Raw genomic sequence first — 60,948 nt, 5'->3', positions numbered from 1 at the left:
TTGCCTTGAAGTGCCCCTCCTATGCAAGGACTGAATGAGGCCACAGCCATCTGGATTTTATTTATATTTAGTAACCAAGTGAAATTGTTTTATAGTGCACTTTTATATTGGAATTTTATTATATATTTATTTTTTGTTTATTTTGTTGTAAACCGCTCAGAATCCCTCCAGTGGGAGGAGATAGGCGGTAACAAATTTGATAGATAGATAGATAAATAAATAAACATGGAGCACAAAATAACAGATAGACATCTTAACATTCTCCCCACAGCAAGAAGCTTATCTGTTTTCTATTAGTCTAAAACTGTTCTCTGTTCTGGAGACTTCCCTTCAAACTCCCCTGAACTTTTTTTTTAAACTGACAATCAATTTAAGCTTTCCAAGCACTTTATTCTGAGAGCAAGCATTTTTCAAGTCAACTCCTCTGCATGCAAGTTACATGAGAACCACAAGTTAAACTGCATGATTAGCTGCATTTCAAAGTGAAGGTAACTTCCTTATTTGTAATCTAATATTATTTCACTCTTTAAGATCCACTGGTTATAAAAGACATCATTTCAGAATGTATTATTTTGGGAAGAAATAGTGGTTGCTAGCTAATAAGGTTAAAGGAATAGTTGGCTGCCTAATGAGAGATGCTACCTCTTTGTTAAAGGGCAAAATCTAATAAGCAGCAAGACATTCAATAACAGAAATGCTACATAATTTCAAAGTATGTTGTTTTGCTTAATTCTAAAACAGTAATTTTAGAGGGTGTAGCTATGACCTTTTTAACAACCAAAATTAGAAGAAACTTGTCTCTGTTAGCTTGAAGTTATTTCATTTACATACACATTTTCTACTGAAAAGGATCAGTCTCATAAGAATAAAACATAGACATGAGGACACTAACAGAACTATGGTCTAAAGCAGTTTTATTTGTATCAGGGGTATTACCATCTGCTGTTTAGAAAAAGTTCTTTTAACATTTGGTGAAGTAGGAATTGCAATTATGGTGAAAAAGCATTACATTTAATCTGCTGCAAACTAGAACTTTATCAAATTATAAATGAAAGTGATGGGTAAAATGCATCTAAGAGGTCTGGCTTAGGACTGCTCTCAAAATTTGCAACCCTTTTAAGGAATCTGTTGCTTCAAAGAATTGGTTTGTTAATATTTTAACTCAGTATATAGAACACTAAGTTATTATATAACCATTATAAATTAGACTGTCAATTTGATATTAATTACAGCACTCAGTGTGAATTAACTAGCTTGTACCCCTTCAATCACATAAGAAAGGGGGCGATTTCTGCCAAATGCTCCATTGATGGCTGTCCAAAGTATTCCCTAGTCCCCAGGAGCAGAGGAAGAGCTAGCAGAATGCAAATTAGGACTCAAGGCAATTTGTAACTAGGATTCAGAGTAAGACTTCAGAGCTAAGATTAGGAGTTCTGTCAAATAATTCTGAACCACACTGGATTGTATAGTGACATCTCAAAATCATTTTTTACATTTTGCATTCAGAAGAAGGCAAAATGATACTAGAAGTTGGCCCAAGGAAAGAAAAATGAACAGATTTAAAGGTTGCATTGAATATTTGATTAAGCAATGAGGCAATAATTCCAGGGATATTATGATTATGGCTTCCATTTTTTAAAAAACAAGCTATAATACCTGGACTATGTTACAAACTCCTTGACACTGGAATGGGATGGGATTTTTTGGCCTTTTTCATAGCTGGAGAATTTGGGTAGGGCTATGCAAAATGTATGGTTAGCCTCCAAAGTTTAATATATCTGTTCTAAATATTAAAATAGGAACGGGGTCAGGGAGCCACAAAAATGGACTGAATAACTGTATACAGAAGCCAAGTTACTCATATCTGCTTAGGACCTATGGTTGGCAACATATCTCTAGTCACCTCTATTTTTTAGCTAGCATTCCACTAATACTACTATTTAAACACTTACTTGTTTTTTGCACTTAAAAATAATTGTAAAACATGGACAATAAAAAGCTGCAGAGCTTCAGCTTTCGGCTGTCCCACCTTCTTTACTTTCTATAATGTTTCTGGTTGAAACATGGTCTAGAGACACTCTTCTAAAAATATTTTCTAGCAATTTGCTAAAACATTTCTTTAAAAAGAGAAAAAGAAAGCTGTTATATAGTAATTTTGGGTGATGATAAAAAGACAATAAAGAATAAGCAACCAAAACATTGGAGGGGAGCAGTAGGTGGGAAATTAAGACTGAGAAAAAGGAGTGAAAGGCGGGCATGAATATATATTGAAAAAATATTTAAAAACTGCTGGGGTTATGGAGAAGAAAATGAGTGAAAGTGCTGGGTAAAAAAAATGCAGGCTTATCTTCAAAATGACAGAAAATACTGGATGTTTAATCTCTAAAACCATGTATATGACAGAAAAGACCACACAATATCTGGCTTTTATATGCTGAATTGCTAATGGCAAAATTTCTGACCAGACCTTACAACAGAAATTTGAAACAATCACCTCAGGGACACACGAAAGAGCTGGGCTGGTAAATATATTCATAATATTGCTTTTGTCATTTTAACGTGAACTTCATTCCAGTACAAATGAAAGCAACTGTTATTAAATAACCTCCTCATGGTAAACAGGTTTGTGTTTTTTAGCTCAGACAGCTGTCCTACCTCTGCCATTTATTTAAGTTCATGAACAAATTTATATTTTCAGCATGCGTGCCTGACAAACTGTAATTAGCCATGGGAAGCTTTTAGTGAGGCATCTGTGACACTATGAAAATTTCAGAGGTATCTACTAGTCCAAAAAATGTACAGACCAAAATATCCTAGACAAAGTAGCTAAGGTGCCATTAGGTTGCAATATATGCTATCGTTGCTAACTCTGTAAGATACAAATACTGCTTTTGGGAGGAGTAGGGAACAGGAACACAAAACAAAAGTAATAAAATGCTAGCCTATAGGACTCATTTTCAATAAAACACATTTTAATACATAACTTTATTCACATTTCTGAAAAAAAGAGGTGTCTGAGATGCAAAATAATTACGACTATTCCAAATGTCTCAGCAAAAAAGTTACATCTTTGGAAAAGTATGGGTGCAGCAACAATGTCTGCATATGAATATAAAATCATGTGATTTTATTTAACAGCAGTGGCAGATATCTTTCAAAGGAGATTTTGCATACAAAAATGTTTAAAAACAGTTTAGTTCAGTTTTACTGTAATAGATTATTTGCAACATTACAGCACATTACAGTTCATGTAAGTACATTTTACCACTTCAGATATATGAGCAGAAAAAAAACCCTTTATAACGGCATTCAAAGAATAGTGATCAAGGTTTATTTTTCCAGCTGTACAATCTTAAATATGCAACAATATAAATAAAATCAAGCAGCCCATAATGGACAGAAGCACACATTCCATTTTGAACAAGGCACTGATTTACCACAATGCAGTATGCCAGCATTAAGGTGGATCACTGAATTCCCAGATTATTTCCTTCACTGTCCTGAGTCAACTGGTCCAGTATGTTTAAAATAACTTCTGTTCTTTCCAGCAAAGTTAGATTTTTGTTTGCTGCTGATCGCAAGAGAAGTGAGTAAGCATACTTATTCACCTTAAGATTTTCTTCATCTTTACTGCAGGAGAAAAGTAAAGTGGAACACAGGTTACCCATATACATAATGAACTCTGAAAATTACTGTCTTCACTACAGCACATCAATAGGAACAAGACACTTTGATTTGTTCAAGAGGGAGGGTTCCCCAATTTACACTAATTTTTTCCCCACTGCAGGTTTTTGAGTCACATCTCAATGCTTCCAAAAGTTCCCCAAATCCTTAATAGTTTTTGAGGGGGGGGGTGAAAGCTTCATTTTCATGGCAATTTATTGGATCAAAAACTTACATTTGTCAGAAATGCAACCATTTATAATGTTAACTACAAGAGGCCTTTTTACATGTTCCTTCTCTATCCTTTTTCATAAGAAAGCAGATGAAGTCTGTTTATCCTGGGTGAAAACTGGGAGAAATTACCCTCTTATCCTTCTGAGAAGGCAGAAAAACTAAAATTCATTCTATTCTATCTGGAGTAAACTCTGTTACCCCATTTTGTAAGTTTTCATCAGAGCATCTTAAAACTTCACAACATCTCCATCTTTCTTATGATCCCTAATATCTGTCAGAAAGGATTATGTTAATTCCAGTTCTTCATTATGGTCTTTCTAATGCACACACGTGGCTATTCACTGTGTAGAATTAAAGAACTCTTTGTTTGGCAGGCACAGTTCCTACCAAATCCATTCAGTTTGTTTTTTACCATCACTATTAGCATATTAGTCTCATCCTCAAATTGATTTTCCTTTTTGCTCTATAAAATTTCATTTTTCCTTCTTATTCTCTTTCACCTTATCTCAGTTCTTCAAAACTCCATAAAATTATTCATCAGTACACCTTCTCACATTAGCATCCAGCCCTGGCTTTATGGCCCCATTCACAAACACCAATGTTACATTAGCAAACTTGCCCCTCAGATCAAACCGTTTTTCTTTGTGCCTTAGTAAGCACTTTGTAAGCTCTGTTGTTATTTACCAAAGAGACTATTACAACTGTTCTCATTTGGAAGTTGACTTTTCTTCCTCCAAATCTGCCAGGTCCCCCAAACTGGTTCCTTCATTTTTTTTCAAAACATTTCAATTTCTACATTGCAGAGGATCTTCAGGTCTTTGCTGCACTATTATAGGCATCAAGGAAATTCCTATTAAGGAATTAAAGGAATTAAAGCCTGCTAAGAAAGCTGCCCCGTTCAGTTCCAACTAGGACAAAAAGAAAGAGGGATAAATGCTCTGTTGACTCCCAACTCTGGCTCCAGCAGTCTTGAGTTCTTCTCTCCAATAATTTTCTCCAGTTCAATTATGTTGGTCCCACTCTTGAAGGAATCTCCAATTTGTACTACAGGTAGTCCTCAACTTACAACAGCAATTAGGACCGGAATTTCCATTGCTAAGTGATGCGGCCGTAAAGTGCAACTGCATCGCTTAGCGCCGGCAATCCTTGCAGTCCTGGTTGCTGTCATTAACCAAATCCCATGGTCGTTAGGCGTTTGGGAAGTTTTGCCAGCTTCCCAAAACCAAAGTCCGTGGGGAAGCTGGCAGGAAGTTGCAAGTCCCACGCCGGCAGGCAGGTAAGTGGCTGCTGCCAGGTGCAGGAGGGAGTGGGGGGGTGCTCAGGGATGTGGGGGAGATGTGAAAGAGGCTGGCATGGTGCAAGCGCAGAGGGGCTGGAGGAGGGTACATGGGTGGGGGAGACTTACCCCAGCAACTTACAACCTTCCCTGCCAGCTTGCTCATTGACTTTCTGGGGAAGCTGGCAGGGAAGGTTGCAAATGGCAATCACATGATCACAGGAAGCTGCAACTGGTCATAAGTGCGAACTGGTTGCCAAGTGCCCAGATTGCAATCACGTCACTGCGGAGGTGGTGGGACAGCCAGAACTCCAAGGACTGGTTGTAACCACCATTTGTCGTAACTTCGAACGGTTGCTAAACAAATGGTGGTAGGTTGAAGACTACCGGTATCTTCTCCTCACTGGCTCCCCTTCAAACTCTCAAAAGATTTGGTACCAACCACCCTTGAGATCTACTCTAAACCACTTTCTTATTTATAGATATAATCAAAACTGACACCTTCAACCATTTCAAGATCATCAAGATTATAGGGGGTCATCTTGTTTTTGAAAGGCAATTCTGATTTTGATAAGTTCCATGCTTTTAGGGCAGATCACGGGTCCTCTTAGCACCAAACTTACCACAGACCAGTCAGTGACCTGGTACTTCTGAATAACCCATAATGTGCAAGGCAGACATTACACATACTGTCCTTTCACTCTGTACTACACCAATTCCACTGCCTAATTTTGCCTCAGACTGACAAAGTAGCAACTTTTGCAAGCATCACTCTCTCCTCCAAAAGATTTCTGCAAGGCAGTTTTCACAAGTTGGTTTCATCCCACAATGGCCTCTTGACTGAAGATCTTAGTCTTCACCTCAGTCAGGCCAGTATATGCTGAGACTGGGCTGCTCATTCTCAGATTTTTACCACTCCCCTTAAGTCACAGGACCGTCCTTATTCATCCCCTAGCAGAGCTTTTGTAATCTTTTTGAACTTGATGGTTATGCCTCTGATACAGTATTTCCTTAGTCTATTCAACATTTTTTTTTCAGTATTGTCAACCCAATTTCTGGTTGGAGCCCAAGTGCCCAGCTTTCCTTCAGAATGTCCTTGTTCTTACACCAAACAAATTATAGAATAGCACAGATAGTAGCACAGATATTCTCAGATAGTAGAGGACCCAGTATACCAGTTAGCTACTGCTTTGTCAGTCCTAATCCCAGTGTTTTCAATCTTGTGAAAATCAAAAGAGACTTTTGGGCCAAGCCAGATTTTTTATCATTGACTTTTCACCACATCGAGAATATTTATAAAGAGGGATACCATTTCTTATTCCAGCAACTATTACCTAACCCTATTATATCACCATCATGATGACGACAAGAACAGACAATTGAACAGAACATGACAGGAACAGAAAACTGGACAATCTCAGATGCAAGTTACACTGTTGGGGTATTGAAACACTATCTTCCACTCGAATCAAGACATTGTATTGCCTGCCATTTTTCTCCAACACAACACCATGGAAACCACTGCTTAATTCTTTGGATGTCTGTTGTACTCTTTTTTTTCTTCCATGGCCAATGATTATTCTTGGCTCCCAAGGCCCATCCTCTCCACAGCATTTCTCTACAGCATTACTCATAAAGCATTGTTCTGAGTTGATGAAGCAGCAATGTGTCCTGCTCTATGATTACTCTATAAGAATACTCCAGGGTATTTCCCCACTCTGGGGTTAATCCTGGTGGACCTGTGAGCTTAGTCCTCCACCTTCATCTGGCACAATAGGCTGGACCTCCACTCCCAGAGAAAAGCAACTTTTGGAAGAGCCATCTCACTTTTGTCAGATTATGACAACCAGGCACTTTTCTAGTTAAGAAGCTTGCTACTCATCATGCTGAAGAACTAGTTACAAAAAGCAACTGCAGTTCTGTAAATTCACACAACAAACCTGTCAGCCTGCTTGATTTCAAGTGATCTCAGTATTTCCTCAGATTCACTGTTCTGGACTTAGGAAATGAACAGTTCTGTTGACAGCCATGACTAGTTGTGCTTCCACCAAACAATTCTGCAAGCTCTAGAATGTTCCAAATAGGGATCTACACAGGTTCATAATCTATATGTATGAATTCAGAGATAGCTAGTCAAACTGCAATTACAGATATGAAGCAAGTTCCTTTCTTGAAAATGTGTTTAGCAGTTATGAGATTTACCATAGTGGTCCACTATATGGGCCTGTCTCTGTTTCTACATTAATACTTTTAACAGAATTATTTCATGTTTGACACAGTGCTACTTCACCTAAGGTTTAGAATAAACTTAAGTTTGCTACTTTTGTTATTAAAGTTCACCATATAAGTATTCATAAAGTAGTTTTTAAAAGCCCAAAAGTGAATGTACCAAAGTGAGCATTATCAGATTTGTTGCTTATATGTACACAGAAAGCTGTCAGTTAACTGCAAATATTTTCACTCAAAATAGGAAGAAGCAATTAAAGTTCTAACACTTGGCAACAGAATCAACAGCTTAATTTATTATACTTACCAGTTAGACAATTACACTTCCAATAATTCTATCAGAATATCCAGAACTGTCTCTAATTAGCAATTTAAAATGGATTCTATAGGTAAATATATTGAGAGACACATACTAATAGCTACATGATTCATGCATTGCAATTATATTGATGAAGTATATATGCTCCCTTAATACAATACTGCCTACAGGTTTCCAAAAACGAAGCCTCTTACATTCCATTTTAATAAAACAGGAAAAGCATCCAATTAAGAAATTACATCTCTGTGAATTTGCTCCATTTTAAAATCCTCAACTATACTCTCAAGGTGAAAACTCTGAAAGTTTCCAAGTACGAAGTTTAGCAGAGAGGTATAAACACTATTCAAGGGACACTCCTGATCTTTCTGTACAGAGTATTGGACTCAAAGGCATAGAATATGCTTCACTAGGCAGCTTAAGGTTGGCTTATCACTTAATAGCAAGTTTAACTTCTTATAGACAAAAGGAATTTTAAAAATATGCTTTTTGCCCTTTATTTTCTATGAGGCTCATAAAGAAGTCATCACACTGTGACTTGAATGTCTGAATGAGTTCATACAGATGTCACAGCATGTAAACTGTTCTAAATGGACTCTGTTGACACATTCACCTGCAAGTTACCAAATTATATAAATGCAGATGCAAACTGGTCAAATATTCACACAACCTGTCTCCCTAAAACTGTGATGCAATACTATATGCTGATTATAATTTCACAAAACTAAAACTTGAGTTTAGATACCAAGTCCCAAACCACAGAACCAGTAGCAATCCTGCAATTACTAAAACAATGGTTGTTCATTGCTGATACATTTAAGTACCATACTATCCACTATAACTAGACTTCAGAACTATCACAAAAGTATAGGCAGTCCTCATTTAGAGACAACAATTGGGACCAGCAACTTGGTCGTTAGTTGATGCAGTCACTAAGTGAAGGTGCAACTGTGCTTATGATCTTACTTCAGCTTTCCTTTGCTTTACAGACCTGTGAAGGTTGTAACTGCGAAGATGGGTCGTAAAATTACTTTTTCATAACCATTGTAACTATGAACAGTCACTAAATTAGGCAGTCACTAAACGAGGACTACCTGTATGGTCCTTCTGAATTCATTTTTGAAAGAGCAAAATATAATACAGTTAGTGATTTATATCATACTCTTTGAAGGAAGTACTGATTTTAGTTCCCTCCATCCCACCCCAAATTAAAATCTCAAACTTCTAAAGCTATGGCTGTGTAAAATATAGTACTACTCCTAGAGTACCATAGGATTAGAGCAATTATTGGTGTCAACAGGTTATATAACAAATGGGTTAATTTTGAAGTAGGAATTCTTAATGTTCTGTATTTATATTGCCATCTTGTGGAGACTTAGAAATTCTAATACAGTTCCTGTGAACCTTCTATTCCAATTTTAACCTACCATATTCATCTCCTTTTCCCCATGGAACTTTTTCTCCTGGAATACTAACACTGTTACTTTAAATTGATTACTGACTTTTTCCTGGCAAGAAGATTGCAGATGATCTTTTCCCTTGCAGTGTTCTTGTACAAACAAATATCAAAAGCTCCCCCTCCCCCAATTTGGTTGGATCAAACAAATAAGATCTTAATGCTGAAAGTCAGAAACTTTCATGCCTTGATGTAACTGGTCTAACATTCAACATACCTCAGAACAAAAGCATATAATTTATTCTCTTTATCTGTTAGCAGTGTATATAAAATATATGTATGAATTTAGCATAAATGAAAGCAAGCAGAATTTGCCTGATACATATAGGTACCAGAAACAAGGGTAATACCTTCCTTGCTGCATATTCAGTTCCCATCTACATCTTCTTTGCCCAAGAGAACATATGTAGCACCATGAAAGACAGATGAACAAGCATTTCCTCACATAATGGGGCTCACATTAGATAAGTACATGGAGTAAATGAAAATGAAATCCTAAAATGAACAGTTTACCCAACAGTTTGTGCATCCTAAAATATGACAACATTACAGAATACACCTACAATAGCAGTAGGTAACTCTGCAGATTTTGTAAAGCTATTCTAGGGTTTCTGTTCTCTTTTAGAGTACTGATACCCAGCCTTATGATTCAAAGCACAATCTATTTAAAAAGAAATTTATTCATGGTTTGCAAAGAAGTTAAATGGGAGTAACACAATATGCTGGCACTTACCCAACCTTCTTTTTGGTTGATGAAAGCAACTTGATGAACTGAAGAAGAAGAAAAGACAATCGAGATTCAAATATACCAAGGAGCTTTAATACTTCTTCCTTATTAAGGTTAGTAGATGGATCTTCAGCAGGAACTCTCTCAGCATTGTTTGAGTCATCAACACATTTCTAAACAGAAAGGATGTATATGGAATTACTGTAATGCCTAAACAATATGCTTTTGGAATTTCATTAGGTGCACTTTCTACAGTCAGAACTCTGTAATTTTATGGTTTAAAAAAAGCAAAGTGAAGTCATAAAATTGAACCTGTCTATCCAAACATCTTTTTATATCAAATCTGAACTTTGATATGTGAGAATATGAACATAATATGCAACTTATTATGCAAGCAAATCTGAACATAATATGAAAGAACTGTAGTTAATTGAAAAATAATAGTTACCTGCTCACATTCAGCACCAAGCTCTTTCCTGATAGACTGAAAAACAGACCGACTCTGAATCATTATATCCAAAGCCCCAGACAAAGTCTTTAGTTTTCCAGTGCTGCTATTCTGACCTAACAGAATCAGAAAGGTAAGCAGCATAAATATTTCACAATTATATAGTACTCTGCCCCAAAATAGGAATCTACAGATTTTGAACATAAACATTTTGTTCAAAGCAATAACCAAAGGGTTCTCAGGAAACCACTCATTAACTATTTAAAATAGGATTTGTACTCTAAATTAAGGAAATGACTTCATTTGCTTAATTAACTTACTTGCCATCTGAAATTCAGCAAATGCCACTCTTTCCAATTGCACACGGAGAAGTTCACATGGTGCATCCTTCAAGAGCTGAAAAAACTTCACAGCTTTACTGTAATGAAGATCAACCAATATCCTGTGCTGTTTACGCTGATGCTCATCACCAACCTTCATCAATAATATATTTTGTCAAGTCAGTTCAAGAGAATAGCAATCAGTATGTTATATTATGACATTTTGTCAGCATGTTAATAAGTATGCACCATCACAGAAAGACCATGTAACCATGCAATTTTGCAGCAAATACCTGATTTCTCAAACAGCTGTGATACATGGAAGCCAACCTGTGGTGAATTGTGGCAGCTCGGTACTGGCAAAGAGGTTGCCTTGTTGTCACTATCTCAACATCACAGTATTTCAAAGATTTCATCATTGACTCGCTAACTTCTTTTTCTATCTAAAATACACAAAAGAAAAACTTTCAAAATTTATATTAAAATCAGTTCAAGTTATAATCTCTTTATAGCCCTCTCTGTTATATAAGTATTCCAAAATGATGCTATAAGCCTTGACAGTGATCCTATCATCATATTTGTCTCCCATTGATATGATATGAAATCTATTTTCAGGCCTAGGTTCACCTCTGAAACTGCTTTGGTAATCCCACAAGAATGACCTACAGTATGTCAGAGAGGCACAAAGTGGCAATCATATTGATTTTCCTGAATTTCTTTTCAGCCTTCCATAGCTGACCATGACATCAGATGAATGGCATGACAATATGATAGTTCGACTCCTTCTACATTCTAAAAAGCAGCTAGGGCCAGGATAAATTGGTAAGTGGAGCCAGGACACAAACTAAATTTGATCTGAGTTAATACAGAAGTATACTTAATTACAATTAAATTACATTAACTGAATGCAGTTAAAGTGAATCCTCACCATATATTTAATAATTTCCCCCTTTTTATCATATTTAAAAATTACAATTCAGCAGAAATTATTGAAAGGGCTTTGAGGACCACTCCTGGAGCTCTGAGAATGATCTCAGATTGTGCATTCCTGTCTTAAATAATAGGGGACTAACTATCTGTTGGAAACCTTGTCCCAAATGTACCAATCCAATCGTAGAGCTATTTGAGATGAATCCTGTTCATAATCCCATCAATGGGCATTCCTAAGAAGCAGTTATCTAAGCATAGCCTTCCTTATTTATTGCAACCTTGTATGGAATCTCTGTCTTTGGAGGTGTGTCAGAAATCATCAATAATTCTGTTTCATCAAGATGCATCACTTTACCAGATTTCTGGTTCTTCTTAAGTGCGTACAGCTTTATAATACTATTTTTAATTTAGTTGTTTTAAGTCTTAGTTTTAGTTCTACAGAACTACTTGATAGCAGCTTACAAAAAAGCAACATAGCAATTCAGTAACAAACAATCATATTAACGTGGCATTTGACAAACCACATATAGACTCATCATTATTTCCCCATCAATAGAGCAATAGTTGATTTTCAATAATCAGTTCAAATCTGCTACCTGTTCCTGAGCTTTCCTAGATAATGGTGCATAATCTTGCAGCAGAGTTGCCATAGTAAAATACGTAGTGGACAGTTCCCAGTTGACAGAATCCCAGACAGCTGGATGGACTTCTCTTTTGCTCAGTGATCTTAAGGCCTTCAGATAATAATCAACAGCCTACAAGATTTAATAATTATGGCACAAAATGAAATATTTACGTATTTACAGCAAATAATAGTAGTAATATTTATTATAAGTCTCATATTAATGGCTAGTCAATAGTACTGGCTGGTTTCTAACACTGGGTATAAATACAAGGTTATTGTAGTCCAGACTTTCCTGATCTGGAACTCTCTAGATATACAGGACTACAGAATTCCTAACCTTGGGAATACTGATTTGGAATTTGGGATTGTATCTGAATATTTCTGAGGGTCCCAAGTCAGGGAATGTTATTATAGCTTTTAAGTCTCTCTATTCATGCCTGGTTCTGAAAATATTTTCAAAATTTACTGACTTTTCAAATATTAATCGATGAATTGATTCAATGTAAATTCTTATGTATCCAAAGCATAATACTTTTATGCTCACAAATCAGGGTCTCATACCGAAAATGTTTGTTCACACTTTTAAAGAACTATGCTCTATAGTTCCGCTGTGATTGTTCTCTACTGTATATTGAGGCAAGAGGGTGGAAAACAACAAAGTAAGGAGCAATTTGGACTTCTACAAAATATTCACCTAAAGTCACAATGTTCTTATTATTAGCCCTATGATGTGAGCAGTTACTTATATAAATAAGCCAGTGGAAAAACAATCTGAATCAAGAACAATAAAAGCTCCCTATCCATATTTTATTAAAAACCTGTTAAAAATGTTTGGGAGTTGCAAGCTTGAAAGAATGACTTGCAACAATATTGCCAATATAAAAATTAGATACAAATATGGATTTCTGGCCTATATCAAAGATAAAACTTCATAATAAATGTTAGCTTTAAAAGTACATGAGATTCATACAAATAATGTCATACCATATCTGAAATTTAAGCATATGCCATGATAATAAAATTGCTGTACAAACCTATTTTTCCATCGAAATAGTGCAATCATCTTAAATGTTTAGGCCTAGTCTTACCTTATTATAATAAAGGGCCTCCTCAGGAGAAAATTCTCTTTTGAAGTCTCCACCCACAGCACAATGAGCATGTGCACAAATCCGCATCAATCTTCCCATGTTACACAAGAGAAGAGCAGCATTGGTTGAATCATCAATAGATTCAAAGTTTTGAATCCCTTTTTCAAAAAAAGAGAAACTTTTCTTCCAAAGTTGCTGTTCTGTCACAGATACCATTTTGCTCTCTACAACAGAATAAAAGAGAAGGGGCCTGTTTCATTCAAAGAAATCAGAAATACAAAAAACTCTATGGAGTAAGCATCTGAACACCACTCTGGAAAATTAAGTAAAAAATATTTTTACTTCAAGTGCATAAACAACATTTCAAATGTTTTTGTTTGTTTTTCCAGGAGACAGGTTGGAAACTGTCAGAAGTCAGCAGCATGGCAGTACAAAAACAAGTAAATGAATACTTAAAAAAAATGTTTTCAAATTGTATTCTTCCTGAACGTATTGGTTCCACGATGACTACCAGCACTGTGAGAAAGTCATAAATAGTAAGGATCTAACTCTAAATTCTTAGACTTCACAGGGAAAATTACTTCTAAGACAGAAGATTCTTCAAAAAGCATATTTTATTAATTAAAACATTTTCATGTTAACAATCTCATGTACATGATTATTCAAATTTATTTAGATTTTGTTTTAAAAAAGACCAGCATAGAAATCTTAAATTTTGGTCTGATTAAAAAATATTCAAAGATAAATCATTTATCAGATCACAGCTACAAGTTCTACTCTACCTTTTCTATATATAATATCAAGTTGTAAGTGCTGTTACAAACAATGAAAAAAACAACAAAATCTAGGATTATTTTGCATAAGATGGGCAGCCATGTAAGTTTTATAAATAAACAGTGTAGGCCAGGACAGATTAACATAAACAATGGAACTCTGCTTGATATTTATATGTGATGTGAAAGGTCCCCCGTGCAAGCACCAAATCATGTCTGACCCTTCAGGGGGATGCTGCTTTCACGACGTTTTCTTGGCAGACTATAGCGGGGTGGTTTGCCATTGCCTTCCCCAGTCGTCACCTTCCCCAACAAGTTGGGTACTAATTTTACCGACCTTGGAAGGATGGAATGCTGAGTCGACCTGAGCCGGCTACCCGAGAGAGAATCCAGCTTCCACTGGGATTGAAACCGGGTCGTGGGGAGAGTTTCGGTTGCAATGCTGCCACCTACCATTCTGTGCCACATGAGGCTCCACTCTGCGCCACACAAGGCTGATATCTATATAGTTAATGGCTATTAAACAATAAGATTTTTCCCCCCTACAGTTTATGGGAATTTCTGTTGAGAAGTAACAATACTGTTTTTAACAAATAAGGGAGAGATTTTGTTTTGGAAACTACCAAACTGTTTTGTACACTATTCTAAAGTGCAAATTCACGTGATTGAAAACTTGAAATAAATGGTTGTGTAAAGAGCTAATGAAGCTAATGAATCAAAATGAGTCACCAACAGGATGAGAAGAAGGATAGACTACTTAGAGACTAGAATTAAAAACAAAAACAAAGAACAAAACAAGCCAGGCAGGAACAGCAGCCTGAGAGGGAAAAAGGCTGGAATCATTATCTGTATCAGGCAACTTACAGGAAGCAGTGTGGTTTGGGGATAGGTAAAGTCCTACCATAAATGACCTTGGCCAGGGTCCTGGGAAAACAGTTCAGAGTATCTTCTTGCTGGGTGATCATGGGCAGGAAAAACAGTCCCTATATTCCTGCATTATCATTCCAGTGAAGTAGTTAATCTATTTTGTCAGAAACCTGTATGAATTCTATATCTTCATGTAGTTTGTGAGTAACTTCATGGGGAACAGAATAAAGAATTTAGTAGAAAATTTCATAGAAATTTAAGGAGGAAAATCTGGGCTATACCATAAGTAGGAAATGGCATATTTACATTTAGATCAGCTTTTCTTTCTCAGTCCTGTGTATAATTTTGTAACAGTAATTGAGAAAGCATATAACAAAAGTAACTGGATTCTTTATCTGAGAATTACTTAATTTCTTGCAATTACAAGAAATAATATTTTATTGACTCTTTTAAATATTGACCTTAACTGTGAAAGAAAAAACTTTTGGCCCTCTTCCTGAGGAAAAAAGTAGTAGCAATGAATACTGTATTAAATTATAAAAGGATAGGAAATTTGTTTTTATTTTCTGCCACTAATGAGGATTTAGTAGCCCGACTGAAGACAGATATCAATCCATAGTTTGCTACACATACTGTTCCTTTAACTATGGTTAGGTTATTGTGCAGGCCTTTAACTCTTTATGTTCTTTCCTCTCAAATGCAAATTGTCAATAAATTATTAAATGATATATTAATATTATTGCTAAAAAGTTGAATAACAAGAAATCAGCTTGTAATGTAATAAATACCAGGCAAAGGAACACCAAGTCCTACAGCTTATTCTCTGTTATTTTTCTATAATTGGCAAGGTGTATATTAAGTCTGTATCACCCATTTTTTATGGAAGTGACTTCATAATGCTTTATAATTATACTTAATCAACTAGACTATGCATAGCAGTTTCTTAATTATGTTGTACACTATACAATCAACAATGGACAAAGTATCTTCTACTTTTAGGATTCTTTTCTGATAATTGTAGATGCATGCTTAAAATACCAATAGAATATATACATATAGACATGCCTAAAACACAAACACATGCATAAATATACTTGCCTACTCTTTCGCTTTGTAAAGCAGCAGCTTGGTTCATATAAAATACTCCAATTTCATTTTGAATATTGCCCATTCTCTTCACCACTTGCATATATTGCTCTGGATTTTGCTCTTTTAAATTACTAAAAAGCAAAATTTCATGAGCTGCCTCATAACATTTGCAGCTGACTGAAAGTTGGCATTCCAAATCTGTAGACAAGTCCGTAGCCCAAGAAAATACTACAAGAAAAAATTAACATAATGAACTGCCAAAATGCTTTCTAAATTACACACACACACACACAAGCACATAAAAAGCTGTTGAAGAACTATTTAAGACAGATTCTGGAATCAGCTATTAGAAATTAAGTATCACTTTTACATGAAAAACATAATAAATGTTTGTAAAAGCTTTTATGTATAAACTGAGGCCAATATTCCATTCTTGAGCAAGGGGACAAAAAGCATACTATGGCATTTCAGCTCTAGATATTTCTGGTTAATATAGGGAGTATGTCCCTCTAGGTTTTGCTGAACCTCTCAGTAATTTTCAGTATTGTCAACAGATATCCTTCTGACATACCTAGCCACCACGTTTTAAGGTGGCTTCAGTTCTTGGAAGTTGTATCGAGCTGTATCTCTTCTTTCCACTTAGACCCAAGGACACTAAATATAGAAACCCAAGTCCTAAATCAATGTCTACTATGATTTATGAATTTGATATGAGCAAACAAATGAAAGGTTAAGATGTGCTACTGATCAGCTGGAATACAGATCTGAACCTGGACATCTAGATTTCATTGACAGCCAGAAGTTTGTTTAAAGAGCTAAGACTAACACCAATTGCACTGGAAAAGTCTAAACTAGCCTCATTTATACATCATCATTACAGTCCATTTGGATTACTATAATGTGCTCTACATCTGTTGACTTTACAGGTAGTCCTTGTTGAGTGACCATAATTGGGACTAGCAAGTTGGTCGTTAAGTGAAACTACAACTATGCTTATGATCTTACTTCATCTTTCATTTGCTTTACAGACCCACAAAGGTCATAAATGTAAGGATTGATCAAAAAGTTACTTTTTCATCACGACTGTAATTGTGAATGGTCACTAAATGAGGCAGTTGCTAAATGAGGACTACCCATATGACCTTACTTAAGCTTTCCTTTCCGTTACACACCTGCAATGGTCATAAATGTGAGAATTGGTCATAAAGTTACTTTTCATCACCATCATAACTGTGAAGAGTCACTAAATAAGGCAGTCACTAAATGAGGACTACCTGTAGTCAAACTATTCTGGCAGTTACAGGGAGCATACATGCCAGTTCGGTCTAGTGGTTAAGGTGCTGGGCTAGAAACCAGGAGTTTGTGAGTTCTAGTCACGCCTTACGCATGAAAGCCGGCTGGGTGACCTTGAGCCAGTCACTCTCTCTCAGCCCAACTCACCTCACACAGTTGTTGTTGTGGGGAAAATAGGAGGAGGAAGGAGTATTAGGTATGTTCGTCACCTTGAGTTATTTATAAAAATAATAAACACGGGTGGATGGATAGATAGATAAATAAATAAATGTCCCTTATAATGACACTGACTAGACATTAAGCAAAAGCAACAAAAATGCTTTTGTCCAAAAAATCATTTAAAGAAAAATATATTGCATAAAAAGCCCTTTTGTCACATGATAAAATGCACAGCTATTGCTCATTTGTTTTATTGGACTCAGACATTTTACTGCCAAGATGACTTAAAAGGGCAATATATTGCTGCTGAAAAAAGCATGGTTCTTTTATTCACTATTTTGATTTGGAGAGCTGTTTGATATTGTTAATGGTTTTCCTACTAACAGATTAAGGTGCTATTGTCTCTAATCATTTTGGCCGGGTGCAGAGGTTCAATTCAACTGCCCCCTTTTCGAATGTTAATTATTGCACCTGGGGGGAGGAACCTGCCCGGACTTGTTTCAGTTCCTCTTTCTCTTCTGTGCCGGCATGTAGCAAGCCAGGTAGTTCTCAATGAGAGCTAAGTCCTTTAAATATGTTTTGCTTTCTGTAAATAAATTATTTTTATAGAAATGCCTGGTGTGTGACTTTTCTGATCTCTCCTGAGCCAAAGGCTTTCCCAGCATTCTGCCAACAGGTTATGTGCCCAGTGAGCAGCCCAGTAAGCCCAGTAAAACCCAGAGAGAAAAGAGAGATCAGCTCCACACCTCATGCACAATTTAAAGGCAGGTAGCAAAGACCTGTGAAGATTTTCTTTGGAGCCGCCTGGAGATTTTCCAGCAACTGCCGGTCTACAGGACAAAGAAGCCAGCTGAGGTGACTTGCAAAAGAAGGAAGAAGCCATGGCTACCTCCCAGCCCTCAGCGATGCCTCTGGAGCGCCTATCAGAGACCAACTATTTGAATTGGGCCCTGAAGATGGAGATGTATCTTCGCAGAGAGAATCTTTGGCTGCCAATTGGTGAGCAAAACCCCCAAATCCCAGTGCTGAATGGCTGAGACAGGATGAGCGGGCTAGAGCCACCATTATCCTGGGAGTTGAGGACAATCAGCTAGTCCACGTGCGAGGCATGCAGTCTGAAAAGCAACTCTGGGACGCTTTGAGAGACTTATATGTAAAGGCAACAGCAGGGAGTAAAGTTACCCTGACAAAAATGCTGTACAAAGCCTACCTTGCAGAAGGAGATAGCCTTCCTGAGCACCTGCATTATATTCAGCAGCTGTTTGTTGAGTTGCAGGAGAGAGGAATGGAATTTACACCTCTCACAAAATCATATATCCTCCTGTCCTCACTAAATGAAACGTGGGACACGCTGATTTGTACCCTGGAGGCTATGCCTGAAGCAGACCTCACCCCATCGTATGTTACACAGCGCTTACTCGCTGAATGGGAGAAGAGAGAGGAAAGATCTCCCCCATCTCTTCTGGAAAGCTGCAATACCAGAAAACGAGGGAAAAGAACCTGAGGCCACAGCGCTAGCCAGCCAGCGATGCTTCACTTGTGGTTCAGCTGGACATTTGCAAAGAGACTGTGCCATGAGACCCAAGAGTAGAAAGACAGAGAAGAAGAACACAAGGGCAACACAGAAGAAGGCTCTTCAGACAACCCAAATTGCACAGGTTGCTGAGAAGGGTAATTCTGATGTATGGGTGTTAGATTCTGGGGCCAGTTGTCATTTATGTAATTGTAAAAGCTCTTTTGTGTCACTGTCTAAAACTGAAAGACAAAGTGTCTCTTTGGCTGATGGGTCTGTGACCAAAATTATGGGACAAGGTGACTTGTATTTATCCTGCTTAGGAGAAACTGTAAAAGGTGTGTTGTATGTGCCAAATTTACAATCAAACCTTTTATCTGTGGCACAATTGGCTGCAACAGGGTATATCATAACATTTAAGAAAAATGGTTGTGAGATACGTAAAAATGGGAAATTGTATGCTACTGGTATGTTAAAAGACTCCTTGTACATTGTGCAAAATGCAAGGAAGCCAAGCTGCAAGGCTGCAGTTGGCAACACTCCATATCATGACCAATGTGTACACCTGATGCACAGGAGATTTGGTCATGCTAATTTCAAGTATATAGCACAAATGCCACAGTTGTGTGCTGACCTAAAGATAAAACCCTGTGATAAATACTTAGACTGTGTAGTTTGCAAAGAATGCAAAACACTAAAAGCTCCTGTGAGTAAGCACAGTGACAGAGTTACAACTAGACCTTTGGAAATTGTACACTCTGACATTATTGGTCCTTTTGCTCCAAGTCTTGGACAAGCAAGGTATGCAATGACAATCATTGATGATTTCTCAAGATACACATTTATCTACATCTTAAAACATAAAGATGAGGCATTTGAGAAATTTAAAAGTTTTGTGACATGGGCAAATGGAAAATTCCCTAGGCCTGTATCTGCACTCCAATGTGATAGAGGAGGAGAATACCTTTCTCACAAATTCAGAAGGTTCCTAGTGGAAAAAGGGATAGAACAAATTCTTTCTAACCCTTACACCCCTCAGCAAAATGGTGTTGCTGAAAGAAAGGGCAGAACCTTGCAAAATGCAATGAAATGCATGCTAAAAGATTCACAATTACGTTTTAAGTACTGGGGAGAGGCCATATCTACTGCCACTTATGTACAAAACAGATTGTATAACTCTGTGATTCAGGACACTCCATTCCATTTGTTTTATGGTGTGAAACCAAAGGTAAACCATCTTAGAGTGTTTGGTAGCACTGCATGGGTTCACATTCCAAAACAGCAGAGAAGGAAAGGAGGCCCCACAACAAAGAAAGCCATCTTTGTTGGCTATGAACAAAGCCAAAGGAGCTACAGGTTCATAATGGGAGAGAAATTACTAATTAGCAAAAGCGCTTCTTTTGCTGAACAAAACTGGGGGAGATTAAATTCTAGCTCTCCAGTTGATCTGACAACCACAAGAGAACAGCAAGGACTTGCTGATGGTGATCTTTTGCCTGATGAGGACATTAAACCAGAAAAGCAAACTGAAGATCTGTCTGATGAGACAGATGCTTCTCAGGAAAGTGATAGGAGTCAAAATTTAAGCCCTGTATTACCTCGCAGATCTCAGAGGAGTAATAAAGGCGTTCCTCCATCACGTTTTCAGGCTGAAACAGTAAAGGCTTTTCACATATTCACAGAACCTGAGTCTTTAGAACAAGTGAATGCTTTACCACCTGCAATTGAACAAAATTGGCATTCTGCCATGCAACAGGAATTAGCATCCTTGAAAGAAAATAAAACATGGAAACTGGTAAATCTACCTCCCAATGAACGCTGTCTGGGTTGTAGGTGGGTTTTCAAACTGAAAAGGGATGCTGATGGCAAAATCCAAAAATATAAAGCAAGGTTGGTTGCAAAAGGGTTCACTCAAAGGAAAGATTTAGACTTTGACAAGACTTTTGCACCAGTTACTAAAGGTGAATCAATTAGATTACTGTTAAAAGTTGCTGCACTGAAAGGAATGTCAGTTAACCACTATGACATTCAAACTGCATTTCTCTATGCTGATTTAGACCACAGATTATACATGCAGCAACCCGCTGGCTATGAAAAAGGGGAGAATCTAGTCTGTGAACTGCAGAAGTCAATTTATGGGTTAAAACAAGCTGCTAGATCCTGGAACCAAAAAGTAGATGAAAAACTGCAGAATTTTGGTTTTGAAAAAGGAAAAGCAGATCCATGTGTATATATGAAGAAAGACAAACAAGGCTGTATGTATCTGTGCATTTATGTTGATGATTTGCTGCTGTTCACATCAACAGAAAAACAAAGGCTTGATTTTGAAGCCTGCATGAAAAGCCATTTCACATTAAAAAGCCTTGGAATTATAACAACCTAGGTTTGGAAAAACACAGGAAGAAGGATGGTAGCTTTCTGTTAAACCAAAGGGGAGATAATGGTAAAATAATGTGAATGGAAAGACATACAAAGTTGTCAAAGAAGATTGGTTTGCATCTTAATCTATAGTATAAAAAGGGGAGTGTTAATGGTTTTCCTACTAACAGATTAAGGTGCTATTGTCTCTAATCATTTTGGCCGGGTGCAGAGGTTCAATTCAACTGCCCCCTTTTCGAATGTTAATTATTGCACCTGGGGGGAGGAACCTGCCTGGACTTGTTTCAGTTCCTCTTTCTCTTCTGTGCTGGCATGTAGCAAGCCAGGTAGCTCTCAATGAGAGCTAAGTCCTTTAAATATGTTTTGCTTTTGTTTTGCTTTCTGTAAATAATTTTTATAGAAATGCCTGGTGTGTGACTTTTCTGATCTCTCCTGCGCCAAAGGCTTTCCCAGCGTTCTGCCAACAGATATATCGTTACACAAAGACTGCAGTTGTGATTACCTTGACAGCTGGACTCTCGATGAAGGCTATGCAGTATTTCCTGATCTTCTTTTGTTTGAAAGTTGTATTCTTCAAGATATGCAGCTCTATTGTTTGCATTCTGGGCCAGCATTAATTGAATATCACCGCAAAGAGTTAAACTCTGACAAAGAAACAGGAGTACTTCAGAAAGCATGTTCATGAAGAGGCAGCAATATGCATCTAATTGGGGAAAAATCAGAAAGGATATTGGTGAACTGAAAGTTAGAGTATCTTTTTATTATAAAGCCACATTATGAAGAATTGTACTAATCTAGCCTCAAACCTTCTGGCAGCTTCAAGGAATAAAAGTCCATTTATCCAGCTTCTAACATCAAACTTGCTTACCTAAATTATAAGTGCTAAGAAGAGTTGTGTTTACCAGTCTTTTGCTAGTAGCAAATATAATTGCCTAGATCTACATTTGTATTCAGGATAAGACAGATGGTGGGTACCAGTGAGCTGCCAATCTTCTTGCTTCTCTTGATTTTGTTACGATTTGATTTTAAAAACCATAAATCAAAAGACAGCATGTTGTAAGGCAAACTGCTAGCATCATCTTTATGGAACCTCTGGGGTCCACAGTTTCCTTAGATGTTTTTAGAAAATAAAAATGGTATCAGGGTTATAACTCAATGCTTTATTTGGAAGTTTACTAACCTGCTCCCCCACCCGTTCATTGAAAGGTAAACTGGGGTAGTTCTGAGCATCCTAGGAGGCTGGGGATGGGGGTCAGGAAGAAACTTTACCAATCTGCCTGCTGATAAGTGGTTGGTTTGTGACTGACCATGCCCAGACATATTGGAAATAATTTAACTGTACTTTAAAGAAGAAACATAATTTGTATCTGAAGCAGCCAGCTTAAAATCCCCAAGATAATAAAGAAATTATGAGTGCTTAAGTGGATATAAAAAAATTATATGTCTGGAACATATAATAAAAATAGTCCAACTTACCATGACACTGCAAAGCTAATCTTATGTACCGTAATGCTCTCCCATATTTCTGAAGACCTACAGCAGCATCAGAAAGAACATAGTAGGCCTTTGAAGATTTTAAAATCAGCTGAAGTTTCATTTTATATTGCCAGGATCCAGGGATCATTCCTGACTGACTAGAACGTTTAACTTCCTGAAATGACCCCACTAGAATTAAAAATGAAACAATGATCAGCAACCTCAACATAAAAGTTAACAGGCTTACATTTTGAAATTTAATTACAGGTTAACATTCCTTATTTAAATGAAACTGTTTTAGCTTTTGAACACTTTTCCATCTCTATAAAACAATCTGAATATGTGCCATGAATTTTAGAAGATAAATATATGAAGACATGGAGAACCTTTGCTTATTACTTTATCAATAAATGCATATGATTAAAATATACCTCAACAACTAATATACCTGCAACCACCTAACATGTGTTAAAACAGTAACTGAGTGTTCAAAGGTCTCATAATAAATACATTAAATATAGACAAATACATTAAAATAGCAAAGAACAAAGTTTTACAAATAATCTAATGTAATCACTTTAAAAAGAAAGCAATGTTTAGGGTTAAAGACTTTCTTGACAAAGAGGTTAACCATCTATGAAAAGCCATTTAGGATGCAACAAACCAAACTTACTCTTGCCTAAAAACAAGGCCATCTGTTTTTCAAGACACTCAGGACCAACAGTTGATGATTCATCTTCATATTTTAAAGGGATAGGTATATTGGGGTCTGCTGCAGGAAGATCACTTTCTTTCTTGATGCTACTGTCAACTGATTTTAAGCCCTATTTTTGAAAGAAAAAAGCTTTTCAATACTGTATTAACAGGTACACATTAAAAAACGGTTGGATAACATGATTCTCGTATGTAACTTACTTCAAGAACATAGCTGAGCACTAGTCTGCATCGTTCTTCAGTGTCATGGCAAACAGGAAATGCACAGCTAGGCTTTATAGAAAAGACAAAAGAAGTTTTCATGACACTAGTGGAATTCAGCACATATTTTCATTGGAAATTAATAAAGAAGCCACTCTTACAAAGAATATAAAATCAGTTTTGAACTTAAGATGAAATCAAGAGAACAATTGACTGCAGAAGGATTTACTTTTCAATGGTTTTCATATGCACAATTAAGGAAGAGGTTTAATATGGACAGAAAGTCACCAGGTATAGAATATGTAACAGAATCTGAAAGAGAATTGTGTATAAATGATGATCCTGTGATTTCTAAAATGTATAAATTACTGTTGAGATTTGAAATGGAAGAAGAACAAGTTAAAGAGTGCATGATAAAATGGGCTAAGAATTTTGGTTATAATGTACAGATGGGTCAATGGGAAATGGGTTAAAAGAATTGAAATTCACATTGTCTTACAATTTAAAAGAGAATTTCTATAAAATAATGTACCATTGGTATTTGTCACCAGAGAGACTATCTAAGATGTATAAATATACTTTGCTGTTGCTGGAAATGTGAAAAGCATGAAAAGAAATTTTACCATGCATGGTGGACTTGCGAAAAAATATTGGTCACAAATATATATGATGATGCAAAGAATTTTAAAACTTAACTCTCAGTTGAAACCAGAACTTTTTTTACTAGGACTTATGGATAGTCAACTAGAAAAGACTTAAGGACAATTGGTTTTATATTTATACCAAGGACAATTGGTAAGAGGGCCCTCTGTTCCTACAGGACATCTAGTTCATGTAGAATCTGTCTACCTGTAGAATCTGTATCTATTGGTACAGAGATCATGCTATAGAATCCTCCTCCCAAGATGTTAGGAAATCCAGTAATCATAAGTAGACCTTCTCAGTTGTAATTCTCCTGCTCTGGAATACCCTGCCCCCTGAAGTTAGGATGGCCCCTTTCATGTTGTCATTCCAGAAAGCTGTGAGGATGGTACTTTTCCAATGATCCTCTGCAGCACAGAATATCCTCTCATCAAAGACAACCAGGGGCAGTGGTGGTAGTATATATAGCCAAATCATGTTGTTGGAGTTTTGGGGATTGTTTGAGAGTGTACGGATGTAAGCCATGTAAATTCTTATACATAAGGGGCATACAGATACATGCAAATTAAAAAAATAATAATAAACACACAATTTTGGAACTAAGAAAGGAAGAAAGGAGAAAAGTACAGTAGTAGGTTAAGGATGACGGTATAACTGAATTCATCTAACACATGTTCAAAAGATTCTAACAAAGGAAAAATGTTGGCAGTTTATCATGCAGATCTTCAGAGAATACTTACTATGCATATCTTCAGAAAAAAAAATGAAAAGTTATTTACTTGAAAAAAATTATTTTTACATCTATTTTTGAAAGGCATACATTTTTTTCCAGTGAAGTCCCAGTCCTGTGGAGGTAATCCTTAGATGAAAAGCCCTTCCTCTCATACTAATTACCCTGACAGAAAGGAATTCAACATATTTAGATTTAGATCATAAAATATAATCCCACCATTAACTGAAATGACATTCAAATGTAGTAGATAAACTTACACGTATTTGATGAGTGGATTTGTATTTTTCAGGTACTGACAATTCTCCAACAGATTTGATTATAGCAACTGCTTTGTTGTCATCTGGAAGATCTGAGCTGGTGCTATACAATCCATTTTCATCACTATCAGGCATTTCTTCTTCTTCTTCACTATAACTTTCGTCAGAGTTGCCATTTAAAGGGAATTCACTGCTTTCTTCTTTTTTTGGCTCATCTAATTGGAACAGTTCTGAGAGCATGTAATTTGCTGAAGCAATAATCTTATTTGAAATAAAGACAGAAATAAGAATTCAAAGCGTCTCCAGCATTAAATTACTTTTTAACAAATATTTTAAAAATTGGATTTAAAAGTAAAAGTTGCAGTTAAAGCATACTCGCTTATTATTTTAAACTCTAGAACAGGATGTAATCATAAAATCCATTTATAGCATTAAACATTATTTTGGCCCTATGTGAATGAGCTTTCAGCCCAAAACTCCTCAGCAAGGACATGGTTCCAGTATGGTCCCTATTTTTAACCAACGAGCAGTTTACTGTTATAGCTGAAAAGGCAAACTGAGTTTGCTTAAACTATGCTTTATTAAAACAAGACAGGCTCATATATATCTGTTGCAACAAATTCCAGCTATTTTAAACCATATCAAGAGAATGACTGAAGTGATTTAGCATTCTATCCAAACTAGACTTGAGTGAGGTTGCTTAGGCATAAAGACCCCTCACTTGTAAATGGAGATCAAATATATACTTAATTTTATGAGTCTATATAAATGTTTTCATTGGGTGCCCATGAGATACAGAAACAGCAGTATACAAATTTAATTCTCACCTGAGGATGCCTGCCCTTGTCCAATAATTTTACACAGTTAAGGAGTAAAGTTCTAATAGTACCATAATGTTTCCTGTTTTGAGTTTTTTTCAACATCATATTGCATGCAACTCTAAGAAAAAGGGAACAAAGAAATAAAGTCACATTTCAAACTTTTACTGTACTTAAATTTTATTTTAAACGTGTCTCAGAAAAGAAGAATGAATTGTAAATATTTTAATGATAAGAAAATGCTGATGTGATTAAAGAGGATCTTTTCTTACATGCTGCATCCGACAGCTTTAAATTAACGTTGAGTTTCACACTTGCATTGTTTTGAATAAGTTATCTTTGTAGCACTGCAGTATAACAAGTATAGAAGTATGGTAAGCAGTTTGCCAGGGCTGGCTTTAATTCTAGTGGACCTAAAGCTTCTCCCTTTGGCTAAGGCAACCTTAATAAGGTTGGCATGTTTCTTTTGCTTTTGAAATGGATATTGAAGCAACACCCCCAAAAAAGCCCTTGTCTACTCTTGTGGTACGAACTAGCAAGAGTTAGAAGGTAAAATTATTTCATGTCAACTTCTTCAATTACCCAAGTGCATTATACAATTAAATTAAAATAAAAGCCAATGGTAATTTTTTTTCTAATTTTCTTGTGCTCAAATTAACACTTTTGTATTCAACATTGGAATCAAATACTGCAATAAATCATTTAATGAGATGTAATCGAAAATGAATTTTTGTTAAGTATTAGTCCCCATACTTACAGGATAAAACTATATAGGATAGTATGTTTGTTTGTTTGTTTGTTTATTTGATTTCTATAGCCGCCCATCTCAACAAGTGACTCTGGGCGGCTTACGACAATAAAACCATAAAACAATTATAATTAAAACAGTTAAAATATAAAATAAATACAAAATAAATATATATGGCTGCCAAGTAAGCAATGCATAGATATTAATACAGCCAAGACACGGGACCATCCACACACTCGAGGCCCCAGGCCCGGGCACAGAGCCAGGTCTTTACGGCCTTACGAAAGGCCAACAGGGTTGGGGACATCCTAATTTCTGGAGGGAGGATGTTCCAAAGGGCAGGCACTATGGAAGAGAAGGCACGCCTTCTAGTTCCCGCCAGCCGACACTCCCTGGCTGACGGGACCCGCAGCATGCCCAACCTACTAGATCGAATTGGACGGGCAGAAACAACTGGGAGAAGGCAGTCCCTTAGGTAACCCGGCCCCAAGCCATGAAGGGCTTTAAAGGTGACAACCAGCACCTTGAATTGCACCCAGAAGCACACTGGCAACCAATGCAGCTCACATAGCAGTGGTGTTACATGTGCTGAGGAACCAACACTATTTACTATCCGTGCAGCTGCATTCTGCGCCAGATGAAGCTTCCGAATGCTCTTCAAGGGCAGCCCCATGTAGAGCGCATTACAGTGGTCCAGACGGGAGGTCATGAGGGCATGAGTGACTGTGAGCAAAGCCTCTAGGTCTAGGAATGGGCACAGCTGGCGCACAACCCGAAGGTGTGCGAAGGCCCTCCTAGCACGGCTGCCACCTGCTCCTCGAGGAGGAGCCGCGAGTCTATGAGGACCCCCAGATTGCGCACCGGGTCCGTCTGGGACAGTGTAACCCCATCCAAGACCAGAGGTGGATATATGTTATCACTATAATGATCAACAATTTGCTCAAACAAAATATTTTGCTTTTTTCCTTGCATTCTTGTCTCCTACAATATGAAACCCAATGGCAGAATCCATTTAAATACTTTTTAAAAAGTTAAGTGCTGCATCAATACAATTGGTTACTCAGCTAATAAGTATGATATAGCACCTGGGATTAACATTTTACTTTTTTGTAAAACTCCTGAATGTACATATGTAAAAAAAAAGGGTCATCCAAGGAATGAAAATTATCCTAGCTGTACAGGAAAAGCAAACAGGCACCTATATTGTGCAGCAGTGGTATACAAAGATTCAGGAAGCAGATGATCACTTTAGTGACAATGTCAAAGGCATAATACCACATATTTCAGTGGTAACCCATTCCTCAATTTTACTAAGAAAACCACATGTACAGATAATATAAAATGACTGACAAATCACTTGAGGCACAAATGACCTGGTTCTAATTATCACATTTTAGACACATTATGTGAAAAGCTAGCTCGTTAGAGAAGTCTATAATACTGGGAAAGGAGGAAGGAAAGACAAAAAGATGACCAGCAGCAAGGTGGATGGACTCAGTTACAGCAGCAATGGGTGCATCATTGAAAGAAATGAAAGATAAAGCTGGGGGCAGAGTGCCCTGGAGTATATCCATCTATGTGATTACAAAGAGTAGACACTGAGTTGATAGCACATCATCACCATCATCATCTTGACAATTTCAGGAGGTTCAATAAAATCACCCCTCACCCTTCTTTTTTTCTCTAATTTTGTGTGTGTATACATGCACACACGAAGAAACAGCAAACTCCAAACTTAAGACAACCCAAAAGGAAGAGTAGATGGAGAAACGTTTGTAAAAACTGCCAAAAATCCTGCAGATTGCCAACTGCAACTGAAGCCAGTCCCTGGAGATTCTCTACTCCCAAAAATTTATATGTGCACCACATCTCCTTCTCTTTCAAACTTCCCCCAAGAAAGGGTACAGGGGAAAAGATGAATTAATAATTTGTGATTAAAATGAATTGTCCATAAAATAAGGTAACCATTTGCAGTTTCCCATCTGTAAACATTGAGTCTTAACATACATTCTCACACAGAAGTTTTCTTTGTTTTAATTACCATTACCATTAATTGTGAAGTTAGGTTAATGAGTAGGGGTGATTTTTCAGAATCCATTCTTCACAAGTATTTCAGGAGGGGGGGGGAATGGATTTTTTTTTTCAGGTAAATATAGTATCTAGTTGGCTACACAATAAAATGAAAACAAAATGCCCTACCTATTTCATGGTCCCAGTAAAATATTCCATTTAACAACACTCCTTTGCCACTGTTAGTCTTTCTTAAACACTACATCCTGAGGTTGCTGCCACAATTCTCCTCCAATGGAAAAAGTAGCTCCACAGTGAAATCAGAAAAACTAGACTTTTTCAGGAGGATGACCAGCCTACCATCCATTGCCCTTCATAGCCTTGAATCCTAATGATAAATAGAATCATAACTTACTTGTAGAGAAGAACTGCTACTGGCATAGTGAAAGGGTTTTGGTATTTATCTTCTGTTTCTTCACAGAGAGTGGTGAGATCATACAACTTCACTATATCACTTCCACTTGCTGAAAGAAAAATGTTTTTCATCAGTTTGTCTGATAAAACTAGAAGTCTGAAGATTAAAAAACAGAATTGTTGGTAATTCTATAGTATCAGTATATAAATGAGGAAAAGAATTCAAAGCTGATGACTAAGGTTTACTCTACTTTCAGCTTACCTACCATTGTTATGGCTCAAGCTCTTCAATTCAACACACAAAAGAGAAAAAGTTGACAAAAACCACACCCTGTTCAGCTATCTGCATCTTGTACATGAAGGTGTCACTCTTCTTCACTGGAAGCAGGAAAGCCCACATTTCTGTTCTTACAGCAGGGGTAAACACAAACTTACCTATGCACAAGGTACTACCTCCTTATGCTGGGGTAAATGGAAAGAGACATTTTGTCCATTGTCAGGTACCCAGTGATTAGGAACCTTTGGGGAAGGGACTTCTATTTCATTATCATCTCCATTTTCTATGAATTGTGAGCCTCCTATGCCATATTTCATTCCAAGTCACAACCATACTGCAAATCACATTAAAAAAACACACAACCCTATTGGCCAGGGGAAAGCTTACCTTTAAATAGCCAGTATGTATGTCCTTCTTTTGTACAATTTGATTTCAGAAAAGATAAAATATTTTGAGCAATATCTTTTATTACTTTAGTAGAGAAATTGGAATTCTCCAAATTGGGTATATCCTCTGTCTTAATCATTTCATATTTCTGCAACAAAAAGTGAAGAAATTTTAGAAAATATACTATCTAAAGTAATTATTGCAAGGGTTTCATTATAAAGTTGAAAAGCTTGCACACCATTTTGTGATATTTTGGTGGATCTAATATAGAAGTTGCAGTTATTAATATGTATAAATGCAAGTTCTTGTAGTACTACTGAAGTTGAATGTGCTTACAAATAAAACATGTTCTTACAAAGGCATTCATTTTGTATGCAAACTAACACAATGAAATATTAGGTGGGCTGCTATCTACCTGCCAAAGCAACCTTCCCTGAATGGATACTTTACATTTTCTTCAACCAATGTTCTCTTCAGTAACTGCCTATGCTAGCTAAGAACTTCAAAGGTTATATCTGAACATATCTAGGAGACACCACACTGGCTTCATTACTCTTTTGCTCTATTGAGATTAAGAAAGCAATCAGAATATTTTGGTTCAAAATTTACCTGAACAATTCCATTGACATGGAAACACATAACAAGCTCTGGAACATTGCAGATCAAGTTGTCCAACCAATAATCAATGCCTGTTAGCACATTAATTGGCTTATTGTTATCCCTTCAAACAAAAATGAATGTTCTAATGTTATTTCAATAAAATAGTTAGGACTGATTAAAAATATAAATAGAAGTTTTGCTTTCAAATTAAATACTAGGTTTATACAATATAACCCTCTGGATATTAGCTATCAGGGCTAATAGGAAAACAGAAACATTTGCAGCAGATATGAACTCAACAGTGATTTTGAATATGACAATTTTGTATTTTTATTTCTGCTATGTAATGGAAACTTTTGAATACAAGAAGTAACTTTAATGATACCCTTTAAAACCATCTAATTAGATTATCACCAAAATAAAAAAAATAATTCCAAGTGAACTATAGAGACCAAAAATGGGAAGTGTATAAGCTACAAAATAGAAGAGAGTTTGATCTATCAGTATCTTACATGTTTTAATTCCTTTATATTTAACATATTCAAGACACTGAATAGGTACTTTATTTGCCAAATATGCAAAATAATAGATTAGATTTTTTTAAAGACTCCTCATCCGTTGGAACTACTTAAGCTTAGTTCATATTTGAATAAGGAATTCATTTATGATGTAACTTTTTAGCAGCTAGTTATAAACTAAATGCTCATCACATATACCCCAGGAGTAATACCTGAACCCACAAAACCAAGTTACATGTGTTATAAATGAAAAATGCAAGTTTACACACAAATTATAAATAAGAATGACAAGTTAGCAGCATTTTTCAATAGAAAGCTATCTTATCTAATTCACTTAATTCACCTGAGACGCAAGCTGACAGCAGGGTATCTTCCTCCTCCAAATATAGGCATATTTGAACCTACCAACATGTGAATATCTTCAAATGTCCACAAGATGTTCCGAACAAAGTCATTTTTAAGACCCTTTAAATTTGAAGAAGATGCCATGTATAAACATTTATTCTCTTTATTATAAAAAGAAAATGTAACATAGCTTTGCAGACTTAAAAGAAACCAAGATGCACAATAAGCAAATAAAATATAGCAAATGATAGCTATGCTAGACTTTCACAGCAAAGATCAAGATCGCAGGTGCCACAAAACAATTCATAAAAATGATTTCCCCCCCCTCAGCTGTACTGTAAATCAAAGTGAGTTACAGGATTTTATTTCTCAGGTCAAATTCCACATAAAATCATACCTGACTGCTTTCCCCGTCACTGAACAAAGTAGTTAGGTTTTGTTCTTTGGGGGCTGAGGCCACATGCCCCACTACATATGAGGGTTCAAGAGGCACATTTCCCTGTGAAAAGCACAAGGGCATAAGTGATTCTACTGTTGAAATTATATAATTTTAAATAAAGCACCTATTCTGCATATTGGTTAACCAATCTGTGAAGGCTTCATTCACTGAACATATTTACCAAGTTCTTTTCAACTGATACCTACAAACAGTCCATCATGAAAATTATTGTTTATAAACAGCTCCTTCTAAGACTTTGTAATTTCATTGTTCATATAAGCACTCTTATCCAGAAAATATTGTTCTACAAACTTCTGCACAGAATTCAAGCAAGTTTATTTATATACTAGTTTTGGTAGTCTTCTGGATGTTTTGCAGTGATAGCATTATAAATATTCCTGATGGATAGCCAAATGTTTGCTTGCAATTATATTGTAAATATCCTTCAGTTAGTATTAACTTTTTTTTTATTCTCACAACCCCTGAGCCCAAAAGTGGAGAACTGAACCCTGCTTAAGTCCTCCACTGTCCCTCCACAAGGAGAACTTCAGAGAGAAAACATTCCTCAGGTCTCTCCTTCCTCAGTCACTCTTCCACATAGAGAGGAAGGGAGCAAATGCTATTCCTACTATAAGAAACCATAATTCTCCATCTTTTGTATAGTAAACACTGCTTCCTGACTCACTGTATGCAGAAAAGATACTCCCTTTAGGATGAAACAGAAATAAATTACTGCTGGACTCCTGCACAGAAATACTTTAAGAGGGTGAGGAATGGGGAAAGGCTTTCTACTACAGTATAGGTTTCTGGAGGCCAAATTGTTTAATTGCTACAGAGGCTAGAGATTTTCCAGTCTTGCCACAGCACTCTCGATTGACATTACATTCTCAGTAGTCCTAACATAGATTTATCTATCACTTTAAGGAGACATATTGGCTATCCATGCAGTTCTTATTCAGTAATATTATAAGGAACTTAACACAAAAATGAAGGGAAAAACGGTTGACAACATAATGGTGCAGACAGAAGATCAACAAGTAGACAAAGGAAAACACCCTGAATTTGACAAAACAGGAATATGTCAACTGTTGCAGGAACTGAAAGCACAAGAATGTGGGAGAACTCAGAGACACTAACACTTTGAATGAAAGGCTAGAGATATGAAGATGATAAAAAACATGAAGGGGATAAATCAAGTTGATTAAGGAAAGATAATGTAGACACGAATGATAGTGGTAGTTAAATTTAGCAGAGTAAATGGAATCTATAATGCCAATCAGTAAACAAATTATATTTGAAAGCAAGATATCTTTGTGAGGTATAAAACTCTGAAGCAGATGTTTAAGGTATTTCCTGCAAAGTATTGCACATCTCATAGTTAGCTGATCATTTTAAAAATATTTGTATTATAGTTCTCCTCTAGGTAACTCAGAACAGTATACACAAAGTAAACTCAGATAGAATAACTTGTGAGGTAGGCTAAGTTAAAAGGAAAAATTTGAAATCAAGTTTCTCTAGTTGATTCTATTTGAAAAATAATTATACTAGCACTATAATGATTTACACTTTGGTATTTTCAAAACAAGGACCACATCTTCACACAGGAACCACTTTAATGGTTTTCCTGGTTCTAGTAATTCCATTCTATGCTACATTGGTCAGACCCCACCTCAAGTATCATAATCTGTTTCAAGCACTACACTTGGAACCAGTCCAAAAAAGAAAAAAAGAGGATGATCAAGGGATTGGCAGTTAAATCCTATGAAGGGAGATTGAAGAAGCTGAATAAAGATATAACAGCACTTTTCAAGTAGCAGAAGAAGTATCACAAGGAAGTCATGACCTGTGCTCTATTGTCCCAGAGTCTTAGATTACAGAAGGGCAGAATGTCTGGAAGAACATACTATAAAGGAGAGCAGTTTTGACAAATACTTAGGGAGCTAAGGGGCTTCTCCTCATTGGATATGTTGAAGTAGAAATTGGACAGTTATCCATGGGGGATCTTTTACTTTGGATTCCTGCACTAAACAGGAGGTGCCCCTTCTAATTTTATGATTCTATGACTTTGTATGTCTATCCTTCTTCATTCTGTGAAGCAAGTCAATACAAAGAGATTTTTCTCAAGTACAAGTAGTCTTAGGGTTACGACAGCAATTGGGACTGGGACTGCTGTCACTAAGGGATGCAGTCGTAAAGTGTGATGTCACATGGCCGCATTGCTTAGTGACCACAATCCAGGCAGTCCCGGTTGCTGTCATAATCCCAAGATGCATGGGTCATTAAGTGGGAAGCGGTGGGAGTCCCGGGTAAGATGCTCAGGGGTGCCACAGGGTTGGGGGAGGCCCGGGGAGGCCTGGGCTAGGCCACATGCATGTTGGGGAAGGGAGGTGCTGCGGCCGAAGGAAGAAGGGCACGGTGCAGTGCGAGCACAGGGAAGCCGAGGGAAAGAGGGTGCAGCACAGTATGCAGGAAGGCCAGGGAAGGGGGGACTTACCACAGCGACCTGTGACCTTTCCTGCCAGCTTCTCCATTGGCTTTGCTTGTGGGAAGCCATTAAAGGTAGCAAATGGCAATCATGTGACCGCAGGATGCTGCAACCATCGTGAGAGCTGGTTGCCAAGCACCCAAGTCGCTATAAGATGACTGAGGGGATGCTGCTGGAACTTCAAAGACCAGTCATAAGTACCATTTATCCAGTACTGTTGCAACTTTGAATGGTCGTTGAACAAGTGGTTGGTATGTGAGAAAGACCTTGAAAGACAGGGCGAAGAGATGCTGCCTATGGAACCGTCAGATAAGAGAGGGCATAGCCTGCAGTTGCATAATGGGTGGAGAAAGAGGCTCAGAAGGGACCCTACCTAGCTTCCCAGGCTGTAAAGGAGACAGCAGGAGATTTGTACTTTCAGACTTGCAAGATTCTTTTAATGTAGCCTTACAATGAAGTAGAATTAGCTCATCTGATTGTGTTCCCTGTCTGGTCTACCTGGGAAGGCTGACAGGAAGATTACCTGTAGGTGCAAATTAAAATCCTTTTAAAAGCAATAAATAATATGACCAATCTTTGGCATTTGGCTACTTGTTACTGATGAATCTCATCCTTAAATTAGGATGCAACCATCTTATGGGTGCTAATCTACCAAATGAAGAACAGTAAATTATATAGTACTTTCCTTTGCATTATGGAAATGTCTAGTTCTTCTGATGAACATATGCTAGTAGTTGATAATAAAAATTAACATAGCATATAGTAATTTCCAACCTAGCATGTAAAACTAACCTATGCAGCCAAACTATGGGCAAGCCTGAGCTCACTTAGTTTCCTAGTATGTAGACCAAAACACTGATTTCTCCTGACAATTTCTCTTTGGATACTCAGGTCTCTGGAACTTTTGCAACAGAATTCCTGCAAAGATGGACTATAAAGAGATATGGAAATTTCTGGAACAAATTTGGGAACACATGAAGAACAGTAATATACTTGAATAGCACCCTAAATTAGCAGGAAAAGCATTTATTCTATAGCAAAGATTTGGGTATATGTTTTCTGAAACAACATTCAAAGACTGAGTTACAGATTTTCCTTATTAACAAGATTATCTGAAGCAAAGTATTAACAATAAAAGCTGGCCTGACATAAAAAGAACACGGGGATATTATCTAGGCTGTAAGCAATCCATTTTCCCAAGTTTCTGATCCATCCACCATTCAGAGCTTAAAACAGGGAAGAAAACCATAAATTTTCATATCACACCAGAAAAAGTGTAGCTTTAATCTAATCTTTTTTCTCAGTCATGCTCTCATTTACTTTCTGTGTGAGCAGGCAGCTGACAAATTTTCATGTTAACTACAGGACTTTGTAATCTCTTCTTAAATACAATCAAAGCAAATCAAACAGTGCAATTTGAAGTATGTCTAATGGTTTAATTGGGACATATATTTAAGCTCAGGTACATAAATGGCCTGGAGATCCTGAGTGCTCTCCACACCATGCTACCTAGTAAGCTCTCATACACTCACTTACAAGAAGTGTTTTGCCCCCATCTTCCTATAAAAAAGGGGCAGGAAGATGCAATTTTTCCCTGCTGTTTAACAGTCACCAGACTAGCCACTGGAAATAGTGCTATGAGAAACAACTGCTATCGAGAGGACACAATATCTACCTGTTTAGAAGCACCTGCATCTTCAGAAAGAGAGGAAGGCATTTCAAAAGGGGCTGGCCAAGAAACCCTGCTAGGTTCATCAGTTTCATCTTCTGTTGTTTCTTCTTGATTTTGCTCTTTGGAGCTAGGAACAGGTTGAGCAGCTTCATCACCATTGATGCTGACAAGACAGAAACCAAAAATGTTAATTAAATCATTTTCATAAAACCTTACATTTTAATATTATGTATTAATAATATCCTAATATCTACAATTAATGTGAACACACAGAATTTCTACAGATGTAATTTTTATCACATAGATGGTTTTCAACAGCAGAGAATAGAAGCATTACATTTTTCAATCAGCCACTGTATCTGTCATTTTTGTTTCTATCTAGGGTTCTCAGCATGGTATCTATACCTGCAAGCAACTGCAACATAGTAGATTTGCCTCTTATTTATTTTATCATAATTTCTAATTGGGAGTCTAACATACCAAAAAACTAAGAGTCAGTCTACAATTCCGTATTTCTTTCCAAGGATAATTCTTAAGCCTATGAAAGTCTCTGCAGTAAACATTCTTAGAAGTGTGTCCAGCTACTAGGGAGCACACACAGAAAGGACAACGGAGAATATCATGGGTAGACTAGATGAGGGATGTGCAAATGGTGTATGTATATTGCCCATGTTTTGGTGTGATATGCACTGTGTATGTGTGCTGTCTTTTTATGGAGATGGTTCTGTGTGCCATTTTCTGAACAGCACCAATTTACTTTCTATGAAACACTATTTTGATATAATTTGTACAGGCCAATATATGTAATTTGGGATTCAGCCCTGTCTCTGCTTTGGACCCAGTTTCCTGAATAAATCACCTGTCCCTGAGTCTCATCATTTTGCTTTTGATAGATACTAGAGCAAAAAACCCATATATTTTCCGAAGCATGCAATCTTGCTGCCATTCAGCCATCTGGATTCACCATTACAAAAGTATAAACAGTTACAAGCCTAGTTTTGCAGCAAGATACAGACTATTAGACGGTCTTAATTCAATTTCTTTACATTTTTTTAGTGTCCCTTAAGAAAAATATTAAATAAAAAGAAATCACATTCAAGTGCCTTCATTTTTGATACTACATCTGGATTCAAAGTGCTACATGTTCATGGAAACTTAAAGCTCTCCCTGTCTAGCCACAGGCAACTGCAGCTCTCCAAAGGAGGAGGACCTTTTGGAATGACACCCCATGGGAAATGAGAGACTATAATCAGAAGGGAAAATCACCTTGTATGTGCTCTTCTCTTCTCAGTCAATGTTCAGAAACAGAACAGATATAATATCATCTAAGCTTTGAAATGATGGTTTTTATTTAGGATGTAGATACATTATAGGATAAACACAAAGGAACAATTTAACAGAATTACAAAAACCAAAAAAAAATTACAAAGAGGTACCTGTAATATAAAAATTTGGAAAGTATAGCTTTGTGGTACCAATGTTCTTTGCTCTTCTTTTTTCGTTGCCACTTCTGATCTATTAATCTCTGATAGAATTCTTTCAGCCATGTCCAGTCTCCAGTCTAAATGATAAACAAAAATAAGAACTCAAAAAGGAAGTTGTAGTCATTACCTTATCAATGGTAATATATATATATATATATATATATATATATATATATATATACACACACACACATACATACACATACATACATACATATACATATACATATACATATACATATACATATACATATACATATACATATATATATATATAAATAAAGATGCCCTTGAGTTAAGCATGGTTCCTGGTATCTACACTGACATATCCAGACAGTTTTCTTGGCAACAGTATACAAATACACAGAGACTGGTATTCAGGCAGCATACAAATCTTTGTAATAAAAGATTAAAAATGAGTGGTTTTCCATCTTTTTCCAAGATGCTTTTTTTGACTTTTTGGTCTAGTTTACAGCCTTAAATTCTCATCTGTTAAGAGATTTGTTCACTTGATACCAAAGAGTGGCTCAATGAAATGTGTCTACTCTTAGCCTTGAAATACCTCTTTAATTATATACTGAAAAGACTGGACAATATGATTCTTTGGGGTCAAGGCCTAATTTGTTGTTCAAAAATAGAAAATTTTATTTAGTATTCATCTATTTTTAGTGGTTTTTCTTTTTTCTATTTTGTCTTATTTTTCTTTCCTTAGTGGTATTAAAACAATAAATAAATAATAATGCTTTCACCTGTTGAGATAATTTCTTTATTATGATAATACAAATATCCCATATAGCATGTTGAGCCTTTGAGTTCTTTCAAGTGCTTCATCAAACAAAATTCTAGAAAAATGAAGATGCCTTTCATTAAAATGTATTGGTAGATGTTCCACATAATCAAACTAGATTTGCCCTAGAACTCTCCTGAGGATCACAGATTGTTTCACCATCCCAATGCTCCTAGAAAGAATCCCTAGTGTTTCTGACAATATCACTGGAGGATAAACAGCAGCATTATAAACTAAATAAGATAGTACAAGATAACTGTGATCACCTGTGATGATCTCATAAAGAGTTCCTGAATATCTAAATCATCCAAAAGAAGCGTTCTCCCAATTCGATGTACTGCCATGCTGACATGCGATTTGCTGTAAGGTATCTTGAGAAGCTTTTTAATATTCTGCAGAGTAAGAGAAAAAGAATGCTTTTGAGGAATTGGGCAGATTTGCAACTCGGAAGCTTCCACTCAGATTAACTTGAGAGGATTTTAAAAAAGAAAGAAATCAGCTTTGGAGCATAGTTTCTGACTGACATTTATCAACGTCATCAGAATTTTTAAAGGCTTTTTGGTGAAACTTGAAAATGACTCAGTTCAGATATTCAGCAAAACTTCTGTGAATTCTGATTAAGGAAGCCTTACAATGGTTTGGTGTAACATTGAATTAGCACCCAACATTTCCTATAAACTTTAAAACTCTTGCTCTCTCCCCAGGGTTGGTATATTTTACAGGGATTTTGCAATATTTTTTTAATAATCATTTTATCTTTTATAATTATTTTTATTTATTCATTGTTTTTACCTCACTGTTGTATCTATCTATCTATCTATCTATCTATCTATCTATCTATCTATCTATCTATCTATCTATCAAATTTTATCACTGCCCATCTCCCTCCCAAGGAGGGACTCTGGGCGGTTTACAATAAAATAGAGTTAAAAACCAAAACAGTTATAAATACAATAAATATAATAAAAGTAAGAATGTAATGGAGTCATGATGGGCATGAGTTCTTTATCAGACAGTGAGTATAGTAGGTCCATCAGAAGTCACATTTAGGGCACTAGCCATGCCCAAGTATGGCTATTCCCCCTTCCATTCCAAGCCTGCTGGCAAAACCAGGTCTTTAATCTTTTTCAAAAGTCCAGGAGAGAGGTGGCCTGTCTCACCTCTGGGGGAAGGATGTTCCAAAGGGCGGGAGCTACTGCGGAGAAGGCACACTTCGTAGACCCCGCTAGGTGGAATTCTTTTACGGATGGGGTCCGTAACATGCCCTCCCTGCATGACCGGGTGGGACAGATCGATGTAATCAGGACGAGATGGTCCCTCAGATATTCTGTATGCTGTCCAGAGTCACCTTATGTGAGATGGGTGGCCATATAAATTTGAGCAATAAATAAAAAACATGAATCAGAAACACTGGTTTCAAAAGAGTTCAGAAACCATGTTTTACACTAAATATGAGTTAAGAGAATGTTGTCCAAATTAACAAATTATAGATATTTCTCTAATCCCAGCACTGCTGTAACTAGAGACTGGAATACTACACAGAGGAAAACTGAAAAGCTGTAAACCATGGCTTATCTAAATACTTGGATTGTCAATTATTATGGCTTGGAGAAATTCCTGTGTGGAAGAAGTAATACGATGGAAATATGAATAGAAAAGTATTAATGTACTTTACAGTACTTTGGTTTTAATTTGTAATAGGATTTTTTAAATCAATGCAGCAAACACAAATGCTAAAACATTTGGACTGCATTCACATGTCACACCAAGCCAGGCTAATGGCTGTTATCTTCACCTCCTGGTTGACGTGGATAGAAAACATCATCACTAGTTAGTTTAGAACTTGGTTCATTTACAGTAGGGGTCCAGAGCTGCACATGGCACCTCTAATAATTCTCGTTAAATGATTGCTGGAAAATTTCTCACCATTTTGAGATGGAGAACACATACACATGCATATACAAACTAGGTGTAACCTAGTTTAAAAGTCAATGAACAACTCCAAAGTGTCTCTGAAATGTTAACTCCAGCCTTTCACATGGCATAGTCTTAATGACTTGCATCTCTGCCCTACTCTAAAATATAAACTGCTTCTCATTTTCACCCAGAAGTGGCCTACTCCTACTTTAGGGACTAATAATCTGAACACATTATATACATTACTTCGGTCTGGCCTAACCAAGAATAAAGCCATTATCTATTACAAACAAAGGCTATATTCCCTGGTTAGGAAAAGATGAAAATAGCATGTCTTTGTGAAGACAGTGTGCTAAACTGTGTAATCAGCAACTACTATTTTTTGTCATGCCAGCTGGAGATGAAGACAACAGACATACATATTAAACAAACATTAGCTTGGCATCTTTATATGCCCTAACAGGATTTTAAAAATGTGCTATTAAAAACATCACAAAAATAATGAAAATATCGTGTAACATGAGAAAATGCTGAGAACTCTCAAAAGTTCAAGGAGCATTTTAATTTCACAAATGGAACGGATCATAGTACTTCTATAAGTCTAGTGGCATCGAGGTCAGAAAGCAGTGTTTCTCCATCACAGCATCTATACTACACAACAACCTCCTCTTAGAGGTGAGCTTGCCTCAACACTGACTACCTTCTGGAAGTTGGTCAAGACTGATCTTTACAAAGTTTTAGCTCTTCCTCTCCTGTGCAATACCTTATCTCCCCACTCAAAGCAAAATATATATGAGAGGGTTGTGAACAACTCCTAATGCAGCAAATGAACATTCCAAACTCTGTAAGGGAAATGACAAATCTCCTCATTTTAATTCATGCAAACTTGATTGGACTAAGCCACTTCTCTGAATGGAAAGGTACCTTTGGATTCAACCCATTGCATCTGCATTAGATTATGCTAATCAGCTCCTAATCAGAACACTATTCTTCTGAAGTACGACTATCTCGATATTAAAAGTGTAGGCATTTAATGCTGTCAAATAGTAGCAGAAGTAATTTTTATTTAGTGTGCACTTATGACTAAGTTCAGTACAGGTAAATCAATAAAATATAATACAGCATCAACCAGAATCAACAATAAACACTAAAGTAATCAATATTAGCCCAACTGTAACATAAATCTACATGACAAAAAAAAATATTCCAGCTTTATAAAAGTCCTGCAAAAAGAAGTGTGTTAAGGGCATTTTTAACCCTCCATATGTGGTTTAAGGGAGAGATGATCCCAGGGAATTGAAGCTAGATGGGGAAAAGTCGTAAGATCTGACGCGGCCATTTTAACACAAGGAAAAAACTGATATTTTAAATATTTTAAACAATTATCACAATGAGACAATTATGAGCTTATGCCTGTCAAATGATATGAGGAAAAGCAGCAGCAATCAGACCTTAATATAGGTTCCAACAGCTATCAGCTGAGAACTGGGAAATAATTATCAAGATTCACTGAGTTATTGCTAATTTTAAAGGAAGGTAAAGGGAGCTTTCATACCAGGGAGCTATTGCTTCCTGGTAGTAGTGCTGGTTCTGAAGAACAGCTTCCCTGTGGAAGTCAGGCTGGTCCCTTTCCCTGCTTGCACTTAGAAAAATCCTGAAAACAGAACTGTTCTAAAGGGAAATCTAATTAGACTGGGCCATCTCTGTCTTATTTGTTATATTGTTTTATTCTTTAGTTATATTGTTTTGATTATGCTGATTGTTTGAAACTATTCTTTCTGTATCATGTTAATCACTATATCATGTTAAATGATTTTCGCATGAAACTTTCCCCCTTTAAAATGTGGTAAGATTAATTAAATAATTTAGCAAGTTTGGGTTATGCACTGTTATTTTACTTAAGAATATACGTACCTCAGAATCTGATACAACATCCACATCATTTCCAACTGAGTCGATAAAATCATATGCCATGCCAAAGCTATTTTAAATAGAGATATGAAATTAATCAAGTATTCCTTTAGTTTTCAAAATCAATGCACTTTTTATTATTTCAGTTTTGTACCCCATCTTTTCATCTCCAAGGCATTCAAAACAGCTAATAGATTTTTAAAACTGAAATCTACTTAAAACAGCAGTTAAAATCACCGTAAACCTGGCTAAAAAGAGAATTATCCTTTTCTATAACCAAAAAGAGTGAAGAACAACTGCCAAGGGATTGCATTCCATAGCACTTGATCAATGCATAGCTTTTAAATGTAATCCATAATTATATAACTAAACAACATTATAAATCATTTAAATATTAGGAGTTTAGACCAACTGCTTCTCTCTGCCTTCTCCTGGCAGTAAGGTTGTATAGGGAGACGGTAATAGATCCCATCATCACCACCAATTCAGTTGTAAACAGGAAAAAGGAGGACAACAATCGGCCATCTCTATTATTGCTACTGATTTATAGAGGAAGGGATCCCAGTCCTTTTCCTCAGAAAAATATTTTTTCCTTTCCAAAACTCAATATTTACTGCCATTATTTTTCCTCAGGAAAAAAAACAAAAATGTACTCATTTCCCTCCTGAGCAAAATTTGTTATTAGATGTAAAACATAATTTTATTGGTAACAACAGAAAAACCGAAATAGAAAATTGAAATAATAATGGTATATGCTCAGTTATTGTAATGAACACGGGGGTGGGGTGGGGTGGAGGTATGGGTGGGGGAAAGAGAGAGAGTTGATCAGAAATGTATCATTCTGTACTTATAGACCAGACTTCAACCAAATTCTTCCACAGAATATAACTTTCCTTTCTAACCCCATTCTCCACCCTGGTTTATTTTTATACACACCGGCTGACACATCAAAATAAGGTTGGATTCACATCCAAATTTTGGTAGATATACTACATCTGGGCTGCAAAATATGGGACAGCCATTCGATGACAGCAAAGAGATACAATTTTTTTCCCCTAATGGTATATATAGGAGCTAAAGCATTTTGTACCAAGTGTGTTTGTGTGTGTATTCTGAAATTGCTAGAAAATTGTCGTTTTCAGCAATTCCAATGGATTGACATTAAATCAAATTTATCTGTAAATCATAATTCATGAAAAGTTCCCAATATTTACCTTGAAAATGGTTTGCTTTTCTTGCTGTTGCCAAGAATAGTTGCCCCTGCTGGTCCCAGTTTTGCACTTTCACGTAACCAGTTAGCAGGTGGAAGTTTTAGATCAGTCTTTTCCTGAAGACGAGCAAATGCTGCTTGTGGTGGTGCAGATGAATATTTTACCACAGCACTGCTCTTTATTTCATTGCCACCAAGAAATAACACAGATCCCTAGATTGTATAAAAGAATGAAGAATTATGTAGTTCAAATGCACATACTCCATACACGTATACTTCATTCATTTGATCTTGTTCAAAACAAGTCATAAAAAAGAATAAGCAAAACTAACTACTCAGTTTTGATATGTTATAAATAAGTGCATCAGCAGTCTGTGTAACAGAATTCATCCCTAGGGACACTGAGTAACGAGGAAGACTTTCTGATGGATCCTCAGTACCATCTGAAGATAATTAAATATAGTTCTACTGTTACAAAAGAAAAGAAGGAAAACTAGCAAACACACTGAAGCTGTTTTAGGGATGCTTCTGATGCCCCTCTACAACCACAAGATAGTTGTATCTAATATATCAGCATTCCTATCCAATCCCTGGAATTCCATTTCACCAGAAACCCTGCTTGTCCTCTTTATTTAAACAACTGGAGACTGTAAACTCGAAGGAAGCAGCTAACCAGGGAAAGAGGTGGTGCATGAGGAGGCATAGAAAAACTGTGACTTCGCTGACTTTGTGTCAGAGCTATGATTTTACTTCTCTGGCTGTCCCAACTTCACCCATTCGCAGATCCTGCCATGTGAACTGGGACTAAACGCTGCGTTTGTTCATCTGTCCCTAAAGTCCAAGTCCAAACGCCTGCCACACAAAGAAGGTAGATGCGGGCTTCACGTTTGCTGAGCTACATGTAAAGGGACCATTGGGAAGACAGACCAGAAGGACAGAGTTCAGGGACTCACGGAACGGAGTTAGCGGCTGCCCTAAAGCCGCGCTGAGATACCTGTTGTTTAGGCTCTTCTTGTTCTCCTGTCAGCGCTACTTGCCCAGGCTCGGGCGTCCCGGGGTAGCTTCTCTCATTGGGGCAAACCCCAGCCCCTGTTCCCCAGAGATCTCCCATTCGTTTCGCTCGGCTCGCGGCAACGAAGAGAGTAGAGTTGCCACAGGAAGTCGAAAGCCCTCTCTGACAGGAGGAGGTTCCTGCAATCTAGAAACCACCGGAAAGAACGCGAAGCAGCCCCAGACGTCCAGCTCTTTCTCTTCCTCGCTGCGTTTCTTTGGTTCCGTTCCTCGCCAAACAGAGAGAAGGCTCCCGCGCGCAGACGAGCTCTCGCGAGATTTCCTACTAATCGTTGGGAGGGAGAGGCAGCGAAGGGGGAAGCCTTGGGCAGAAACTTAGATGTGGCGGGTAGCTCGCTTGGCTGGGGTTCTGCGGGATAGTGGAAATGATCAATTGACATTATTACTTGTCGACTCATGGGCACATAGCCCGTTATATTCCAGACTTCGACTCCATCCCACCCCGTCAGTACAGCAGCAAAATAGGTTGGAGAGTTGTAGTCGAAAAATGTTGGGAAGCACTGGATTGGCTATCCCTTGCTTAATTAAAATAATTAGTGACACCTGCTGTTTCAGCGACAAATGGATGTCTTCCAATTTGATTTAAAGCTCTAGATGTTTGTTCAGACGTACGAAACTAAAAGGACTTTGTTGCGGGGAACTTAAGAAATAGTATGGCCTTCGGCTGAAATTAGAACTTTCTTTTCTTAATATGTATGTGCAAATATCATGAAAAAGGCTGCATGTATTTAATCACATACAACTGGTATATTAATCATCTGTGTGTGTATGTTTGTTTTTCTATTTTTTTCTTCAGCCACTGAAATTATGTTAATAGAGTATATAAAGTTTTTAAGTAATATGTTCTAAGTTGAAATACAGTTACTTCCAATGATAATTGTCTACTGACATACCTTCCAATAACAGGAAATGCTGCTTAAAGTTCTCTTGGAAGTTTTATTTTTCAAAAGTACCTAATGAAATGCTATGTATAGGCTGACCATATTTCCAAGTGGTTAAACTGATACATGGTCCAGATCTCTGGGTAAAGCCAGGAAATGCAGGGTTGAGTCTTCTAAAGCTTGAGCTTGCCGTTTCTGACAAGTTTTGTTTTGTGGCAAATATGTTCATCCTCTCCCAAAGGGAGAGCATAGATTTAGCCATTTAAAAGTATTTCCCCTTTGCCTGTACACTTGGGAGGTGTGTGAGTTTTATCCACTGGCTATACCCACACTTTCTTAAACTGGGGGAAAGAGGTGGTTATAGATGGCTAGTGCTTGTTCTCCATGGGTCTGTACAGTGTATTCCAGGACTTTTTTGTAACTCAGCAAGATGCTGGGACTGGAGCACAAAACTGAGACAAACATAGTCAAACCAGGATGTTTGATAAGCCTAGCTATGTTTTCAGTATTAACTCAAAATTACTCAATTCATTTCTGATATAAAGCCCATGAACTACATTTTGTTTAGACTGTGTATCTCAGTCCAAAAGCATCTTATATTCTGATCATGACAGCAGGCACAATTCAGTCTGCTGCTTATATTATTGCAAAGTTGTTATTGTAGAACTGAGAACTATTATATAATCTTTTAAACTAAACACACTAATAAGAACAATAATAATTGTGAAGCACAAGTGCATATTACCTCCCCCAGTCTACAAGAGCTGCAAGTTCTCTGGCAAGACATCAGTACAGGGGGAAATTAAAAATGCATTTTGCTATTGCAGCCCATAATAGGTTCTACTATACAGTATAGAAAATCAATGAAAACCCAGTAGAGCCAGGTGCCTACATGGTCCTAAGCCATAGTTAGCTCCACAATAAACCACAATTGGCTGGGTTTCATGCATGACTTGCTAGGCTATTCTGGGTAACTCTAGCACAAATCCCATAATCTTTTTCCCATCACTGTGTTCCACAGAACCTTTTAACCATGGTCTGAAGCTCACCTAGAAACCGCAGCCACTTTAGGTCCATATAATATATTCATCCTTAAGGTTCATGTCATAGTTAGGGCTTCCAGGGAGAGGGAAGAAGAAAAAGATTGCTTATTAACCACTCAGACTGATTTAATTTGTCATATAAACACATGAAGCCATAAATAATGGCTTTCAAATTAGTGGCCCAGTTTACAAGATATATTTGTAAATTATACAAGTTACACTGGCTTGTGACATTCATATCCTCTATGTGTGTTTATATACTGCATACATCTCCTAGTTGGTGGGATGAGATAACAATATGTTGGCTTGCAAGATAAGCCTCTAGGTTAGAGATCCTGCTTGCACAGAATAGCATGAGCATGGCAGGGTAAAACTGGGCTTTAATTCTGCTTATGGCATATTGGCCAAAATGTGCAAAAATGAACTGTTATTGCCCAAGCAGGATATGGTGCATATGTCACAGGTATGACTAGTCTACATCTTCTCTATCTTGTTAAAAAGTCTTTTGTAAAAGCCTTGGTTGATCAAAGCCATAATGGGCAGTAGACAGACAGACACACACACAGGTGTGTGTGCTCCTATTTGGTGATGACCACATCATATGGAAGTTTGTAATTTGGAATGTAAGAGAATAAAGACTATAAATTAACTAATAAAATGAGAGATAAATAGATATATTGTGTTTTTATGACACTGACAGAAAAGAGTATGTAATAAATCTTTTAAAAAGTAGACTGAGGTTATGCCATGGAGTTGATGAATACATGCAGTGAAGGTATTCATTAAGAGTGAAATGGCTATAATGTATGTCAGTTAGTGTCATCTAGGTTGTTATTAGTGGATTTGAAAGCAGGATCCCTAGAGTGGTGATAGTTGCAAATTACACTCCAGTAAGTAGTGATAATGAAAGAAACAGAGTTGAGTTTGGGGGAAAATTGTGCAACATTCTTAATGAATGAGATTCAGGGGAGAAATATTTTGCTAGGTAATATAAAGGGATGAGTAAGGATAAGAAAGTACAGAAAAAGTGATTGGGCCATTTGGAGACACAATGAATGAGATGGGTAATGGGTATCTGCTTAGAAAAATGTATGTTTCAGATACATGGTTTAAGCACAATTTTAGGCAATCATACCCATGGCAAGAAATAAATATAAATAAAAAAGAATGTCTGGCCTGATTGTTTATGACAAAACATTAAACAATAGACAAGGGTAAAAGAGTGGTTAGAGGTTCTGAATCTGTGATAAACTGATTAGATAGTTAGTATCAAGAGTTGAAAAAATGGACATGGAAGAAATGGAGAGAAACTAGACTGAATGTAAAATGACTGTAGGAACAGTCATACAAATCCATTATAAAAAGGGCTTAGAAAATAGATTATTCTCACAAAATAACTGGAAATGGATATAAGGAAATTATTTGGAACAAAGTGAAAAGAATTATGCTGCAGACTGCCACAGAAGAATGTGGAGATATGCTAATGTGAAGTTTAAAAAGGAAACCTGGTGGAATCATAAAGTGGAATAGGCTGTAAATGAGAACTTTTTTGCATATAATCATTGCTTGAAAAGATGGGAGTAAAATATTATATAACGTACCCAGAGGAAAAAATGTTTGCTGAGGAGAAAGTAGTCAAAAAGAGCAAGGTACCTAGGCAGAATAAATGCACAGCAATTTTGATGGAAATACAAAATTGCTTTGAAGTGGATGAAGAAAGTTAAACAAGTAGCTCCCAGAAGAATGAATAGAATTAAAAATAAAAGTGATGAAATTATTAAGGTCGAAACTGAAGTGAGGGAATGCTGGAAATAATATTTTAGCTACTGTGTAGGTATGTTAGTGATACACTGAAAAGTGGAATTGAACTGAATTTAATAAATATTAGTATCCAAGAAAAAAATGATGAAATACTGTGAAAATGAAATTTTAAAAAGTGATGAAATGATTAAGTTGGGAAAGAATGCTGGAAGGAACATTAGAGATACGTGAAGACTGTATCAATGCCTGATGATTGGAAGAATGCTATTATTGTTCTCCTTTACAAAGGGAAAGGTAGTAACAGTGAATGTATAAACTTCAGGGGAATTAGTTTGTTCAGTGTGCCTGGGAAGGTTTTTGACAAAATTTTGATTGAATGAAAATGAGTACAATTTGGAAGCACAGTACAGCATTTTTACCAGGTAGCGATCCGCAAATGTATAATAAATTGAAAAGGCATAACATATGAAATGTTTTGCATAAATATGCAGCTATTTTCTGAATGTAATAAGAGCATATATTATGGAAATAAAGTATGTGTGAAAATAAATAGTATGCTTTATGAATGGTTTCTTCACAAGATTTCAGAAGTTGTTTGCCACTGCCTCCTTCCTTGGGCTGAGAAAGAATGACTGGCCTAAGGTCACCCATCTGGCTTTGTGCCTAAGGTGGGACTAAAACTCATGGTCTCCTGGTTTCTAGGCTAGTGCCTTAACCACAACACCAGACTGACTCTAGTTGGAGCTTTTCAATACTCTTTAAGCATAGACACATATAAACAACAGGATATAGCCAAGTTATATAAATTCAATTGGCCTGGAATGGTTGCAGCTTATTACACCCCAAATACAGTCCTGCCACAGATACTATTACATATTATTTGTTATACAAAACTAGTCCTAAAGGGAAATCCAGTGACAATTGAAGATAAAGAATTGTCCCAAACTGCTCTTTAAGGGGAATACAAAACCATATATAATAAGCAGCATCCACATCCCTGAGTCCAGTTTCTTATTAATCAATAGCACCTTCATTTTGTCTATTTTTTTTTCCTCATTCAGTCCATTACCAGACATAGGCAACAAAAGGCACTGATTCCTTCTTGGACTTAGATGGCAGGGAACAATAGAATTGGGTGTCATCAATATAATTAATTCCATTTAAATAATCAGGTAGGTGAACCCAGTCGCTGTATCTTGTAAACTTCTCAGATCTTATCAAGCAACAAAAGTGCAGATAATGCTTAGTAAGTGAATCACTGATAAGGTCACTGAAAAATGGCCAATTTATTCTGCAGGACATTTCTATTTTTTTTTTCTCTGAAGAAAGCATTTGGTGATACCATTTTTTAAAATTCCTGGTCACCTCTAGATTTTACTATTTTAAGTGCTTTTTTTTTCCATTTCAGAATTAGATGGAATGTCCCTTTCTGACTGTTGCACTTAAGCATTATTTCATGGCTGCAGTCCAATGCCCTCTTTGGGAATATGTTGAAATACCCAAGGGGGAAAAAATGGAGGGGAGGGAACAGCAGGAAGCTTACTATAGATACCATTACCATATTTTCTTGGAAAAAATAAAGGACAAACCTGAAAAAGAGCATAACTGAAAGAGGCTCATAAGGATAAAAAAAATATTATGTTTATAACTTTCCTTTACAAAGGAAAATTCAAGAGCAAAACCAAGAAAAACTTTATAAAAATGCATATTCTAATAAAAATAGTTAAAATTCAATTTCCTTATTTTTTATATGAATGTGAAAGACTGTGCACTAAATGGTACCATTTGTATGCTAAAAGTTAAAGGACCAAATTAAAGGACAAAAGTGAGTTTTTGAAAAATAAACCAATCTAAAGGACAACTTTCTAAAATAAAGGACTGTCCTTTATAATAATGGAATATCTGTGACTATTACCTACATGATAGCCATTTTGTTTTTATTGTTGACAAAAAAAAATACAAGTATGTAGTCAGATTACATTCTTAAAGCTGATAAAAAATTAAAGAATACAGATACAAAAGAGTAAAATACAAAAAGCAAAATAAAAATAAAGCATAAAAACATCTCAGAAGGAAGTTTGATAACATATTTTCTCCTTCCCTTCATTGTTCCTAACCATTGTGATAGCCATTTGGGGTAAGCTTTTTCATGGCAACTATTTTGTAAGAACTGTAACATGTTCTGAGATTTTCAGGGGTACCCCTGAACCAAAAAAGAGCATCTGACTCTGCCACCTTTCTGAGGACTTCTTCAAGTTGGTGTTTTCTCTTAGTTAAAAAAAAAAATCTTATCTTGCCTTATTCACCAAATGTCTCATTACCTCCAGTAGGAATATGAAATAATTGGGCAAGAAGAAATCACAGCAGGGAATTATAAAGCAATCTAGGATAATACATTTTTCTAAACAGAGCTTATTTTATAAGTTCTATTATTATGTTTCAAACACTGTGAAAAAGAATACTAAAATTATGAAGTTTGACACTGGGATTGTGGAAAAATTGATTTCAAAATGAGATCAAATGCTTTGTCACAGGAAATGAAATACGAAAAGACTGCCAGTTTGCTAATTTAATGAGAACTATAATTGATTTTATAAAAGATTGCAACGGAATTAAATGTTAATAGAACTCAAATTTCATACAAATATAAATCATACATACATACATACATGACAATTACTTGAGCTGATAAATGAGCATTTGAACACTGGTATCCCTTCCCGCTTGTTTTACTTCCCTGTCTTCCTTTGCAGTGGAAATCCTTATTTATATCAGCTTCCTCCCAAATGAGTCACTGTTAGAAAGTAACATTCATCTCTTTTCAATGTAGGCAACTTCTAAAAAACATTTTATAGTTCATGTTATTGGTTATGTTGTGACAGGAATATGTGACGCTGCAGCAATTGGGTCAGGTTGCACCATGAGATTAAACCGTGCAATCCAACTATCACACGACAATGTATTTGGCTGGGAAGTCACACTCAGAGAGGCTATATCTCTTGCGGAAAGATGGAGGTGACATTGTCCCTTATTAGTGGAGGAGAATATTATTTCCTGAGTCTATTCACGGCCGCTCGCAAGACGGTTCTCCCGCTTTTCTTTAATTCTTGGCCTGCCAATGCCCTAACAATTTCCCTGCACAATCGAGTTCCCTAGATGTCCGTTGGAAGCTCCTTAAAAGCCAGAAAAGGCTACCTCAACCAGAAAAGTAAAGAGAAGCTCCACTGCTCTCCTCTGAAGCAGAAGGGATTTCCCGCCTTTTCTTCAATGGTCGGGAAACCCATTCGGAGCGCTGGACCGCGAGGGAAAGAAAGAGGGAAGTCCCGCAGCGTGATGCGGGAGAAAGGAACTCGACAACGGTAGCCTTGGCAACCAGAACTGCCTCCTTCACCTCCTGCTCTTCTTCCTCCTCCTCCTCGGGAGGTCGGCAGATGGAGGAGGCGACCCTTCCCTCCGGCTCCCTGGCGGACCTAACCTCCACATGAGACAAGTCCTAGTCGGAGCCCTCGCCTTCAGCTTCATCACCATGCCGAAAGGGAGGCGGGCCAATCCGAGCACCACCCGGGACGGTATCTGGGTAAGGAAGGTAGCGACGGTCGGGCTAGAGTCTGACTTCCCTGGTGGATTTGGCACATGGAGGCGAGGAAGAGTCTAGCCTGATGGAGGGACTGTCCGCGGTAAAAGGAACAGCTCCGGATCTAGGGGTATCAAATGCTCCTTCCTCCAAGGAAAGTTGCTTTGTTTCACCATTCATTTCTTTTTTAACCCAGCCTCTGTGGTGTATATAGAGAGAGACATTCCTGTTCCTGTATGGGTCTAGTGAAACTGTCCCTTGCACTAAAGCGCTAAAAATATTCCCTCTCAGCGAAGTATTGCCCTGTGGCTCCATAAGTAATTTGCGGAAAATCTTTTCAAACTTCATAAAGCAGAATTAGAATTCACATAAGCACATGCCAGGTGTTTCAAAACAAATATGGATTAAGAGATTAAAATGAATATGAAAAAAATCTTGTCCTCCCTTTGAGAGTAACTATGAGAGCCTGTGTGATGTGAGAAGTTATATTGGTCTTGGAGGAAGTGACTTTAGCCCAGTCCCTCTTTCTCAGCCTAGTTTTATCACACCAGATTGTTGTGAGATAAGAACAGAAATCTGAATGTTGCTCTGACTGCTTGGAGGAAGGGAGGCATAACAGGAGAATTAGGAATAATCTGAAATAAATTATCTTGAGTATAACATTTGCGGTCTAACATAGAGCACACAAATATTTATCTGCTCTAGTATTATTGATGTCAGTGCAAAATGTTAACAGTTAACAGCATCCCCCTCCAAAAATGCTTTCTTAAACCATTCTTCATTTTTATTTGAAGAAGGTATAATGGTGATGTAGAAGCATTGTAGATAATAGTAATGCTTTTCTTTGTGTACAGTGTTAGCATTTCCCTCCTCCATCCTTTCCCAACCTCCAATTTATCTTTTCCCTTCTTTATACAGTCTACTTAATTTGCTGTTCTTTTCAGTTCCACTCTTTTTTTCCCTTTTGGCAAGAGAATGGCTCATTACCTTTGTCTCTAATGGGAGTATATAATACAATGGACAGAAGCAGTATCTGTTATTGTTGTGAAATGCCAAATTGCACTGATGCTATAATAAAGAATACACAGTTTTAATATAGATTATTTGTTTCATATTGAAAGTAGAGAGCTATTTTTCTGCATCATGCAAAGTGAAGCTTACTTATGAAAGCTCTCCTTGAAAATATGAACAATGCAATCATACTGACAGTATACTTTATTAAGTCTCCTCTTCACTTTTTGTTTGACCTCAATGGTAAGCCTACTAGTGAAACATAGGTAAAGGTAAAGGTTTCCCTTGACGTAAAGTCCAGTCGAGTCCGACTCTAGGGGGCGGTGCTCATCTCCGTTTCTAAGCCTTGGAGCCGGCGTTGTCCATAGGACACTTCCGGGTCATGTGGCCAGCATGACTCACGGAACGCCGTTACCTTCCCGCCGAAGCGGTACCTATTGATCTACTCACATTTGCATGTTTTCGAACTGCTAGGTGGGCAGGAGCTGGGATTAACAACGGGAGCTCACCCCGCTGCGCGGTTTCGAACCGCCAACCTTCCGATCAACAGCTCAGCGGTTTAACCCGCAGCGCCACCGCGTCCCTGATACTAGTGAAACATGCTTGCCTTTTATTCTTACGAATTGTCTTTTTTATTCTTGTGATAATATTTAATTGGTTACATACTGCACTAAGGGAGAATTTGTTCAACACTACTCCACTGAGTAAAATTGGCTGAATTCACACAAGCTCATTCATACATTGGTTTTTGTTCTTTACTGTTCTCATAGCTCTCTTTGAGAATCACATCAACTCCATCTACCCACATCTTTTTCAGTCTTCTCATTCCACTCATGCCATTCTCTTCCTTCATATATTTGTTTTCCGGTTTGTTCCTCAATCCTTCTCGCTGTATGATCAAACTACTTCAGTGTACTTCCTCCATACTAGTCAATCACTTTTGTATTTAATCCACATACATTCGGCACCCATTCATTCCTGGCCCTCTTCTTGATTTACCATGCACACCTAATTACACCATTCCCATTGTATTCAATTTTTATGTGTCTTCTGACATACCCAACTCTCATTTATAGATAACATTTCCACAAAGTGGATAGATGCACACAAAGCCATTTTTGTTTCTTTTGACATTCATTCATTTCTTGCAACCAGTTATTACCCAGTAACAAGTCTCCCCTCTTCTATAACTTATAAATGAGGCTGCTGACCTGGCATGTATAATTGAAATAAAGCCCTTTGTGGCATAAGGTCTGGCTATCTGAAGGAATTATCTCTCTGCCATTTCTGCCCCATAAGATCTGCCAGAGCAGGTGTGCTAAATGTCCCATTCATTAAACATCTGTCATCTGAAGGGACCTAAGAAGTGCACCTTCTCTGTCACAGCACATCCTCTTTGGAATGGTGTTCCCTTAGAGGTTCAGACTGCCTTCAAGCCTTAAGTGATTTCTGAAAATAGTTTTTTTTCCCCAAGCTCTGGAATAGGTATTTGGCATGCAGGTCTGTTTCAGCTAGGGTATGTCCATTTACCCCTTTATGTATACTTTTTTATTTTGTTTGTAACTATTGTATCTGTTTTTAATGTGTACATTGAATCAGTGTTGAGGTGGGCAGCCTTATAAATCTAAATTATAATAAATAAACATTTTTCCATATATTTTCCATACCTTTAATAAACATTCTACAGTACCAACATATTACAGAGATTCTTGTGGAGTCCTTGTTGCTTTCTGAGCCTGGTTGTTTGCTTGCAGACTCATGTTTTTTCTTCTTGGGCTGCTGAGTCAATGGCTACTGGGTTGAAAAAGGGTAACACTGCCATACCAACCTCCCAGAGTCCCTCCAGTGGGAGGAGATGGGTGGGGACAAAATTAGTTAATAAACAAACAAACAAATAAATAAATAAAAATAAAATAAAATACATCAAAAACAACTCAGAAACAAGCAACAAACTATTACAACCACATGGCATCACCATAGCACACAAACCAACTAAAGCCCTTCAAAACATCTTAAGTAAACCAAATGACCCAGTAGCCCAAGGAGAAAAAACAGGAGTCATCTACAACATACAGTGTAAGGACTGTAACAGCCACTATGTAGGACAGACAGGCAGAAGACTGGCAGAGCACATCCATGAACACCAACTAGCAATCAGAAGATATGATGAAAACTCCTTAATCTCACAACACATGGACAGACTCGACCATAGTTTCAACTGGGAAACTGTGAGCATCCTAGACCAAGCCAAATCCAAAAAGGCTAGGGAATTTCTGGAAGCTTGGCATTCAGACAAAGCAGCCATCAACAGACATCAATAGAGATAAACCACATTTAAACACCATTCAAAAGAGGCAATTAAAAAAGCTAAGAAGGAAACAAAAAGACCAGAATACATCATCTCCAGCAACCAACACCCAGCTAAGCAGGGATTAATACCAGACAAACCATCAGGCAGAAAACAATACCCTAATCAAGGAACTACCAAGGAGAGAACCACACCCCCACCAACATTGGCAGGGCAAGCTACTATATATAAACAGGGAGCAAACCCCACACTCACTGGCATGGATGCTGTGACCTAGTTGGGTAATGAAATGTCTGCAAGCAAACAACCAAGCTCAGAGAGCACCAAGGACTCCACAGTTCAACCCTGAGCTACATATATTCTCTTCTATTGTAACAGAAATTCACCTACTGTGTTGTTCTAGTTTTTGCCATTTATCGATTACGTGCAATCGTTCATTTTATTTTCCTGGCCAACCACAACTTTGCGATATTAATTTTCAGATCCATGCTCCTCCTTGTTTCATACAGTCTAACATTCCCTGCAAATCAGTCAGCTTTCTCTGCATATAAAAGTACATGTATATTCCTGTCCCTAACCAATATATCAAGTTACCATAAGCATTTATACATGTTTATATACATTTATTCATCAATACATTAAATTACCAAGGGGACATCACACGTTCTTGTCTTATACCAATTTCTAAGAATTTCTTTTATTCTCGCACAAGCTGTATTCCAATCATACATTGTTCTTACTATATTCAGAAACTCCATATTTGTGCAACTCATCCTGTAAGTCAGACTTACTCCCTCTTTAACATACTTTCTCTAAATCAACAAATGTGCAATGAACTTTCTTCCATTTATATATTTCTCAGTGACTTGCTGAAGAGCAGAAAAACTGGTTTTTATACCACAAACTGGCATAAGGCTGCATTGTACAAATTTTGCTAATTGTCAGTAGATTGTAAACCATTTGTTATGGTTTTGGTCAATTGAAACTTTCACCTAAAGCTTTTTATTAATGTAGAGAATTTATAGACTAGGTTACTAACCACAGTCGCAGTATTCCTCTAACATGGCAGTACAGGTTAATTTTTGCACATTTGGCCAACATGCCAGAAACTCAAACAATTTTACCCAAAGCACAGTCAGATTATTCCCTGAAAACCAGGATATCTAATCTAGAGATTCCCTTGCAAGCCAACATAGTATTGTCCAAATCCCACCAACCAAGAGGTATATATAACATACTAACACATTTTTATATATCATATAACTTGGAAAGTAGGAATTATTTGTTTTATGTTAATTGTAAAATGAAAATAGAATCAGATTCTGCTTCTATATAGGGCCTCTAGGTGTTGCTGTAATACAAACAATAAGATACAGAAATTAGAATCTCATGTTCAATTTTTATATATTGAATTATATGGATTATTTTGTTTATGTTTTATAGTTCAAACAGTCTGGAAACCTGCAAATATATCCAGAATCTCTTACAGCTACAATGCAAAAGCAGATACTTAATACAGATGCTAATTGTCACATTGAAAAAGGTTTGCCACTGATGTACAAAGTACGTGAGAAAGTAAGTAAATATTCTTGCAATTTTCATGATTGCTAGCTAACTATAGATACAAATCTAAATTTGCTTTACATTTTAAAAACTCTCAACTTTAATTTGTAGCTAAGTTAGTACTGTTATAGTAACAGACCAGTCTTTTCTCAGGCTGTTTGCTTCTGACCTTAACAGATCTAACATTTGCAGTTACGTTATAACCTAATTTGGAATTGCAAAATCAATGCAGGGTTTCTCAGACTGTGGTTGCAATCTCTGGGGTGTTGTGAGCATGTTAGTGGGAGCGTTAGTCTCAATTTTTTTTAGCTGATCAGACTTTCATAGCCAAAGTGAGGGCACATCAAAACATGCTCTGACTTGTCTTGATATACCTGCAATGGGTTTACACAGCCAAAACAGTGAGCAAAACCCAGAGTGAGTTTTGAGAGATAACTAAACCTCAGAGTCTAGTCATCTGTCAAAACCATCAATCACAGCAGTTTTATTTCTTAATTATTTAGTTTTAATCACATGGCATCACACCAACTATTTATCATGAGGGCCGCTGAGTTATAGCAAAGTTGATAATTAAATGGGGAATTCTTTTTATCTGCTAAAATTGTACTTGCCAGTAAAATGTAATGAAATTGTGCTTATCTCAATGTTACGTTCTTGTTTATTCAGAACTTTATGTAAACCTCATGACCCAGAGTCATTTGCCTGTGGCTTTTAACAGATATAGTAAATTAAAATAAAATATATCTACCAGAATATGGCTTCTTATACAACATATCTTATTAATATTAATAAATCCTAAATTCATTTGTTAGAAGAATAGGAATTAAAATCATTTCTCTCAAGTACATGAAACTGTAAGGACATTTTATATAACTCTTATTTTGCCAAGCAAACAGGTCTGTCTTTCTCAGATGTACAGTACATGGTCTATAGATAACTATGGTTCTGACCTGATTACTGACATGAGCAGCAACAATTTTTGATATGAGTAATACAAATTCCTTTGACTGAAGTATTATGTTTGCTTCAACTTCTCTAAGGAGCCAGAATTCCAGGATCAGAACACTTAATCAAGTTCAATTTGGGATCAGGTTACCATAGGCTTAACTCTAATCCCTTTATAAAGACCAAAAAATAAAGTGGGAGAAGCAAAGGCACAAAAATGCTTCAGGCTCTTGAGAAAAATAGTTTATTACATTTTAGATAGTGTACAAATCCATCCTGAAGGGCTTTTGTTTCTTCAAAACTTTTTACCCAGCTTCTAATGGAAACTGATATGAAATTTATAGGAGGAATTTTGAAATTAGCCCTTGAGGAAGAATTTGTATCTGAAAATGTGCTAGACAGTAATGAAATGATTTTTTTAGCACCTGAAGTTTTTTGTTTTTCTTACAGAGCCCTGAAGCTTCAGCTTAGCTGTCTATCCTAATCAAAATAGTAGTCTGATCCTCTTTCTATTTGTATCCAAACCAAACAGATCAAGATTACATTAGCTGGAATGGTAGAGTATGTGTCAAAGTATGGCATCTACTTGTTTGTCTGTTTTTTTAATTCTGGTGTATCTGATAATAACTAGCATGCTGGTCAATATGCTTGATCACTCTTTTAATTCCTCCTGTCTCCAGGTGTGGGTAACAAACTTAGATGCCTCTGTGCATAATTTGTTTCTATAACACAGAAACCAGGAATTCTGGTTTATTAAGAGATATTCATATCAATTAACTAACCATGGACTATCCAATCAACATTTATTAGTCATGCTTACTGGTGGGAGTTGCAGTATAATTGTGATCAAGTGGCATGGATCAGAATTCTTTTTTTCAGTTTTTCAGAATTTTTCCCCCCAGTTGCTCTAAATTCTTTATTTATTTATGCATTCTATTTATTAGCTGCTCTTCAGCCTAGACCCATCACAGTAGCTTTCAAAATTGAAAAAGAGAAATAGGACAACATCTAATAGACACAATTGCAAATCAGATATCTCAACAGAGTAATATAAAATACCACCATAAAGTAACATGTAGGTTGATATAACATATCCTATACATGTCTATTTAAGACAAACAAATCCCATTAAATTTAATATGGCTTATTCCCAAAAAGAAACTGTAGATTTGCAGCATAAAACATTTGGTTCAGTTTGGTTAAATAACAAATTTGTTGACTTATGCCAAAAAGAAAACAAAGAGAATGGCAGGCAAAGTTCCCTGGAGCAAATGTTGTAGAGGCAGGATGCCATTACTGAAAAAGTCTTATCTCCAATCACTTACTCAATACATGTTTACATAACATGCTAAGCCAAAACTGAAGAAACTACATTGTAGCTTAATTCACTGTGTGAATCCAGCCATGATGGTTTATAAACCCATGGGTTTTGGCTTAAAGGTGTGAATTTATTCAAAGTCAGTATAGCTTATTCAAAAACTTATGGTTAACTCAGGGCCTGGTGCAGTATATGAACCTAGTTTAGTTTACATATTATATTAAGCTAATTTTTTTCATGGATTGTTGAACAAGCCATAGTTAGTTTATCCAACACTGTAAGCCAAAACTAAACAAGCTGTATTATGGAGCAGCATAATGTGTCACTTTAACAATTGTATTTTGCAGAAAGGAAGAATGGACATCTTAAGAAATATATTTGAGTTAGTAGTACAAGTGAATATGGCTTTGATTAATGTCATGTTTTATAATATCAATTTTCACAGAGAAGGTTTTTTTTATGGGAAGGAAAAAGTCTGTAATATCTGAGTGGTTTTTTAATCTGGTAGGTGCTCAGCTCATAGTAATTGCAAACACATTTTAGACATACTGAGTAATAAAGAAGAAGGCAAAGAATTTTCGTGAAAGTTGTTTGGTTTATGCTTTATTTGGTTTATCAAATCTATTACAAATGGTCTTTTATTGCTGCAACATATATTTATTTCTGTTATAAAATCCACTTCCTTGTATTTTAAATCCATTATTTCTTGTCCTATCTCCTGGAACAAATCTGAACAATTCTGCCCCATCACCTAAACTGCAACCCTTCAGATATTTGAAGACAGCTATCATGTCTCCCTGCAGTCTTCTATTCTTTCAGGCTAAACATATCAAATGCCTCCAGTTGCCCCTCAGTGTTTCCTTCCAGTCTTTTTATCTTACTTGCTTTTGTCTGCACATTCTTGTCAGTGTCCTTCCTAAAATGTGCCCAGAACTGGATGCAATATACTAAGTGTGATGTGACCAAAGCAAAATAGAGAGGAATTATGACTTGACTTAATCTTGGACTCTATATTTCTCTTGATGCATTTTAGGATTGCTTTTGCTTTTTGGAAGCTCATGTTCAACTGGTGATCCATCAAGAAAGCCAGATCCCTGCCCAGTTTGGTCCCTTCCCATCCTATACTCATGCCTTTGATTTTTCCTGCTCAGATGTATGACTTTGCATTTGTCTCTTCTGAACTTCATCTTACTCATTTTTGCCCATTGTTCTAGCTTGTTAAGATTCTCCTGAATTGCGATACTGTCTTCTAAGGTGTTTGTTATCTCCCTCGTATTTTGTGTTGTCTGCAGATTTGATAATCATACTTTTAAGTTCTCATCCAAATCATATATAAATACCTTAAACAACCCAGACCCTACAGCTCAGCTCTATGGTACACCACTTGACACTTTTGCACAATAATTAATAATGGTTCTAAAGAATAACTGAATAATACACACCTGTCCTTTTACAAGGGCATGACTTCACCTGCAAGGAAGAGATTAAAACAGAAAGGAAGAGGTACGCTACTACAGCTTATTAATTGTCAATAGGAAATACTTGGCAGTGGAAAAGAAAAAGGCAGGTTTTGAAAAGGGTTTTATATGGCTTTCACTTTTTGGCAATATTTCATGACATAACAAATAGTTAAAACTATAATGGTTACAAGAAATGTGTTACAATTATTTGTAGTCATTTAGGACAAATAATTTCTCAGAGGAGTTGGGGTTTTTTTTAGTGCAGCTGAAATATAAGATAGAAATTAGAACTGTGTGTTTCCATTTTTATTCAGTACAGAATCCAAATCCTATTATGATGGGATTTTTAAAATCTATACTATGGAATCATATATTATATACCTTGGGAAGCAGGATCATCAGAATGGAATGCATTTTTCCAGATCTGTGTCCAGAATAGAGTATTAAATACAATATTTTATTTTTCCCAACAATTTTCTTTTCTGTTTTTCTCTGGATGAAAAGTTTTCAGTCTAGAGACTGCAGATATGTGTATTGATCTGGAATAATTTAAAGTAAAGAAACAGAAGTCTTTTTTATATATACT

At 36.7% G+C, this 60,948-nt stretch overlaps 2 protein-coding genes across 3 annotated transcripts in view; one reads left to right on the top strand and one right to left on the bottom strand.

Annotated features, from left to right (window-relative positions):
• Nucleotides 1-3,308: 3,308 nt before the first annotated feature.
• Nucleotides 3,309-44,707, bottom strand: EDRF1 (erythroid differentiation regulatory factor 1). Of its 2 annotated transcripts, XM_063307334.1 has the most exons (25): nt 44,422-44,707; nt 43,432-43,640; nt 42,221-42,287; nt 38,656-38,781; nt 37,555-37,679; nt 36,122-36,281; nt 31,920-32,021; nt 31,521-31,642; nt 30,669-30,780; nt 30,060-30,207; nt 29,397-29,505; nt 26,233-26,344; nt 25,406-25,666; nt 23,774-23,845; nt 23,532-23,682; nt 22,859-23,047; nt 21,885-22,085; nt 16,044-16,266; nt 13,310-13,529; nt 12,193-12,351; nt 10,960-11,109; nt 10,667-10,820; nt 10,347-10,462; nt 9,905-10,071; nt 3,309-3,630 (listed from the first exon to the last, which is right to left on the bottom strand). In XM_063307334.1, the coding sequence occupies exons 1-25, from the start codon at nt 44,536-44,538 to the stop codon at nt 3,468-3,470; spliced, it is 3,735 nt and encodes a 1,244-aa protein (XP_063163404.1). In that variant the 5' UTR covers nt 44,539-44,707; the 3' UTR covers nt 3,309-3,467. The 2 variants fall into 2 exon arrangements, with proteins under 2 accessions (XP_063163404.1, XP_063163405.1); XM_063307335.1 differs by lacking the exon at nt 31,920-32,021.
• A 6,805-nt stretch (nt 44,708-51,512) lies between these two features.
• The window catches only part of TEX36 (testis expressed 36), a 14,380-nt gene continuing 4,944 nt past the window's right edge, over nt 51,513-60,948 (top strand). The window contains exons 1-2 of the mRNA XM_063306154.1: nt 51,513-51,760; nt 56,520-56,651. Of these exons, the coding sequence (XP_063162224.1) occupies nt 51,665-51,760; nt 56,520-56,651 (228 nt within the window). The 5' untranslated portion in view covers nt 51,513-51,664. The remainder of the gene's footprint in view (nt 51,761-56,519; nt 56,652-60,948) is intronic.

Source organism: Candoia aspera, chromosome 6, assembly GCF_035149785.1.
Source record: "Candoia aspera isolate rCanAsp1 chromosome 6, rCanAsp1.hap2, whole genome shotgun sequence".
NCBI classification, from domain to species: Eukaryota; Metazoa; Chordata; class Lepidosauria; order Squamata; family Boidae; genus Candoia; species Candoia aspera.
Note: the sequence above shows the minus strand (reverse complement) of the source record. Positions and strands in the feature narration are given on the sequence as shown.

Bases quoted from the DNA above. Each gene is read 5' to 3' on its own strand.
- EDRF1 (XM_063307334.1), bottom strand. From the start codon at position 44,538: ATGGGAGATCTCTGGGGAACAGGGGCTGGGGTTTGCCCCAATGAGAGA. The intron at 30,208-30,668 runs GTAAATTTTGAA...TTTTTGTTGCAG, and splicing joins ATGTCAATGGAATTGTTCAG to AAATATGAAATGATTAAGAC. The intron at 22,086-22,858 runs GTAAGTTGGACT...TTCCCCAATTAG, and splicing joins ATTAGCTTTGCAGTGTCATG to ATGCATATTGCTGCCTCTTC.